The following is a 70,937-nucleotide window of genomic DNA, read 5'->3' as shown; positions in this document are numbered from 1 at the left end:
GTCCTTAACAACTTAGATTAGAGGGATGAAAACTGAAAGAGACCACTATACAGATTTACCTTAGTGTTGGATCCTTCAATCTTCTTCATACAACAAGCGAAGCAAATCACTCACCTCACTTGATCACATAATAAAAACGTGCATAAAGCAACGAAAAATTTTATTAATCAAAAGTTTTCTAAATGGTCTCTTCAAAGGTGTTTAAATAGGCCCCTAAAAAACTAACTAAAAGATAAGTGAGATTTTAAAATTTAAATCAGATTTAATCTTAATGGATTAGATCAGATTTTATTTAAATTTAAAACTCCTAAAAATACTACTAAGCAAATCAGACCTAAACCAAATCTTCTAACAAACTCTAACCATAAAACAAAATAAAACAAATGCCTAAAATGTCAAAAATTAATGATAAATTATGCCTCTCACTGAATATAGAAAACACTATTGGGCTTCTTGTTGTCCTGACTTAGCCCAATGGGCCTTATCCATTCTTCCTTGGTTAAAACTTGATGTAACTCCTCATGCATAAGTGCTGCCAAGTTCTAAAAGCTCTCCTTGAGCTTCTTTGCATGTGCTCTAGTATGGGCCCCCTGGCAGTGTGAAACTTTCATTCTACTCTTTTGCTTTAGAATGCTCCAGTTGTCTTTCCGAGCATGTATCATTCCCTCCTTGTAGGCATTATCATTGATCTTCTCAAGCACTTGGTACGACCCATCCCCTCTAACATCAAGTTTAGACTTCCTTTGAGTAGGAAATCTCTCATTCCTCAAATGTATCCAAACCCAATCTCCTGGTTTAAAGGCTACATGCTTTCGACTCTTGTTAATCCTTTCAGCCGTGGCTTTGTTCTTCCTCTCAATTAGGTCACAAGCCTTTGCATGTATTGCTTTAACCTTCTCAGCCTTGCTTGATCCATCTAAGCTAACAATATCACTCAAAGGTAATGGCATTAAATCCAAGACAGTTAAAGGATTAAAACCTTAGACAAGTTCAAAGGAAAAAAAACCAGTGGAAGAATGGATTGTCCTATTATAAGCAAACTCAATAAAAGGTAAACAATCTTCCCAAGTTTTCAAATTCTTACCAACAACACGTAATAAGGTGTCCAATGTCCTATTTACTATTTCAGTTTGACCATCAGTCTGAGGGTGACAAGTAGTTGAGTATAACAATTTTGTTCCCAACTTACTCCACAAAACTTTCCAAAAGTGACTTAAGAATTTGACATCACGATCAGAAATAATAGTTTGGGGAATACCATGTAAGCGCACAGCTTCTCTAAATAATAGGTCAGTAATATTTGTTGCATCATCAGCTTTATGACAAGCAATAAAATGAGTCATTTTACAAATCTATCTACCACAACAAAAATGTTATCTCGACCTCTCCTAGTTCTAGGCAAACCAAGAGCAAAGTCCATAGAGATATCAACCCATGGATGCACAGGAACAGGTAAAGGAGTATATAAGCCATGTGGTAATGACTTAGATTTAGCTTGTTTACATGCAATGTATTTAGCACAAAATTTTTCAACATCTTTATGCATGTGGGACCAATAAAACTGCTTAGATAAAATATCCAAAGTCTTATGCACACCAAAATAACTCATCAACCCCCCCCCCCCACTATGTGATTCTAGAACAAGTAGCTCCCTAAGAGAACAAGTTGGCTCACAAATCCTATTACCTCTAAAAAGAAAACCATCATACTTATAGAATTTGTTATGTGCACTATGTTCACATGCAGCATAGATAGAGGCAAAATCAGAATCAGTTGCATATAATTCTTTCATACACTCAAAACCTAACAGTTTAGAAGTAAGGATAGTGAGTAAGAAATACCTCCTAGATAATGCATCAGCAACAACATTATCTTTACCTTGCTTATAGGCGATTACGTATGGAAAGGATTCAAGAAATTCAATCCATTTTGCATGTTTCTTTTTCAGCTTCCCTTGCCCCTTCAAGTGTTTGAGGGATTCATGGTCAATGTGCACAACAAATTCCTTAGGTAGCAAGTAATGCTGCCACACTTCCAAAGCTCACACCAAGGCATAAAACTCCTTATCATAAGTTGAATAGTTGAGACGAGCTTCATTCAACTTCTCATTGAAATAGGCGATTGCTCGCTTTTCCTGCATCAAAACAGCACCTATACCAATCCCAGAAGCATTACATTCGATTTCAAAAGTTATAGAAAATTTTGGTAAAATAAGAATGGGGGCAGAACACAATAAATCTTTCAAGGTGTTAAAAGCAAGTTCTTGTTCTGGATCCCATTTAAAGCCGTCATGTTTCTTGATGATTTCAGTTAAAGGTGCAGCAATAGTGGAAAAATCTTTAACAAACCTCCTATAAAAACCTGCAAGACCATGAAAACTTCTAACATCAGAGACATTCTGAGGTGTGGGCCATTCTCTAATAGCCTTTACCTTCTCGTCATCTACCTCAATCCCCTCAGAACTTATCACAAAACGTAGGAACACGACTTTACTCAGACAGAACAAGTACTTTTGGAGATTAGCATACAATTTTTTCTTTCTAAGTACCTCTAACACAGACTGAACGTGCAAAATATGATTATCAAGACATTTACTATAGATAAGGATATCATCAAAATAAACAACTACAAATTTTCTTAAAAATTCTCTCAAAACATGATTCATTAAGCTCTGATACCAGATGATAAGAAGTTACTTGGGGTTTAATAAATTCAAAACATTAAAATCCCAACGAGAGGGTTAGAAGGGGGATATCAAAAAAAGAATGACACAAAAGGAAAGAATATTGGCACACCCCAAAGACACAGCGAAAACATAAAGGATAGATAAAGATTTTTCTACTAGACCTCTAAGATACCTGTTCTTAGCAAATTAGGTCACTGGAAGGGATTCCCCACTAGACCATTAAAGAATCTGTCCTTGACAACCTAGATCAGAGGGATGAAAACTGAAAGAGACCACTACGCAGATTTACCTTAGTGTTGGATCCTTCAATCTTTTTCATGCAACAAGCGAAGCAAATCACTCACCTCACTTAATCACACAATAAAAATGTGCATAAAGCAACGAAAAATTTTATTCGCCAAAAGTTCTCTAAATGGTCTCACCAAAGGTGTTTGAATAGACCCCTAACAAACTAACTAAAAGATAAGATAAGATTTTAAAATTTAAATCAGATTTGATCTTAATGGATTATATCAGATTTGATTTAAATTTAAAATTTCTAAAAATACTACTAAGCAAATTAAAACTAAAACAAATCTTCTAACAAACTCTAACCTCAAAACAAACTAAAACAAAGGCCTAAAATTTCGAAAATTAATGATAAATTATACCTTCCACTAAATTTGGAAAGCATTATTGGGCTTCTTGCTATTCTGACTTAACCCAATGGGCTTTGTTCATTCTTCTTTGGTTAGAACTTGATGTAACTCCTCATGCATAAGTGCTACGAAGTTTCCAAAGCTCTCCTTGAGCTTCTTTGCACATGTTATAGTGATGGGGCTCTCTGGCAATGTGAAATTTTCACTCTGCCCTTTTACCTTAGAATGCCCTAGTTGTCTTTCTGAGCATGTATCACAGTCGGTCATACCAGATAAAAAACCGGTCGGTCGGACCAGATCGAGAACTAGCCGGTTTGGATGAAACTATGACTTTTTGAACCTTGCAAAAAAAGGGTTTTTGGTTCACGCATGCGTGACCTCCCTTCCTCTTCCCTTCAGTCTTCATTCCAAACACCTAGCAGCCTCTCCCTAAATCAAAAAAGGTAGTTAAAACAGGAAATCCTAGCTTTTCTACCACTGCCACAAGGACCCCCGCCGTTCGCCGTGCTCTGGCACAAACATTCTGGTTGTCCGTGCTTCTTCCTCCTTCGAGAATCGTAGCTTCTTCCTCGAGCTCGGCGTGTCAGTCCCTAGTCTTCATTTGCTTTGTTGCGCTCCTGCCACTGTCTGTCGTGCTCTTAATGCCGTCTGTCGTGCTCAGGCTACACCGTCTTTGTCTGGTCGTCGTGCTCGAAGTCCCGAATCCATCAATTGCAGCTTATTCCTCGAGCTCGGCGTCTTCTAGTTTGCTCTTCATTTTCTCAGACTCAGCTTCTTCCAACCTACCATCGTCTTCGAGTCGTTCTCATCGCCTGACCTCCGTCTCCGTTGCGTTTCTGCCCCTCTGCTCAGACTACTCAGAAGTCAAAACAAAGGTTTAGGCTTCTGCTAATGCTACTCAAATTGGTTTCTTTGTTTTTTTGTTTATTTTTCATTCTTTGTTCTTTGTTCTTCAGTTTAGAATTCTGCTAGTGCTACTCAAAATTGTTGAATGATTAGCTTTGCTCACTACTCTGTACTGTATTCTGTTTTGTTGGTATTTTTTATGCTGGGTTAAAAGTCTGAAACATTGATAACCTTGTTAATCTTTGTTAAATTGTGCTGTAATCTTGTTGAAATTGTGATATGTTGTTTGCTGAAAATCTTGTTAATTTTTATTAAAATTATGCTGAAACATGAGTTTGTAGTTGTTTATTATGATCGTCTTTCACTCTTTTATCAGGCTAGGAATTAATTGGTTAATTTGATAGCGACTATTTTGAGGAGTTCAATAATGAGTTCAATTGTGATATAATGAAAAATTGAAGGTTAATTTGTTAATAATTTATGAGATCAAAGATTATTAATACATTTTATGATTTGCAATTTGAGTTATAGATAATAATATTAATCATGAAGCATTTGCTGATAAAAATGTATTTTTATGTTGTTATTTTATAATTTGATATTTATTTTTGTTATTTAATTTTTGAGTTTGTATTTTGATAAGATCATATAATTTTGTTTGATGTAGTATTTTAAATTTAAATGATATTTTAAGGTTTACATTAGACTATAATTATGTTTTAGTATGTATATTTATATTTTATTTATTATTTATTATAAAACGATATTTTCGGTTGAACTACGATTAAATCGTCGGACCAATAAACTAGTGAACCAGTAACTAAAATAGTTCAATGTCCGATTTAAAGACTAGTGCTATTTTCTTTTCTGATAACAACTTATGAGAATGATTTTGCACTGTTATGAACTTATCCATTCACCTTGTAAAGGCATGCACTTGGTGACAGATTTCGATGCTCTTGTTGTTAAAAGTCTATACATGTAATTAAAGGAGTTAAAATTGGAGAGAACATTATAGAAATTGTACATTTGTCGTCAACGCTAGGGGTGTTCATGGATCGGATCCGATCCACGTATCCGCGGTGTTTATCCGAATCTGATCCGAAAATTGCGGCTATGGATCCGATCCGCAAGGCTATCGGATCGGATCGGAGATCCGCACACTAATCGAATCGGATTGCGGATTTTGTGTTAGTATCCGCATATCCCCGTATCTGCAAAAATAAAGAAATAAATAAGTAAATATTCTTTTTATATTTTATTTCAACTAATAATTATCATATATGTTGTATTATTTTAATTTATTATTTAATAAAAATATGTTTAATATTATATTAAGAGTAAATATATTTAAAAATAGAAAAAATGAATTTTATTGATATTTTTTAAATAAAAATAAACTTTTAAAAATATTTTTGAATTTTGCGGATATATCCGATATTCGATCCGATCCAAACTTAAAAACTGCGGATATTGAATCTGATCCGATTATTTTACTGCGGATCGGATCGAAATTTTGGCCATATCCGATCCGATCCGATCCGATCCGCGTTCACCCTTAGTCAACGCCCCTTTTTCAATTTTGTGGGTGAAATGAGCTAAATGCTCATCATTTAAGTCTATTTATATGTTGGGTTTGGACCAACTTGGGCCCGGTCCAATCCGTTAGCGTTTTTGGCCTGCTTGGTCCAATTTTGGGCCAAACTTTTAGAATTAGCGTCCGATTTTCAACTTTAATTATTTTCCTAAGTTTTTCAACGGTTTTTATTGCTTTCACGCAGTATCGGACAAACTTAAACCGGTACTGCCGGCTAATTTACCAGTATGCAATTTTACGCAATTTTTCGCAAAAAAAAAAATATATTTTCTCACTCAAAAAAATCTATTGAGTCCAAATATCATATTTAAAATTTCAAATTAACATTTCTAAGTTTCAAACCTATTTTGAGCAAATTAATTATTATTTTATTTTTAATTAACTTGTTAATTAAAATCCAGTTCTTACACGAGCCTGGTCAGAAGCTTTATTATCTGTATCTTAGAATTCTTCTTTTATGTATTTATGTTTTGCTTTACTCTTATCCTATTCAGTTTATGTTTATCGCTTACGTGAGTGATGCGCTTTTCTATTTAACGCTTTTGTTCAACTTTCCTTCAGAAGGCTCTTAGATATAAACCCTTTTCAACTATATCATGTGTATATTATTTTTAGAAGTCGTAGTGTCTCGCCACCTCTATTTTACATCCTATATGTAAAGTTCTGTGTGGTAGGGTGTTACAATATAAATCATATAAAAAAAGGCTCTAATGATGCTCACGCATCACTTATGCATAAAAAGAAATCAACGATTAAGAAGATAACTTTGGTTGCATGTATCAACTAAAGGAGAGATACATCAGAAGTGATAGGAGAAAATATATTTCATTAAAGTTGTTCTATATCCATGATCTTTAACAAAGTGCTGATATAGACATTCAACAAATCCGTTCCAATGACAAATTGGCCGACTTGTTCAGGAAAGCGCTATCTACTTAAACATTTGAAAAGTTAGTACATAAAATTGGATTATCAACTAAAAGATATTAAGTGACGTAATCATCACGAAGAGTATTATTTTCTTAACCATGATTTTTTTTCTTAATCTTGGTTTTTTTTAATAAGGTTTTTAATAAGGGCGTTTATCTATCATATTAGAAGATAGTATATTTTTTTTAATAAGATTTTTTTTTTAAAGATTTTTTGTTAGTAAGATTTTGGTGAGACACTAGTCTACCATTAGAGGACATACAAGTAAGAGTGCTATAAATATATTATTATGGATGTTCTAGATTGTAACCGTATTTTAATATTTGATTGGATAGAATCAATTACAAATGTAACCTAGTTAAATCCGTTAAGAATTATAAATATTTCTCTTTTATCTTTTTTGAATGACATTCATTAATAGAAATGATCTTTTATTCTCTTCATTCTCTTTCTTTTTTTTTTTTCTAAATTCTATTCCTTATTTTTATAACATATAATAAATTATCTTATATTTTATAATAAATCATTTGTATAAATTATACAAATAAAATTCGTGGAAATAAATTTAATTTCCAAGTGTTTTTAAATATACCTGATGAAGTTGCTTGAATGTATATTTAATTGACAGTAGTTAGAATTTGAAAAAGATTTGCATGTGATAAAAGTTATGGGGATTAAAATTAAGAATAGGAACTATGGACAAAACTATAAGAATAAATATAAGTAACTAACTCTATGTGTAGTCAATTTGAACAATTTTTTAAAAATTAAAAAAAAATGTGATTTCGAAATTTTCAAAAATTAAGATTAGGTTCAGAAACATTAGTCATCCAACTTCAATCCCTAGCACGATCTCGTCCTCCAATCCCTCTCTCCTGTGACACTGTGACCTTTCTCTGCAATTCCTTTTAAATGCCCTCAAGGTCCATCGCCTCTCGTGCACTGCCGCATCTTTCCCCAACTCTTGTTTCCGCAGCACCGCATCCCTCCCCCTCTAACTTTAATCGCCACGACGTCGCGTCTCTCCATCAACATCTTGTCTCACAATGGCGCGCCCTCTCCTTCTGAACCTCCTATTCTTCCTTCTTCTTCTCTTTAAGTTTTGGATGATTATTTTTACTAGTTTTGGATTATTTTTTCTCTTAGGTTTCGAATGAGTTTTTATTACATGTTTTGGATATTTTTTTCTTAGTTTTTGGATGTTTCGTTTTGTTAAGTTTTAAATTTTTTAAAATGATATTGGATATTTCTCTTTAGTTAGATTGTGGATGTTTTTATATCTGAAAGTGATACGTTCTTTATATAATTGAAAGAGTTTTGAATAAAATTTTATAATGATTTTAGACATTTTTTGTTGTTATATTTAAATTTTTTTTGTAGTTCCTTTTTTTACTGTAAATAAAATTGAAAGTAAAATTAGGATGATTTTTGAGTTAGGGTACTATTTTTTTCGTTAATAAACTCCTTTTTTCACTGGTTAATTACTTAACAAGGTTGAAAATTGTTAAGATACTTTTACATTAGTGTAAGTTAAGTTCAAAATTTTTACAGTACTTAGACTCAGTTTGGGTAAATAACTTAAATAAGTTCTTTTGGAAAAAGAGCTTAAAGCATAATAACTTTTATTAATAGTAGCTTATAAATAAGTTATTTTGTGTTTGGATTTTTAGTTATAAAAGTACTTATTTTGAAGTTATAGTGTTTGGATAAATAACTCAAAAAATAATTTTTTTTTTTACAAAAGAGGATGAATATTAAAATAACGATGATAACAAATATTTTCTAATATTGAATGTTGATTTTACCTAATCTAATCACTAATATTGTGCATGATATGGTAGGTGAAAATAAAAAATAACTATAAAATGTGTCAATGTATATTTTGTTGCTGTTTTTTATTTTACTCCTATTAGAACTCCCTTCTCCTTTATTGAGGTCAAGAACTTGCTATAATTAACTATGAAAATAATAGCAATCTATAAAATCACATGTGAAAAAAATAAAATTAAAACTAAAATTTCATACCACAGTTAAATACAAATTTAATAATAAAAAATAGAGTGATAAAATAGTAAAAAAAATACTTAGAAGGAATATATGCAGTAGGTTGTTCTTCAGATGCAATATTGTCTGAAAATGAAAATGGTGGTAGAGGATCAATACTTTCATCAGATGAATCATTACGTGAAAATGATGGTGAGGTTTGGAACATTGCATGAGAATGATGGTGGAAGGCCAATGCTTCTAGCAGACCTTGAGTGAAAATGGTGGTGAAGAGTCAATATTTTTCACAGAGTTGATTTTTTTTGTTTTGAAATTAATTTAAAAAAAAAGTGGTAGAATGACTTATCAAAAAGTCGAGAAGTCATATATTTCTACTTTTTCAAAAAGCTATAAATTAATTTTTTGGGAAGTTAAAAGCTTTTTTTAAGATGATGCCAAACACACAGATGATGACTTTTCATAATCCAAAAGTCAAAAAAAGTAACTTCTGCTACTTCCCAAACGGGCTCTTAATAAGTTTTTAATGAGATTTTGACCGACCGATGTATTAAAATTAGAGTAGGAAAAGTTCATGTATGGTATGGAGTAGGGGATTTGGATCCTCTAAAATTTGAGTTTTACTGTAGAGATAAAGTGTGATCTTTTATCCTGAAATAGTTTTTCTTTCATATTTATTATTGGTCCCACCTATGAAATTAATGGTAAGAGATCACACTTTATTCTTTAAAGTGAAATTCAAACTTTAGAAGATCCAATTCCTAGAGTAGGCTTTCTTTTTTTACTTAAATAAATTAAAAAAGAACTAAATTTACGTAAATTTTTTTTAAAAAAATTTAACACATGAATTTCCTCTTCCTACTTTTTCATATATAAATCGTCTTAAAACAGTGTATTTTAATAATAGTTTAGGATAATTTAAACTTTAAATTTTTTTTAAAAGATGAGCATAAGTTTCTATTTATACATATAAATTATAAGAATTTACGCTTGTTTATCTCTAAACACAGTAGAATGAGATTATTTATTCACAGAATAATAAACCTCACAATCCTAATACGATTTATGTATAAAAAGATAACTAGAAATTAAAGAAGGTACAACGATTCAAGTGGAGCGTGAAAACTAAATACTTTTTTGTAATTAATATTTCACCCAAAAATCACCATGTCATGATTTATGTTCTCTGATATATATTATTTTTTGATGAAATTTTTAGTCGTTGTTGTTCATATAAAAATTTTTTAATCATTTTTATTTATACATTTTTTATAGAATTTTTTATATATTTTTTATTTAGCTTTGTATATTTTTTATTGTATATTCTTGAATTAATATATACTTTATTTATTATTATTATTATTTTATAATATAACTTATTGATTCTATTAAAAAAATACTAAGAAATTATAACCAAAGAGTATTAAATTTTAATATACAATTTAATTTTTTTTTAAATTAAGAGCCAAAAGAATGTTAAAAAATGTAGTTTTGCGCAAAAATTATAAGCAGAGAGTACTGAATTTTAATATACAATTAAATTTTTTTTTTAAATTAAGAGCCAAAAGAATGTTAAAAAATGTAGTTTTGCGCTTTGCCTAATATAAATTCATGCCTTGTTGAGTAATATAAATTTAAATAAAAAGCGTATGAATTTAAATTATTAAAAAAGACATAAATTTATATTACTCAAAAGTCAAAATTTAAATTTACGTTAATTTATGTAATTTTTACTTAAATTTATATTACTAAAAAAACATGAATTTATATTAGGCAAAACTGTATTTTTTTAGCATTCTTTTAGCTCTCAGTTTAAAAAAAAAAAATTAAATTATGTGTTAAAATTTAGTAATTTTTTTATAATTTTTTAGTACTCTTCTTTTTTTATTTAATTTGATCTTTTTAATAGAATAAGTAATTTATATTATAAAAAAAATCATAATAAACAAAGTACATACTGATTTAAAAATATACAGTAAAAATTATACAAAGTTAAATAAAAAATAATAATTTTTTTATAAAAAATATATATAAATAAAAATAATTAAAAAATTTATATAAATAATAAATACTAAAAATTCGATAAAACATTAATATACATCCGAGAACATAAATAATGACAATAGTAACTTTTGGCCGAAATGTTAATTATAAGAAGGTTCCACATAAATAGTTCCACCCTTTGTAATTATCTTTTGAGAAAAGGACCTTTTGTCTTGTGGACATTTTCGTTCCTGACTATTAAAAAATATTTTTAAGTTCCTGATCTTCATAAAATTTGGACGGATCAGTCCCTCCGTCTAAATGCCTCCGTCAGGGACTGATCCGTCCAAATGTCTCCGTCAGGGACTGATCTGTCTAAGTTTTGTAAAGGTCAGGGACTTAAAAGTATTTTTCAATGGTCAAGGACAAAAATATTTGCAGGACAAAAGGTCAAGGACCTATTTGTCATTGGGAGTGGATCCTCTCCAGTAAAGAAAAAACTGGATGATGTCAATTGTGATCTCTTACCCTTCATTACACTCTCTCTCATATTTAATTTTGGCCTCACTTATAAAGTTAATGGTAAAAGATCACACTGTATTTCCTCAAGTGTTGAAAAAACTGGAGAGAATCCATTTCCTTTGTCATTTTCTCTTATCTTTTTATACATATATGTCTAAGGTTGGGAGGTTTATTACAGATGAATAAATATAAATTCTTCTGTCTTGGGACGACTTATATATATAATTAAAAATTCACTATCTTAAAACTATTTATGTTTATCTTTTAAAAAACATTCTAAACACAAATCGCACTAAATTACTATAATTAATGAATTAACATAAAAAATAATAGTTTAAGACGTTTATATAAATATAAAAAAGTATTTGTGTGTTAAAAATTTATTTAGGAGATTGACGTAAATTTTGACTTTTTTTATTTATTTAAATAAAAAATCTTACGAATTATATCATAATATTTCGTATTAATCTAATAATTTTATGTGCATTTAAATCAACATAATTCAAATTTCTTAAATATTTGTAAAACTAGAACTATTTGTTAAATTTTTACTGTTGTCATTTTTTTTTACCAAAATCCTTAGAGGTGAATTATCAAAAGATTTTATGCTAAGTAAATTTCTTTTGCCAATGATCAAGAATTTTTAAAAAATAAAAAATTTTAGAGATATTTTTTTTATTTTTATATGTATCTTTAAATAATTATTCAGATATTTTTACAAAATTTTAAATTAACTAAATAAACAATTTGCTAAATACAAACATTATCTATCACATATAAAAAAAATATTTTTATTGTTTTTATTATATTTTAAAATATTTTTAAAATATATTTATCACATTTTATAATATTTTGCCTACATAATATATAGTTATAATATACTGGTTGAATTGATAAAAATATCCGAAGATTGCACAGTTTAATTTCAAGTGTTTAATTTCCAGTTTTTCACTATCATTCATCTCTTCTTCTATATATAACACAAATTTGAATTTTGGTAAGATCAAAATTTATATCAAATGGATTGCACAGTTGCACAACGCACTAATAAAACCGGTTGTTATTGTTGACTATTTTTGTTTTACAAATAAAATTACATCTTTTTCTATCTTTCACCTCTAAATCAGCAATATTAGTTGTTTTGAATTTTAAAAATAGGATTGCTATCAAGATAAGTTTTCATTCATGATTGAAGGAGGAAATAATTTAGATTGATAGATGGATTATTAAAAAAAAAAAGTAGATTAATAAATAGATAGATAGATGGAGCTGAAATAGCATGGTTTCCTTGTGTTGGAAGTGGAAATAAAAAAGAAAGGGACTGACTTGAAGGAATAATAAAACAATAAAAAATTGTTAAGCATAAGCGTTAAGCGGCCGAGCAATGAGGCAATGACACAGAGGCAAGAGTAGTCACGTGAGTGGCACGCATACATCCCCGTATAGTATCCGAATAGAAGTAGACACATACAACATACATACTAATACACTATTTTATTTTTATTTTAAAATATTAAAGGAAGAGAGAGAGAGAGAGAGAGAGAGGGAGTAAAAAAAGAAAATAAAGAGAAATTAGTAGGTGTTTGTTTAGGGAGCGAGAAAAGAGGAGGAAACAATGGGCGAGGTATCTGAAACGATGACGAAGAAGAAGAAGAAGGGACGCCCATCCCTTTTGGATCTTCAAAAGCGATCCCTCAAGAAGCAACAACAGCAACAGCAACAGCAGCAACAACAGAATCAACGACACGCCGTTTCGAGAAACGCCAAAAACGGCACCATCGTCGACGACGACGACGACGAGCGCAAGCAGAAGAAGCACAAACTCCTCGTCGGACTCAATCCCCACCTCCAACACCACAGCCACCACGCCACCGCCGCATTATCCCCTTCCAATTCTCTCCCCAGCGTCGATCCCGATGACGCCGCCACGCGCAAGAGGCGCAGAATTGACGCTTCCTTCCACGGATCAGACGAAGCCGTGAGTGCCTCACATTATTCATCTCTTCAATTATTGATTTTCCCCTCTCATATATACAATTAGATTTTGTTTGTTGTTGTTGTGGGGTCTTACAATTGGGGCAAAAAAAAAAAAAAAACCGAAATTTATTCCCTTTTGGGATTTCGCGCGTATTATTTCCTTTTTTATTTTTTAATTTTTTTATGAGTTGAACTCGTTGAATTGTGAACCAGTAGATGCGTGTGCTTGAGTTTGACCGTTTAGGTTTTGATATTAATTTTATTCCTAATTTTTTTTGGGCGGGGGGAGGGGGGTGGGGTAGTCGCACTGGTGCTGCCGCTTCTTCTTTCTTTTTCCCTCTTAATTTAAATCCCTTCATTATTTATCCGCACAAAGTGCACGGATATGCCTAAAAGCTTCAATTTGTCTTATCTCTCAGTATTCTCTGTTTCTTTTTTTGTTTTTTCAATTTTTTAAATCCTGTCTCTGATCTGTTCAACTTTTTTTTTTTCTTCTCGTTTTTGTATTTTTCTTGCTTCCACCCAACCAACCACTCACTACCTTGGTTACTGCATGTGGGTTTGTGACACTTTCCTTAAATTTGATGTGCTTTCTTAGTTTTCGATCCTGTTAAGGATAAACTAGAGTGTGTTAAAAAAAGGGGGTTAGTATAAAATGAGTAGCACATGGCTTTTTGGGATTTGATGATGGGATGATTTTTGCAGGATGGAAAGCTTCCGAAAGCGACTGACAGTAAACATGGTATGAAGCTATAAGGAAATGATTTTTTTTGCTCTCGAAAAATCTCATTCCCTTGGTGCAAGGTGCGTAGTGGGGGAATATTAATGGCGATTTTTTATAAATATATTATGTGTTTGACAGGTTCGCAGGGTGAATCCGGTCCCACTACACCTTTGCCAGACAAAAAGCTCTTGCTGTTTATCCTTGATAGGCTTCAAAAGTATGACTATTGTTTCTTTCTCCCTTTTCTTTTTTTCCCCTCCTTTTTTCATCCCGGGTTTTGTTCTTTTACTTGAGAATTTGACAGATTGTGTTTTCTACTGTTCATCCATTTTGCAGAAAGGACACTCATGGGGTATTCTCTGAGCCTGTGGATCCAGAAGAGGTGCTTGTTTTTCTGATGCTTGCATATATATGATATTTCGGTTCTGGAAATCTGAATTCCCGTAACTTGAGTTGACATTAAGAAACACTGTTGATGCAGCTTCCTGATTATCATGATATCATTAGACACCCTATGGATTTTGGAACTGTGAGGAAGAAGTTGGATGGTGGACTTTACACCAACTTGGATCAATTTGAGGTTGGTGCTGTAGTTTTTACCCGCTTTTGTAGAAAATATATGGGACTTGCTTCTGAGATCAAAGTCCCGTGAATTTTAGCTCGTTTAAGGAGGTTGTGTGGTCCACTTCATGATGGATGAACCCTCCCCGTCTCTGTTTCCTCCTCCCTCTTTTCACCAAATTTGTATCAGTTTTTCAGTGACCTCCAAGGCTTTGTCCAGCACTACTTTCTCTTTTCTTCTCATCCTTTTATGAATTCCAATCCATTCACTCAGCCAGCTGTTGTTGTTTTCGTTTTGGGTGCTGGTTGTTATGTAGGAAATTGGAAGTTGTTTTAGTCCAAAGACTGAAAAAAATTGGCAAACCAAAAGAACTGTTATTTTTGGTGTTGGATAATATTTCCACTTGGATTTCATGATTTTTTTTTACTAGTTTTGAATACTACTCCCATCATTTATCTAGAAACTTCAGCCTTTTGTATTAAAGGTTTATTGTCAAATAGTGCTGAACTAAGTCCTGATGTGTTATCATTATTGATCTGTAATTCTTTTTCTATTGTTTGGCTTGACATCATTATAAACCCAAGCCTTGACTGTCATTTGCCTTCTTACCTATTTAGACACACTGATTGCTAAATTTTGGTAAATTACCTTGCTCATCATAGCAGATTTTGCATTTTTTTAATACTTATATACCTTTCTGGTAGCTTAGGCCATTCGGATGGTTTGGATTTTTCGTACTACAATTGATCTTTGAGTTAGTATTTCTTAATAGTCTGATAAAATTTTGTGACACTGCTTCATTCTTGCAGAGTGATGTGCTTCTGATATGCTCAAATGCAATGCAATATAATTCACCAGATACTATTTACTATCGACAGGTTTGGTGAAGTCTTGAAACTATATTAATTTTGATTTTTTATTAATTGTTTGTTATATTCTGAAGACCGAACCTTTTTCTTAGGCTCGCGCCATGCAAGAAATTGCAAGGAAGGACTTTGAGAATCTCAGACAAGATAGTGATGATAGTGAACCACAACCCAAAATTGTGCAGAGAGGAAGGCCACCAGGCAAGCACAATAGGAAGTCACTGGCCATGTCTCCCGCAGAGCGCATTGCTCCTGAATCTTCATCCGATGCAACCCTTGCTTCTGTTGGGGATATTGCCAGTGGCTCCAATGGTTATAATCTAAGAAAAGTGCTTAGTAAATTTCAGCCTGCGGATTCATCAACTAGGGCCTCCCACAACAATTTTAACAGTGGAGGTACAAGCTGGACATCTGAATGGGAGAATGAATTTCCAGGTTAGCATGTGGATCAACATCTTCCTGGTGCTTTTTCAGTTCCAACTTTTTGACCCTGGTTAAACAAATTCCCACTATTATATTTTTCTTGCAGCTTCTGTTCTAAAAGCTGTGTTAAGGTACGGAAAGAAGCAGTTTGCGGTTGATGAGACCAGGCGTGATACTTACAATTGTCCAGTGCCTTCACGCAATGAACCACCAGTATTGACTACAGTTGAAGATGAATTCAAGCAACTACTTGCAGTATGAACTTTTCTTATTGCTTTTTCTCTTTTTCTTGTTTTCCTGAACTAGATAAAACAAAATTGGAAGCATATATCAAGTATAAAGTCATCTTTTGCTTCTTACTTAGTTTTTTTTTCAACATCAGGTTGGTTTACATGCAAAGCATAGCTATGCAAGGAGCCTAGCCCATTTTGCTGCAGATCTTGGTCCTGTTGTTTGGAAGATTGCTTCCCAGAAAATCAGCAGTGTTTTGCCAAAAGGACATGAGTTTGGTCCTGGATGGGTAAGTGAAGATGAAGTGTCAGAGAGGCAAAATCTCCCAGTTTGTGATGAAGAGAGAACTTCAGACCCTTGTTTACCAGAGGATCATAGAAGTAATTTTTCTTCTTCATCTGGATCATTCCTTGTTTCAAATAGATCATGCTTACAAGGTGGTGAAATGGTAATTAACAGAGAATTGAATTACCAAAGTGAGTTGAATCCACTCAGCAGGGCTAGTGGTGGTATGGAATCCATGGTTCCTATGAGGATTCAGCAGGAACTGATGGCGCACTCTGATGATTTTGGTTCAGCTGGCCGGTTAGGTTCAAATGTATCATCTCAAATGAAGATGGTAAGACTTGCTGACTTAACTGGTTCGTCCTCCAGTGTTGGAAATGTTCCCCAGATGTTAGACACGGATCACATAAACAGCCTTCCTAGCCACACGGCACCGACCATTATTAATCAGCCTCTTAAGGCTCAGGTTTTAAACAAGTTTAGTCAATTAGATTCCAGTAATTTGATGGCTCGGGAATCTGGATTCGAGCCACAAAGTTCGTCGCAAGGATATGCTGGAAAAGTTTCATGGCCGGGCATGGAAGTTCCCATTCGACACAATTCTATTTCCCTCGGAACATCAAATTCATCTAGTTCCAATATGGAGACCGGTTCTCAGCTGCATCCAAATTTGGCATTGCAGCTCTGATTATATACTATTTTCTCCCATATGATGGCTCCATTTTTTTTTTCACCCTTAATCATTTTAGTTTTTTGACTTGATATTTCAGCTTTCTATGCAAACAAGCTTAGAGTTATAGTGCGATTAACACCGGCCTAGGTCTTAGTCTCTTAGACTTGGGTGATGTTAAATGATTAATGATTAATTCTTCAACCGAGTTACTGCCGTCCTTTCATATTCAATGTAGCTAAAGGAAATAATGGAGACTTGCTACAGCCAGTGACTCAAAAACTTGCTCTTGTATTTCAATATTAGTCCCCTACACATTTGTACAGTTCTTTTTTCTTTTTTCGACAATCTGCACACTTGACTCTGATTATTTTGTTTCTAACGCAAATTCATTATAATCAAAATGGTAATTGTAATTTGTAAGAGGCTGAGTGATTGAGACAATGACTTATTAGGATAATTTTTTCCTTTCCGTTTTTTAGTGGATGATGGTTTCTTTTCTGTTGAAATTTGTTTGAACCTTTTTCATGTTTTACACGACTCTAGCTATAACATATAAATCTAGTAAACTTTTAATGTCACAATCAAGAAGGCATAAATCCTTGTCTAGCTTATCATAAGAGACCGTATAATATGACTTTAGGTGTGTATCCTTATCATGTTGTCACTTACATGTGCTATGTGTTTTTTCTTTGCGAATTTTTTTTTTTTTGGTCATGATGCGAAATTATTTGAAGGCATGTCATAAGGTTCCTGATTGAAAACGCAGAAGCAAAATATATGTTCTCACTCTCACTAAGCAAAAGAGGGAGCCTAGCTTCATTCTGGTAACGAAAACGAACATGCAACATCGAATGCCTATTTAGCACGATAAAAAGGAGAGGACTTAAAGAGATGCAGAGGATAAAAAGCCGTGTAATATTTGTCACATTTTGAGTGTGGTCACTTGAGGTTATCTCTTAAAATTGTTAAAAGATAAAATTTATTGATTTGATTTGCTTTGCGTTTAAAATAATCTCTGTGGAGGTGTATAAATAATTCACTCAAACAGTATTCATTAGCATTGTAGTTAGTGATAATAGAATTCTATATAGAAACATTTTCACAAGTATAATAACTACCAATTAACTTAAGATGTTTGTTTACCCATCAAAACTAATATGGAAACTTGAAGCTGGTTCTTAAAAGGATTAGGGAAGGACATTTTAATGTAGTGGCCTATATTAGTGTCCTATAAAAAGTGTGTAAATTTGCAAAATTCTACTTTAAAGTTGTACTAATTACAAAAGGGCCTGTCAGATTAAGTAAAAAATTGATGAAGTATCAGTTGAAGACTAATTATATCCTTTTGATTAATTTTTTGAAAATATTAAACAATTTTTTTAATATTATGAAGAAATCATATTTTGGTATCAGTATTAAAAGATAAAAAAACCTCTTTATTTTTAAAGTTTTTTAATTGTATTACAACTTAAAATTTAATTTCTATTTTAAAATATTAAAATATCTATAGAATTCATATTAAAAAAACTAAAATATTTGTTAATTACCATTAAATTTAAAATACCAAAATATTCTTTATGTAATAATTTTAAAATTACTATAACACATTTTATATGAATAATTAATATTATTTGATTTATTAGCAATTATAAATTTTAATTTAATTTTAAAAAGGTTAAAACATTTTATAGTTAATTTTAAAATACCAAAACAACTTTTTTAACCATTAACCTTAAAAAACTAAAATACCATTTTAGAATAAAAATTGTATTAAAAATTGTAAATTTAAATTCGAAACAGTTAAAATATCATATAATTAATTTTTAAAATGACAAAATAATATTTTAAGGTTAATCTAAAAAAATTAAAATACCATCATAGATTAAATTCATATTGTTTAATCGTATTAGAAATGAAAAATCTAAATTTGGTTTTAACAAGACTAAAATATATACTCATTTTAAATTACCAATGTACTGTTTTTAAAATTCAAATAAAAATAAATTTTTAGTATTAACTTTAAAAAATACTAAAATATCCTTTTTGATTTAAAGATATTTGATTGTCTTAAAAATTAATATTTAAATTTTATTATAAAAAGACTAAAATTTATATAAAATTCATTTGAAGAGAACAGAAAATTTTTTTAACATTAATTTTAAAGAGATAAAAAAATTGTTATAATTATAATAAATTTATTATTATTATTGTTGTTGTTATTTTTTATGACCAACACATTTTTAACAAAAATGTTTTAAATCTTTTAATGAAACTGTTTTTAAAAATGAACAAGTGATTTAAATTTGCAGTGTTTCTCTTATTAATGATGTTTCTCTTATTAATGATGTTAACACGTATGGAGGGTGGTATAAAGTTCAAAAATATGAATTTTAAAATCTTTTTAAATACACGTGATGATCATATGAGTGTAGTAATCATGTAGAAGTTAATTATTTTTTTAATCATATTTTAAAATGATCTCATATTTTTCATATATTCTGAATTTATCCTAATTCATTAAGAACCTTAAAAGTTAAAACATTTTCTCCACGCTAAAAACTTCCTCAAAACTTATATCATTAAATAAGATATTCGAAAAGAAAGAAAGAGAGAGATGCTCTGTATGAGTTACTTTGGCAAAGGTCCTGTAAACTCTGCTTCTTGGGGCTTTAAGAGTGTGAAAATTAAAAGGTGTGACAAATATAAGTAGGAGAAGTCAAGAACACAATAAGAATAAGTATGAACGTATATTTTTTTTTTGCTGACTAAGTACGAACGTATTTAAAAGAAAATAGTATTTACGTGTATTTAAAAAAAATTATTTTTTATTAAAATACAGTTGAACACAATAAATTTGTCTCAGACGAAAGTTAATGGATATTGTATCTAAAATTTATCTTAACCACACTAATTCATCAAGTGTATGTGTTTCATAGGATGGAAATAAAAAAAAATCTCATTCAACCCACAAGAATAGATGGAACATCAGCTCTACTTAGCTCGTCAAAAACAAAAAGTAAATCTACAACAAAACACCACGTCACCACCACAATGAACCAATTCCAACCCACATTCTTTCGTAATTTTCCTAACAAATGTTGGAAAAAGAATAAAAGAATCAAGAACTGGTCTGGTCAGCTATGCGTGGGTATGGTTGGGACTAAAGGAGCCGAACCACTTTTGGGTAAATGATTTAAGCCTCTCATCCCTAACCTCACAGAACTTGGTGGCCCAGTCCTCAGGCTCAATGGCCTCATGGCCCAGCCCAGGAGTCCTATCCTTAGAATTTAGATTCACATTTTGCCTCCAATCTACAACATAAGCAGAGACCCTTCTCCGAAACTTGTTCTTAAACTCATCCCACGCTTGGTACTTGTAGTGGTTCACCACCCATTTGTCCAACCCTAATTGAATCGACACGAACCCAGCCTTGTCGTTCACCATAAAGTGATGAATCACGTTCCACAAGCTGGGATTCACTGCATCCACCAACACCATAGACTTGTGCCTCTGCTCCACCTTTCGACGACACGTGTACCCTTGCGTCACACCTTCCAAGGGGTGTACCTTCTGACTCGATGGCCCAAACTCCAAACAATTCACCGAAACCTGCCCTACATGTTTTTCTCGTGGCACCATCGATTTCAACGAAGGAAACTTTTCATGGCCCTTTCCAACATTACCCCAAGAAGGAGAGAAAACAAATTCGTCAACGTCCACGTACATGATCCATTTGCACATTCCCTGGGACTTGGAGTATAGAACACTGTGAGAAAACCCAGCTTCTTGAGTCTTGGGCCAGATCCAAAGCAACACTGAGATGTTGTAACCCTCTCCACGAAGCTCGTTGATCACCTTTTTCAAGTCATCATCGCTTCCGTTGTCGTACAATAAAAAATTGTCAATGCCAACCTTGGAATGGTACATCACCCACTCTCGTAAGAATTTCGCTACGTTGTAAACCATGGTGCATGCGCATATCTGATATTTGGGCCGGGCGTGAAGCGAATTGGGCTTCTTATTGGGCCTACGAGTGTAATAAGCCACAGAAGGGACAAGGAGGTTTCCGGCAATGATCTCGAGTGAAACGGTGATTCTCTCGGGTCCTTGTCCAAGGCCCAATTCCAATGGATCCGGGTGCGGGCAACGGAACACCTCCTGGACGGAGCTAGTGACGGTCGTTTTGACGGTGTTACGAATTCCGTCTCCGAAACTGAAGACGCAACGTAGCTCGTTTGGGGAACGGTCGTTGCCCTGGCGACTGTTGACGCCTTTTGCGAACAAAACGACGTCGTCGTCAGTGGAGAATGACTCGTAAACGAAGAAGTTCCATCTCAGGAGTTCCGGCGCCGGCGAAGACGACAAGTCCGGTGATTCGTTGTATGAGGATGACGCCACCAAGTTCGGCTGAGAGAATATACGACGGCGACGAACTGATTCCGGCATGACGCACCTGAAGGTGGTGCGGTTGGTGAAGGGCAAAACGGCGAAGAACTTGGCCGGAGACCTTTGGTTGTTGCGGAAAAGGCAATGGTAGTTGTCATCGCGATCAAGAGGAAGAGGAGGTAAGGGCGTGTTTGGGGAGACGATGAGAAGGATCTCCCAATCGGGGAGGAGAACGGAGTCGGAGACGGAGACGGAGAAGGAGAGGGAGGAGACGTTGACGGAGGAGACACGATGTGCTATTGGATGAGGGAGGAGGCCATCGTTGTCGAAGTTGTTAAGGAGGGCGCGCTTGTTGGAGTGGTGGAGGAGGTGGTGGCGGTTGTCGAGGTTGAGATTGAGATGGAGGGAGGAGGAAGAGATGGCATTGCGGGAAAGGTGAAGGGAGAATATGGAGAAGAGGAGAATGAAGAGGAGGCAGAGAAGAAATGTGCCGGTGGCGCGTGTTGATCTTCTCCGCATGGTTTGAATGGAGAAGAGACACACGCGCGAGCGGGCGGTTGTTATTGGATTAATGAATGGAAGGTGGTGAAGGCGGAGAAGGAGGATGAAATAAAGGAAAAATGAATGAAGATTATGGAAGAATGATTAATAGGTTGGCGGACATCTTATAATTAGAAAGCTAGCTAGGCATTGAAAGGTGATACATGACTACTATAGCATTAGGTGAGTGTTGTCATTGTTTTATTTTCTGTGAGAGGGGTGAAATGAAAATGTCAAACAGAACACACACGTAAGTAGAGGGATGAGAGAAGACACAAGAAATTTGTATTCAACACAGTTCAAAAGTGATTCGAGGAGTGATGAGTGGGTAAGCTTAAGTTGCGGCCTTGCACCCAAGGCAACATCGTTGTTTCTTCTTCCGTGGGCATGCATATGCTGCCTTCTGGCAAAGTATCTTTCTTTTCAAATGCTTTGTCACGTTGTTTCTAATCACAAATTCAAATTTATTCTAATGCTAAGTGGGATTATTTGGATGTGACAAATAAATCTTTATGAGCATTATATGACATACTAATAAAATATTTAAAATAATATTAAATTATATAATTCGAACATTAATTTTAGATAGATATTTTAACGAGGATGTCTTCATATGAATTTTAATATGGGTGTGAGAAAACAATTTTTTTTTCGAAAATGGCTCAATATCGTAACAAGCTTTTCTGAAATTGTTGGGGGCATTTTGGTCTTTCAATTGTAAATACTAAACGGAGCATAGTTGTTAGAATTGAATCAAACGGATCAGATTACTAGATCATTGGTTCAAGTTCAACCGGTGAATCACTAGTTGAATGGTTGATCCAATCCTATTTAAATAAAAAAAAAAAGTCAAAAATTTAAAATTAAAATTTAAAATACATATTTTCACTAATAGGAAAAGCTACCAAAAGTACCTATGAAGTTTACGAACGCTGACAAAAGTACCCATAAACTAAGAAAATTAACGCTGTACCCATGAAAGATGGATTCCGTATGACAAAAATATCCAAATCTTAATTTTTTGTTGCTTTTTTAATAAAATTCCTAAACTACCCTACACTCAACCTCAACTCACTTTTTCAACCTTTCATAACTCAATTTGCACCAACTTTTGCCATGGAGTGCAAAACTATTCCTACAACAAACCAGACCGAAATCAATGGTAGTGGTGGTGGTGGTAGAGGATCGGACCTCAACCGATTCACTCATAAGTTTATAATCCATACCCAAACCAAATTAATCAAATACCAAAAAATACTCAAAATATAAATTTTCAAATCCATTCATCCAATTTCAATTCACTTTAGCAAAATTAGAAATAGAAAAAGTCATCAACCATAAAAAATCAACAAATCCATTCATCCAATTTGAAATTTATTTCAGCAAAAATCAGAAGTAGAAGTAGTCATCAACTGGATCTTCTGTAAATCAATCTTAGCCTTCATAAAAAATAGAAGCAAATTTAAAAAAAAAAAGAACAGTATCATTTTAGTAGTAACTAAATCAATTTCTGAAAAGAAGAAAAATAAAATAAAAATGTTTTAAAAAAGAAATCTCTTTTTCTTCGCCGGCCGACTGTAACATCGTCAATGGCAGAACTTCCATCCACAGGTGTGTGACAATGGTGTTCTCCTCGGTTGGGTCAGACGCGCCACGACGACATTCTCCTCGGCTGCAACAGGCGCGCCACGGCAGCATTCTCCTCAGGTTGGGTCACAAGTGTGCGATGAAGGTGTTGTAGTCACCTTAATAGTGAGAGGGAGAAGCAGTGAGAGGGGAAGAGATTGGCGGTAATGGAGTAGGTGGGTGGTGGACAGCAATGAGGAGGTAGGAGGAGAGTTTCTGTGACTTTGTGAGGATTTTTGAGGGATAAAGTGAGGAAAGAGGAAGAAGAGAAGAGAAAGAGTGACGGTAGAATAGGGTTAGGGTGGGGTAGTTTAGGAATTTTATTAAAAAATCAACAAAATATTAGGATTTGGATACTTTTGTCATACGGAACCCATCTTTCATGGGTACAGCGTTAATTTTCTTAGTTTATGGGTACTTTTGTCCGCGTTCGTAAACTTCATGGGTACTTTTGGTAGTTTTTCCTCACTAATATTTCAAGAATATCTAGTTATTCTAAAACAATATAGAATAAGAACAATAAGTATTTTGTTAATTTTATTCTATCATAAATATTTTATTTTATTTTTATATTAAAATAACTATTATTTTTAAATTTCAATAATTTATTAATTAATTTATATCTATTATATTATTATATACTACAAATATTTATTAAAAAATAATATTAATAGATATTATATAATTATAAAAAGAAAAAACAAGTGAGTTAATAATTATTGTTAAATAAAAATATAATTAATTTATGAATGAGGGAATTTATAACTAAAATTAAAATAATTAAATAGAAGTAAACTATTTGATAAAAGATATCTATCTATTTTATAATTTGTAAATATATTAATAAGAAGCATGACAGCCTAGCCTGGTGGCTATGAATGACATCTTTTTCATTGAGGAGAGGGATTTAAACCCCACCTTAAGTATTCTGAGAAAATTTTAAATTCTAAACAGTTCAGTCGGACCAATTTTTATCGAGTTTGATTGTTTTTTTTATCGGTTCATTGGTTTTTGGTTATTCAGTTCATCGGTATAGTATTAGGCAAGACTGAAATTATTGATTCTACTATTTTTATTTAGAATTTATGATTTTTTTTAGTGAAAATTAAAGAATTGTGATGGAAAGAGATAGTGATGAAAAAGAAGATAAAAGTAGATATTTTGCAATTTTTTATAGTGTATCTAATATTACAACTAAATGGATACAAAATAATTTATGTCTTTGCCTCAATATTTTTAACTCTTTCTCTCTATTTTTGTATTTATATTCCAAGAGAATATTCAAATTGACTCCAAAAATATCAAAACAAAAACATTAAAAGGAATTCATTGGATTGGCATGTTACTTTATCGATGGGGATGTCACGCTGGCACTATAATACTCTAAGTTAGTACTATTGAATTAGAGTCGAATATGGATTTAGGATTTGTAAATTCAAGGACCAAATTCATCATTTCCAAAAGTCAATAACTATTTTGATGATGGCCGAAAATTTCAAGAACCAAAATGAACATTACTTCAATTATAAGATTTAATTATTGTGTTAGTCCCTAACTCGTTATAGTTCTATCAAAAATTCTATCAAGTCCTTATATTTTTTTATCTTTTCAATTGAGTTTCTATGTCATATCAGATTTTATAATTAAGTCTCTGTTGCGACAAAAACGTTGAAATTAATAAAATATTATGTTTTTAACAGAATATTACAAAATTTGATATAATATAAAAACTCAATTGAAAAAAAAATTATAAAAACTTAATTACAATTGTAATAAAACTATAAAAACTAAAGAAATAATTAAACTCGATTATAATGTGCTGGTATATGCGAAAATTCCATTTTTTTGGGCCATCGAAAATTTCCTTTTCAAGTACTCGTACATCTTGGCCCATTATGGTATGGACTTTTATATGCTCATAATTTTCGAAGGAAAAACCTTATTTGGTTTTGCCTTCAGTTTGAGTAAAAGGTGTGTCTTGGTGGTGAAAAGCAGAAGCCCGACTATTTAAAAGACTTTTTCTTGAATCAATTAAAAGATGAAAAATTCATAAACCAAAAAGTGGCGAGGTGTGGTGATAATCTATAATTCATATTCACTTTATTAAAATAAAACAGTAACCAACTTGGGTCGATTAAACAACTCATTGAGGAAGAGATTAAGAAGATTGATGATATGGTTAGTGCTGGTAGGTATGACGGAACAATAGAGGCTAGACGGAAGGCTCTTGTGACTTGTTGTGCGACGTGGTATGCCAGAAAGGAGATTCATTGGAAGCAGATGTCTCGATCCCAACATGTTAGAGATATGGACAAAAACATAGATACTTCCATAACCTAGCGTCGTCTAGAAGGAGGAACAACAGGATTGATTCTCTGGTAATCAATGGCAGATTAGTGAGGAACCAGTATAGAATAAAGGGTGCAATTACGGGATTTTATAAAGATTTGTATCGACAGAAATTGGCTCCTACGATTGGGATTCGTGATGGGTTGGTTAAGCAAATTGAGGACGTGGAAGCAACAGTGCTAGAGACGATGCCATCGCCTGAGGAAATACGAGAGGCAGTTTGGGATTGCGAGTCCAGTAAAGCGCCAGGTAGTGACGGGTACAATATGAATTTCATAAATAAATATTGGGGTGAGATTGGCCATGAGTTTACTACAGCTGTATTGAATTTCTTTCAAAGTACGAAGCTACCAACGGATGCTAATGTAACATGGGTGACACTAGCTCCAAAATTTGTGGGAGCTAAGGAAATTGATAAACCACTATTTTATGGTTTATCTTGTGCTCAATTGAGTGGTTTTTATCAAGTCTTTGCGCACTTATTCATACTAATCATATGTTTTACATTTTCCTTCCTGATTTTGTGCTATGATTGAAAACATGCTTCGTGCTCTTAAATTTGCTATGTTTAAATCCTCTCTTATTCCCATTCGATGCCTTGATATGTGTGTTAAGTAATTTCAAGGATTACAGGGCAGGAATGGCTTAGAGGATGGAAAGGAAGCATGCAAAATTGGAAGGAATACAAGAAGTTGAAGAAATTGCTAAGCTGTCTAGCCTGACCTCTTCACACTCAAACGGTCATAACTTGAGCTACAGAGATCCAAACGATGTGGTTCTAGTTGCGTTGGAAAGCTAACGTCCGGGGTTTCAAAATGATATATAATTTGCTATAGTGGCCATACAGCTAAGGGACTCGAACGCGTACTTCATGTGGATGCGTCGCAGTAACGAAAATCAGCGTGTTTGAATTCGCAACCAGCGAATTCTGGGCTGTTTCTGGCCCAGTTCTCGGTCCAGAAAACACAAATTAGAGGCTATAAAGTGAGGAAATACATCCATTTATCAGAGAACAATTGATACAACATACATTCATACATAATTTTAGGATTAGATGTAGCTTTTAGAGAGAGAGGCTCTCTCCTCTCTCTTAGGATTAGGATTTAGGATTTCTATTATGTTTAGGCTATTTCTCTTAATTATAGGTTCAATGTTCCTTTTATTTATCTCTCCAAATTGGCTTATGAACTTTTTCATGTTAAGATTTGAATGTTCTATTTAATATATTTTGAGGTATTTCAGAATTATGATTGCTTTCTTTAATTTATGTATCCAAATTATTTTCATTCGAGTAGATTTTCTTCCTTTTTGGCTTTGGTTGAGTAATTGGTGACACTTGAGTTATCAAACTCAGCTGTTGATTGAAAATTGGGATTGTTGATTGATTTGGATCTCTCTAAAGCTAGTCTTTCTACAGGAGTTGACTAGGACTTGAGGACGAAATTAATTAATTCACTTGACTTTTCTTTATTTAGTAAGGGTCACTACAAGATTTAAGTCTATTTGTGGCAGTTTTTTTTTCTGGTTTGTGGGGGTTTGAAATCCCCACCAAAAGGTTAGTGGGAGTTTTCAAAACCTCCAAAATTTGAGGTGCCACGAGCTTATTTGTGGCGGTTTTGCAGAACCCCCATAACATAATTTAGTGGCAGTTCTTTGTCTGCTTTGTGGGGGTTTTAAATTGGATTTTTCGGCAATTTTTGACACTTTTGTGGAGGTTTAAAACCCCCACAAAAACTAAATTTTTTAAAAAAAATTGCATCGAACTGAACTATTGCAAACCATTTAAAATTGAAACTGAACCTATTTGAAAGCTATAAATCACTATTATTCATTGAACAAATTACATCAATCAAACTAAAAATTATTTAACTTTAAAGAAATTAGTAATTAGTATAGAATGAATACAAATTTAAACAAATTACATCAATCAAATTGGTATGAAATAGAAAAATAGACACAAAAACTTAAAATTTTACTCCACTCGGTTTAGGCACTACTAAACCGTTAATTACCATTGAGAATCATGGTTTAGCATATGCAATAACCTTCCCTTCACTATTCAGAACCTTAACTATCTACCTTGTGCCCCGTGTTTCACCGCTGAGAATCATCTGCAGAAAGTACACCATGCAATGAACTGTTAAGCAATATTAATATTGTGGTACACACATTGAACCTATCAATGATATTTGATAGAAAGTAGTAAACCTAAGTCTGAAACATGTTTTACTTTTCGGGTCACGGGCCCAATTGGATTAGACATAATCATCATCATGTCAACAATAAAACTGAACAACAATTACCAAGCAATACCTGAGATTTTCAAATCTAAGTCATCACACCAAATTGAGTATAAACTACAAAACAATGTCCTTTCTCATTAGAAAAAGTTAGATGGTTAACATTTGGCAAAGAGTTTGTATCATCAAAAAATGGGAAAATTAATCATTATCACTCAAGTCCTAGTATCTGTTAATATTCAAAATTTTTCAGTAATTGATCAAATGAGAATAAGTAATATGACAAAATTCAGGGGAACTAAAATCTGAGATTACTTACTTCAAGATAATTGTCACTATCGATCTTCTGTAATCGCATAATGAGTTCTCGGGCAGTCTTGTTAAAGTTCTTAAGAATTAAAAACTCAGCTAGTACAAATAACTCAGGTATATCTGCTTATTCAGGCATAATTACTGGTATATCCATAGCTTAACAAGCAATTAAAAATGGGAGTTATTACCCTCCAGATATAGTATTCAATTAAAAAAAAGTCTATTATATAAAAATTAACATCATTCTCTTTTAAACGAGTAGGTTACTAGGTTTGAGTCATAACCTTTGAGATGAGCGAAATGCTCCATCAAGAGTTGTCTGTTTCATCATGCTAGAACCTCTGCCTCTGCCTCTGCCCCTCCCTCTCGTTGGATTTTGAGATGCACCAGAGGACCTAGCTTTTCCATCACTATTGCAATAGTACCATATGATATGTTGGGTTTAGCTCCATTGACTGATCAGCATAAGTGAACTGTGTGGGTTCCTTAGATTGTGTGGATCTTTGTTTGACACGTTCCTAGAAGATGAGAACCGACAAAATAATTAATAACACGAGAAAATGTATGTTTAATCAATCAAAGATCACAGTGATCCATACCAACACATACTAAGGTCACAATAATTGCAATACTGCAAAGAAAATTGTGATGGACGGAGCCTGAAAGGACACAAGCAAATACATTCCTACATAATATGCTAGAATTCTATGTCATGAAAGCCTCGATAACATCAAGGCGTTCACCCCAAGGCCATGTTCATTAAACATTAAAACAAATGGATCTTCTAACCTCTAAGCACTTTCCAACTTTAACAATTAAATCTTCGTCATCAAACTTCATGGTATTTGAATCCTTAGCAATTTTGTTCTGTAGAAGCACAATAAATCATCAATGAGAAGAGGAAGGAGTATCACATGAACACAAATTGATGAGAAGAAGAGACAAGGTGGCCTACAATGTGAACCGGATCTACAACATAGCAAATATCAAAGACAAAGCCAAATGGCATTTAAAAGCAAAATAGAATCCTCACTTTTGTTTCGTTAATATTGCTTTGTACACACACGTAAAATGCATTTTTGTCATCCTTGTTCACAAAATTGTGTAAAGCAATATCCAAATCATTGACAGGAAGTATCTCTATTTTCTGCAAAACCATTAAACGTAACATGTATTAAAAAAATAAAAATAATAAAACAAAAAAAAATCGAACTTGCTGCATGCTCATATTTATATTCCTTATCTTCAATTAAAACTCAAGAGAATCCAGATACAACCAAAGTTGGTTGGTACTATACAACTAGCAAATCAAGCTTAAACTAAATAATAAGAACTTAAGTCAGGCTCCCAATCAAATTAATATAATTGTAGGATACAACCAAGCATTGCAATAATATACAACCAATTTCATCAGACTAGAAAAAGACACTTTGCTTGGTACTAAATTCTTTATATCAGAACACCAGTTCACTTTCAATATTTGGATATTATCAAGGATGGGGTGTATCCAAGAGTGATCGAAAGCAATAAATTTGAGTCTATAAAGAGAAGAGATACTTAACCCTTTGAGAGCAAGATGCAATAGGAGTTGAACATAATCAGCCTTAGGTTTTTCCTCAAATAGCACCTCTTCAACCCTTTCCTCTGACTCTTTAAATTTAAGTTTTCGAGACTTTAGTTCCCACGCCTCTCATATCAAGTGATAATTTCTCCAAGCTCTGAAATAGGAGATTAACCTAACAAGCAACACAATCAAAATGGACTCTTTTTAAGAGCAAAATAAATTAGTTTCGAGATCTAATAGTGAATAAATCATGTAATTAATATAGAAAGTTGATTATCAAAACATTATCACTACTTCATCTTTATTCATATATAATTGTTGGCACCTTTCTATCAAATTCTGCATCTGTAAACAAATTTGTTTCAAGATTTTATTTTATTTTTTTAAATTAGCTTCCTGACAAGCTAGTAGAATTTGCTTACAAGCTCAATGTCTTGGCGTGAAACTTTCTTGCTATCATTAATTGTAGCAGATGCTGATCCTAAATCCGCAATGAGAACATCAGTTGTGTGATTGTTCGGTTATTGTTCACTTTAGAAGTCGTGAGAAGCTTGAGTTGAGGCAATTCTTGCTTTCTCTGCAATTCAGTTCACGAAATCCACAGAAAAGGTGCAGAAATAGCAATCTGGAATCATTGAAATGATAGAAGCAAGTGAGAAAGCATCCGTATGAAGCTGAACTAGGCACAAATTAGAGTTAATAGAGATCTCAAATTCAATTCATCTCTCTAAAAAATACGGTAATTTTCTGAACAAATTCTGAACGGAAGTGAGTGAGAAAATTTAAGTCTCGAACTAAACAAGAACAAATTAGGAAGAAATTCTCACCGCAATGACTTGGAATGACATGAAAATCAGTTCCACGAGATCTGATAGCTTCGAAAGCAGCTTCAATCGAAGCTTCCAGAGACTCCCGCTCACTCGCCTTCCAGATCTCCTCAGCCAATGCCACCGCGTCCGCGCCGAAACCACGCTCTGACTACTTCAAGCCACCGGAGCAAAAGCAGAACCAGCGGAAGAACCCTGGAAGACGACGCAGAAGCAGAAGAGAGGCTCCACGATCACCTCGTCCTCCATTTATAACTCCACCGGTGATGTGCTGACGAAGGAGACAAGGACGGCAACAATGGTAGTGGCGGTGGCGGTGGCGGTGGCGATGGCGATGGCGACGACATTGAGATTCTAGGGTTTCAGAGAGAATGAGAGATCTCACTCTCCCTCGTCCTTTCTCTCTTTCTCAAAGCCCTGTTTGATTTTTTTTTATTGGGCTGAGTTAATAATTATTTGAGTTAGATTATTTTAGAATAATTAATTGAATTGGGAGTATTATATCAGTGGAAGTTTTATAATTTGTCACAAATAAAATATATTATGGAGGTTTTAATAACTCCCATTAAAAAACTATCATAAATAAATATAAATTTTGTAGTGGGTTAACTAAGTGGGAGCAGAATCCAATTCTCATCACACCTGATAAGGATAACTAGGATAGGAATTCCAATTCTTATACCTTGCCAAGAATTTTATTATTTATTTAAATTAATTCCTTATAATTTACTTTCTTGCCATTTACTATTCTTGCTTTTTATCTTATACATTAAAAAAAATCCAAAAATATACTTTTTTCATAACCAATAATAAATCACACTTCCCTGCAATTTCTTGAGAAGATGACCCGAGGTTTGAATACTTCGGTTATTTATTTTTATTGGGTTTGCTTAAGTGACAACCAAAACTTTTGTACGAAAGGGTTCTCTATTGGTTTAGAAACTATACTTATAACGCGATTATATTTATAAAAAATTCTTTACTGACAGGAATTCAGTTCGTCAGAAATCAAAGACCTGAGGCCTATTAGCATGGTTGGTTGTGTCTACAAGGTGATATCTAAAATTTTGGTGAGAAGAATAGGATCAGTGATGCCAGGTTTAGTGGAGGAAACTCAATCTACGTTTGTAAAGGGCCGTAAAATACACGATGGGGGCACTCATTGCATGTGAGACGGTCCAATGGCTAAAGGTACGAAAGAAGCAGGCGGCAATTATCAAATTGGACTTTCAGAAAGCGTACGACAGGGTGAGATGGAGTTTTGTGGATATTGTGCTGCAGAAGATGGGCTTTGGTCTTAGATGGAGGACATGGGTGAAGGAATGTGTGACTACAGCGTCTATGTCGATGTTGATCAATGGATCACCATCTAAGCCGTTCAAGATGGAAAGAGGTCTTAGACAAGGAGACCCTCTCTCTCCCTTTCTGTTTGTTCTTGTCGTAGATGTACTGCACAGGATGGTGGGTGAGGCAGTCAGGAATGGACGTATTTCTCTACTGTTGGTAGGAAGAGATAATATAGGGTTGTCGCATCTCCAATTTGCAGATGACACAATCTTATTTTGCCCCCAGAAAACAGAGACAATAGTGAATTATAAGAGACTACTGCATTGTTTTGAGCTGATGTCTGGCTTGAGCATTAACTTTGATAAGTCCAGTTTGATCTCGATTAACTGTGAACAGGAATGGGTGATGAATATATGTGATTTGTTAGGATATGCGGAAGCCACTCTACCTGTCAGGTACTTAGGTATTTCCCTAGGTGCAAACCCTCGGCTGGTGAAGACCTGGAAACCGATCATAGACAAGGTGGAAGACAAGCTTAGCTTATGAAAAGCGAAGTCCCTCAACAAAGCTGGTAAGTTGGTCCTCATAAAATCTGTTATTAATAGCCTGTCGGTGTACTATTTGAGCTTGTACAAGATGCCAAAGGTAGTTGCAAAAAAGATAATTGAGCTACAGAGAAGGTTTTTTTGGAGTAAAGAGGATGGAAACAAATGTATACCACTGGTTAAATGAGAGATGGTGCAGACTCCGAAAAATCTAGGTGGTTTAGGGGTGGGAGATGCTTTAATCAGAAATGCATTGCTTTTGTTCAAGTGGTGGTGGCACTTTTCGAAGAAAGATTGCCCGTTGTGGAAGAAGGTGGTATGTTCATATAATCATTTGAACCTAACTCTAATGCTGTCAAAACAGACATTACCGTCAAGAGGTGGCCCGTGGAAGGACATTTGCCAACTTAATATTAAAGAGCAACAGGTAAGAGATATGATGATCAATGGTTTGTCTATGGAGGTAGGGAATGGCAGACGTATTCATTTTTGGGAGGATGATTGGCTACAAAGTGGCTCCTAAAAAGATAGTTTTCCGAGACTCTTCTCTATTTCAAATCAACCAGGATCTGTCATAGGGGACTGTGATTCTGGGATGGGTTAGAGTGGGTATGGAATTTTCAGTGGAGGAGAGAATTATTCCAATGGGAGCTAGAGTTGCTCAATCAACTTCATGAACGGCAACGGTTAACTAGACTATCATCTGATAGAGAGGATACAGTTGTATGGAAATTTGACAGAACATGTGTTTTTTCTACTAACTCTTTTGTGCAGGTGCTACAGCAAGAGACTATCTCGGAGGACATCACAAGCTATAGTTTCACCAGTACCATATGGAGAGGATTGGTTCCCCCAAGAGTTGAACTATTTGCATGGTTTGTCTTAGTAGGCAGAGTCAACATTAAAGAGAGGCTCAGTAGACTAGGAATTATACATGATGGTGATAATATTTGTGTTCTATGCAAAAAAGAAATAGAATTTGTGAATCATTTGTTTCTTGGCTGTGAGTTTACATGGCAGGTGTGATGCGCTTGGTTGACGACTACCGATAGAGCTTGGGCTATTTCGAAGACTGTCAAAGAGCTCTTTGAGAGCTGGATTGAAGTGACTGGTCATAAATCTGAGCAAAAGAAGTGGCTGATAGGGTTCTTTGCGGTTATCTAGAACATTTGCTTGGAACGGAATAGCAGAGTATTCCGGAGCTGCGAGAGAGGTGTTGATGGAGTCAAGAATAGGTCGTTTGTGAGCTACAAGAAATGGTGTGGTGTTGATCCGTTCAGTTGTTGATGGCAATGTCGGAGATGACAACGGATTATACCGTATTGTATGGTGTTTATTTTCTTGCTTCATTTTTGTGTTTTACATTCTTATATGCTCCACTTCAATGTGTTGAGCTCCATTTGTTCAAAAAAAAAAAAAACTCACTCGTCTACTTAAATAAGTGTCGGGAGTTCGAATCTCGCTTGCTGCATGGCTCTAACTACTGATTCACTGATTTACTGGTTCAATCATAGTTCAAATAGAATAATTGTTTTATAATAGAAAAATAAATAAATATACTAAAATATAATTATAGTCTAATATAACTCTTAAAATATCCAAATTTAAATGATGAATCAAAACAATGTTGAAAACCCAATAATAAGAACAAACAGACATAAAAGGATTAAAAAATGCCTCCAAAACCAAAATGAAGTTAAACAAGTCAATAAAACAGAAGATCAACCTTGTTTTATATGTAATGCTGTAGTATGGAGATGTAGAACCCACATTGGAACGTGTCCAATTCCTTTTTTCTTCCGTTAAACAGACGAAACGATGTCGTTTACTATAAATCCAATGGAGTTCCGGTCTGGTTCGACCAGCCGATTCTCGGTCAATTCAGCGGTTCGCTTCTAGTTTTTGGAACAGCGATTTCTGTTATTGAATCGAACAAAATAATTTGATTAAAATAATGCAAACAAAGCAATCAAATGATGCCACGTAAGCATGAACATAAAAAATCTCGTAGACTTCAAAGTACCTTACGCTTTCATTAAAGCTTTGTTTAATGTCTACCTAAAATAAATAAAGAAAAAAAAAACAAAAACTTTATCACTTACAGCATAGAACACACCACTTGAATCTATAGTGTTCTGGGTGTCAAGCCTTCAAGCTTCTTCCTCAGTTTCAGAGTTACAAGCTCCTATCTTCCTAAAAAAATGGCTTCACTTTCTCTCAACATGGTTTCAGTTTCACCAAGAACAACAACAATCTCATGCACAAGAACAAGGGTGCCTTCACTTCCTTTCTCATTCACTAGTAGGTTGACTCACCACACACTTTCTGGTTTTCTTGGTTGTTGAAAGAGCAAAACATTGGGTTTTCAAATTTCAAAGTACTCTTTTTAGTGTTCTTATGTAAAATGTGGTAATTTGCTTAGGCTTAGTTTTTTATGAATAAAATGATGTTTAATTTTGTTTTTTTTTTTATGTTTTCATTTTGTGCTTGTAGCTTCATGGTTTCAGGCACCGGATAAGGCTCCATTAAAAGATGGTTCAAGCATCAATCAACTTCTTGGTATTAAAGGAGCTGCTCAAGATTCAGTGAGTTAACCAATTTTGTGTCTTCTTTGTAGAGTTGTGATGGTTGAAAAATTTGGTTAAATTTTTATTATGGATGCACACAATTATCTCAATTTGATTTAAATAATAAAGGATGATTAGCACCACAATTTCATTCACTTACTGAAATTTGAGAACAAGGAGTTCAAGAATGAATGAAAGGCAAGTATAGTTGTTCTAGACAAAATTTCTGATTCTTGATGTTGTTGTTGACAAAATCTTCCAAATCTGACCACAATACCACATGTATTTCACCAAGTATTTAATTTTCATGCACCTACAACTTAAAATAGTTTTATATAATATCGAATTTTGTATTTCTCTACTGCCACACCATCAAAAGTAACTATTTTCAAACACACTACTTAAAAAGTCATCTAAAACACATGAATTGGATGACAGTGAAAAACTCTTTACCCAAAGGTGTATATGATTTTTAACAATCTTAAAAGCTATTTGAAACTTTTTCTACTTTTGTGGCTCGATCCTCATGTGAATGGTGAACTATGATGCAACAATAAGGTTGTTGCCTCCGTGCGGTCTTGTAATCTTGAGGTCACAGTCTGATGGGAGTCTCGTGTATTAGGTTGCCATTCATACATCCTTGAAAATGTAGTTGAACATGTTGAAAACGAATTAAGTTTTGAATGTGGTTATAAAGTTCTAACTTGAAAGTTTTTGGCTGCTGAAAATTTATTGCTTTATTTAGGTGTACTTGGTAGTTAACATTATGAAACTGCTTTTGTACTTATCCTTTCTATTTATGTTGTGTAGAATAAATGGAATATTCAACTTCAATTTACAAAACGTGTCACTTGGCCTCCGTTGATTTGGGGAGTAGTTTGTGGTGTCGCTGCTTCTTGTATTACATTTCAGTTTAATAATATTCTGTTGAAATGTTGCTAGTATTGTTCTCAACATTTTTTTTATTGTTGAGTTTCTTCATTCCTAGGTATGATGGCAATAATGAGTATGTTTACATTGTTATTTCTAAATTAATCTGAACATGTTAAGTGACAACAATAGGGAATGCTTCCATTATTGATCATTTCCGTATACCAATAGAAAAGGAAAAACATCAGTAGAATTATAATTTGTTGGTAGTATTCTAGAGGTGATATATAAACTAAAACAATCAAGAATATCCATGAGTTTGTTTCTCACTTTTTCTTTTCTTTCTCTTTTTCTTTCTTTCTTTGTATATCAATTGTTGAATTGTATGTATTAATAATTAAAATGTGTTCCAACTTAACATTTAACATGTAACAACACATCGCTGATTAACATAATTGCTAAAAGTAGGATATAGCTATTAAAGACAAGGTTCAATGAAATTTAAGTGTGCATGCCAAGCATAATTTAGGTGGTTGGAAGACTGTATCCAACTTAGGTAAAAGTTACTGGCTTAGTAAAACAAGCTAGAACTACACTGTGGCACACGAATGTTCAAACATTAAACATGTTCAAAGGGCACAGATACCATTAATGTTTCTGATCTAATAAGGTTTCTGCATCAATCTTGTGTCTGAGCAGAAAATTTCCATTGGACTATTGAGGATGTTGCTAAATCAATTGTGGGCATGTTGATGTCTGGCCTATTTCTAATAGGATATATTTAGGTAATAACTTTTGTTATATGAGTTTTACACTTTACTAGCCTGCTCGGAGCAAATAACCTTGATTTTGCTGTTGTTTTCCTATTTAGACTATAAGTGATTGGTATGACCGAGAAATCCGAATTCCTTCTGGGGCTATATCTGAGAACGAGGTGAGATTGATGTTTTATATTTTGTGTTTTTCACTTGCCATTTGGTAAGTGAAGAACTGAAGATTGATGATTTAGAGGTTATGGAAACTCTCGTTGTAAGTATAGTTACTAAACCAAGCAATCAACCTTTCTTACAAAAATTGTGGTTGTCACAAGTAACAAACCCCTTTTAAAATTGATAACCGAGTATTTAAACCTCGGGTCGTCTTCTCAAGGAATTGCAGGGAGATGTTCTTATTATTGGTTATGAGTCTTGTAAACTGGGGTTTTGAAAGTAAGGAAGAAGTATGTTAAATGATAAGAAAAATAAAATAGTAATAATAAAATAAACTCTTGGCAAGGTATTAGAACTGGAAATTCTGTCCTTGTTATCCTTATCAGATGTGATGAGAATTGGATTTTAATCCCACTTAGTTAAGTCAAGTGGACTAATTAGCTTGATCCTCAAGTCCTAGTCAATCCCTGTGGGAGGACTAGCTTTAGAGAGATCTAGATCAAGTAGAATCTGCCAATTTCAACCACTCCTGAGTTTGACAACTCAAGTGTTACCAATTACCTAACCAAAGCTAAAAGGAAGAAAATATCTAAATTAAATTAAAAGCATTAATATAAATAAAGCAAAGCAATCTTAAATCTGAAATACCTCAAATAATATTAAATAAAATATGCAGATCTTAACATGAAAAGTTCATAAGCCAATTGGGCAACATATCTAATACAAGCATTGAAGCATCTGAAAGTAAAAAGAGGAATATAAAGTAAAAAGAATATTAAACCTGGGATTGAGAGTCACTCCTAAAATTAAGAGAAATCCTAAATCCTAATCCTAAGAGAGATGAGAGAACCTCTCTCTCTAAAAACTACATCTACTCCTAAAATTATGAATTATGAGAGCCTCCTCATGAATGGATGTATTCCCCCACTTTATAGCCTCTAACCTGTGTTTTCTGGGCCGCAAACTGGGTCAGAAACAGCCCAGAAATCGCTGGAGAAGAATTCAAACACGCTGATTTCCGTCACTGCGACGCGGCCGCATGGATCACGCGGTCGCGTCGCCTAGCATCAGAGAAACTATAGCATATTATATATCAAATCGAAGCCCTGGACGTTAGCTTTCCAACGCAACTGGAACCGCGTCATTTGAACCTCTGTAGCTAAAGTTATAGCCGTTTGAGTGCGAAGAGGTCAGGCTGGACAGCTTAGCAATTTCTCCAACTTCTTGTATTTCTTCCACTTTTGCATGCTTCCTTTCCATCCTCCAAGCCATTCCTGCCTTATAATATCTGAAAACACTTTAACATACATATCAAGGCATCTAATGGTAATAAGAGAGGATTAATAATAAGAAAATATAAGATCAAAGAAGCATGTTTTCAATCAAAACACATAATTAGGAAGGAAATATAAAACCATGCAAATAGTATGAATAAGTGGGTAAAGAGTTAATAAAAACCACTCAATTGAGCACAAGATAAACCATAAAATAGCGGTTTATCAACCTCCCCACACTTAAATACTAGCATGTCCTCATGCTAAGCTCAAGAGAAACTATAAAGGAATGAAGAGGAATGGTAGAATGCATGAAATGCAACCTATGAATGCAACTACATGCTAGATGCTTTTACTTACTTGGTTAAGAGTAAATAAGTTCTCCAAGACAAATACAAACCAATTTTCACTAATTCAAATTAGACAATAAAAAGCAAGTGAACTTCTAAGAAGACAGCTCATGAAAGCAGGGAATATAGAATTTAAGCGTTGAACCCTCACTAGAAGTGTATATCACTCTAATCTCTCAAGTGTATAGGGTTATTCACTCTACTCTTCTCTAGTCATGCTTTCTAAACCTTGTTCTTCATCTAACCAATCAACAAAAATTTAATGTACCAATACAAACATCATGAGGTCTTTTCAAGGTTGTAATGGGGCTGAGGTAAAGGTAAGGATATATGTATGGCCAAGTGAGCTATAATATGAATCTTCAATTAACCTAAGCTCTCACCTAATATACATATACTCTATATACTTTTAAATTCATGCCTAGCTACCCATAATTCCCACTTTTGTATAATTCCCATACTCATGTACCAAATTTTCTTTAATTTTTATCACATGTGCATTGATCTTTTATTAACTTAACATTGGGGTAATTTTGTCTCCTTTTTTATTTATTTATATTATATATTTTTTTTCTCTTTTTTTTTGTAGAGAAATAAACATAACTTATCAATGCACATGGATTTTCTATTATTTTTCTATTTTGGTTTTTTTCATGAGTAGGTTCCAAATTCCTAATATTCAAATAAATTAGAAACATGTTACATTCCCTTATCAACCCATGTTCCCACAATTTCCCCACACTTATTTGATACACAATCTCTATCTTAAGCTAACCAAAGATTCAATTGGGATAATTAATTTGTTTTCTGCTTAAGGCTAGTGATGTGGTAAAATATAGAACAAATGGGGATTAAAAGGCTCAAAGTGGCTGACAAGGGTGATTTAAAGGGTAGGCTTATTTGGGATAAGTGAGCTAAAATCAAACAATGGCCTCAATCCTATGCAAGCATGTAAATATACTAAATAATGGACATATAGAATGGAACAAAGCTAAGATTGCAATCATAGAGAAGTAAACACACAAGAATAAAAATTTATGGTTAAATAATGTAACCATATAAATAAGCTCAAAATCTCACAGGTTGTGTGTTCTTTAGCTCAAAAACCATGTTCCAAATACAACTTCCAAACAAGTTTAACATAAAAAATTTTTTCAATTTAAATTAGTGAAATATTATAAAAATTTCTTGAAAAAGAAAATATTACTTCAACTAAGTAGTAACTAAATGCATAAAATCAAATAAACATGCAATTAAATATGCAAATATAACAATTAACAAAGAAAATAAAATATTGGTGTTTGAGACAGGAAAGTACTAACCCATGGAGATCGGTATCGACCTCCCCACACTTAAAGATTGCACCGTCCTCGGTGCATACTGAGATGTGCAGGTGAACGGGTTGTTTCAACTGTTGCTTTTCTCTAAGGATTGTGCAGATGGACTTGTCTGTCTTCCCATGTAAACGTCTTCCGGTTCTCTTCCTGGTGGCCATCCTGAAAGAAAAAGGGAAGAAAGGTAACCCAATAATAGAGATAAGAAAATAAAAGAAGTATAGGTTAATGCCAAATGATAAGGGTCTCATTTACATGGAAGCTTCAACATGTAAGGGAGAAAACAATAGAAGCCATGGCATACCAGTGGTGCAAGATTTGCAACCATGGGAAAAAGGGTGGGTAATGAAAGACAATGTAAATTCATGTCAATGCAAAAGGAATATCAGTAATATAAAAATTAGCATTGATTTAAATAATATTATCCAATCAGAATAAAACAAGTCATGAAGCACCAAGAAAATACCAGAAAAGATGTAACAGTTGAATAAGAACATTTGAACACCAATAATAAATTTAGAAAAAATAAAAATATGCAATGAATGAGAGTATGCAATTAAATAAAATAAAATGAAAGTGAAAAAGAATGAGAAGTAGAAAAAGAAAGTGATAAAGGAGAGAGAAGGGAGAATTTAGGATTAGAAAAGAAAAGATAAGAAAATTGGCACTAATCTGAATAGGTTGTGCGACGCTGGCGACGCGGTCGCGTGGGTGACGCAGTCGCGTGGTGCGCAATAAGGTCAGGTGACGTGGACGCGTGGGGCACGCAATCACGTGACTTGATTTGTGCTAGTGGCGCGAGTGCAGCCTCGCGGTCGCACAACTCTCTGTTCGAAACTCTTTTTGCCAAAATTCTGGGTGACGCGATCGCGTGGTCGACGCGATCGCGTGAGTGGCCATCATGGGGATATGACGCGGACGCGTGGGGCACGCGTTCGCGTGGTGAGGCTTGGGCTTCCAGCACGAGTCCAGCCCAACTCCAGCTCAACTTTCGGCCATGCACCCGGTTGACGTCGATTTTCAGGTCACGCGACCGCGTGGGTGACGCGGTCGCGTGGGAGGCCATTATTCCCAGGTGACGCGGACGCGTCAGCGATGCGATCGCATGGGGTGATTTGTGCCATTGGCACGCCTCCAGCGCTGCTCCTGCGAAACTCTCTGTTCATATTAATATTGTCTCCCATCTCCTTGCGACGCGGACGCGTCGCTGATGCGGTCGCGTGGTCGCTTTTTTTTTTTAATCTAAAAAGATGCAGAATGTAGTGTTAATATGAATGTGATGCAAAACTCCAGGTTCAATATAATAAAATAAAACTCAAAAATAAATAAAACTTAAATAAAAATGAAAAATAAACGATCATACCATGGTGGGTTGTCTCCCACCTAGCACTTTTAGTTAAAGTCCTTAAGTTAGACGTTTGGTGAGCTCTTCTGTTATGGTGGCTTGTGCTTGAACTCATCCAGAAATCTCCACTAATGTTTGTATCTCCAGTCACCTCCGGGGTCCCAAACTAGGCATGTAAAGCCCTTAAGAAGCTTCAAACGGATTCTTAGGCTCCCGGGGTGACAAATGTCAGAGCAGATTCCAGGATCCCAAATCTTGCTTTTACACCCATCTTTATCGGGATCTGTATTTTTTCAATTGGGTGATAAGTAATTTGAATTCTCACTGCAGCTACCAAACAGCTTCCTGGACCCATTCAGTTGAGCTTTACACCAACCTTTGCGTTTAAACTTAAAGCTTCCAACCATAATGAACCTTGCAGGACAATTCTTACCACTGGCCATCTTCCTCTTACTCTTAATGCCACAAAGAGCTCTAAGTTGACCATCTGTCTCCAGTAGCCCATATTCAAGTGGGATTAGAAAGCTAAGGGATATGAATTTTACCCACTTGAATGTTGTGAAGGATGATGGCAACTTAGGGGGAGGGGTTTCCAACAACTTTGGCAAGGTAATTTCAAGCTCCACTCCCTTGTGCTCTTCTTTGACATCTTCTACCTCTTGATCAACCTCTACAAAATCTTCAACCATGATCTGCCTTGGAGGTTGTACGCTCTTCTCAACATCAACATCAAACACCGTGGAAGGAGGCTCTGTGACTGGACTTTCCAATGGAGGTACAGCATCTCTTAAGTCTGCAACCACTTCTTCCTTTTTAATAATTGCTGCTTTGTCTAGTTGTTTAAGTATAAAATCGTACTCATCCTCGATGTTTTTCTTTCCATGACAACTCCTTTCAACTATTCTTTCATCTTCAAGGGTCTCTCCTATCCTTACCCGTAGGGCCTCCTTTAGCTCTTTATGAAGTATGGATTCGCGAAGATAATTCCTTCTTTCCTGTTCCATATCAACAGCATAATTGGGATCATCTTGCTTTTGGATTGATGGATGTGGGTGTTCTTCCATGGAGGGTGGTGATGGGATGAAAAGATCATTATGTGGTTGAAAAGGAAGTGCACTAGAGCTTGAGGGTTGATTGTTGAAGGTATTTGGTAGTCTGATTTGGGCGACGAGAGCTTGTATAGTATAGTTTAGATTGGCAAGTGCTTTCTCCATGGAGGTTTGGGGTGGATCTATGTATGGTTCATTTGGTTCATAAGGTGGTTGGTATGGTGGATGTGGGTTAGGGTCATATGGAGGTGAATGGTGGAAAGGGACTTGTGAGTATGGTGGTCCAAAGTCATGTTGAGGAAATGGTTCATAGGCATATGGTGGTGGTTGTTGATAGTCCACTGGAGGTGGTTGTTGCCATGAGGGTTGATCAAATCCTTATGGCTCCTCCCATCTTTGATTGTTCCAACCTTGATGCCTGTTCTCATTGTAATTTCTTCTTCCTGCAACATAATTGTAACCAGACTCAAAGCCAAAGGGGTGAGAGTTCATAGTAGCAAAATAAAAATTAAAAATGAAAATAAAAACAAATTTAAATTAAAAGGTTATTTAAAATTTGAATTTGAAAATTAAATTTTGAAATTTGAAATTTGAAATTTGATTTTTGAAATAAGATAAGATAAGATAAAAATTTTAAAAATAAAAATCTGAAATTTTTTTTTCGAAAAAATTAATTAAAAATATTTTTGAATTTAATGAGGAAAGAGAAAAACAAAAAAATGACACCAAATTTCAAATTTTTAGATCAAAACGAAGAAAACAACTAAGAACAGCTTGAAGGTCAAGATGAACGTGAAGAACAACTTGAAGATCAAGATGAACACTAAGAACAAATTTTTGAAAAAAAAAAATTTAATAACTAAATAAAAACAAATAACCTCTTAATTTATGGAAAAGCAAAAATAAAAACAAAAATAAAAACAAATAAACAAGCAAAAATAAAAAAATATTTACAATAACCAATAATAAGGCACACGTTTGCAATTCCCTGGCAACGGCGCCATTTTGAAGAACTGAAGATTGATGGTTTAGAGGTTATGGAAACTCTCGTTGTAAGTATAGTTACTAAACCAAGCAATCAACCTTTCTTACAAAAATTGTGGTTGTCACAAGTAACAAACCCCTTTTAAAATTGATAACCGAGTATTTAAACCTCAGGTCGTCTTCTCAAGGAATTGCAGGGAGATGTTCTTATTATTGGTTATGAGTCTTGTAAACTGGGGTTTTGAAAGTAAGGAAGAAGTATGTTAAATGATAAGAAAAATAAAATAATAATAATAAAATAAACTCTTGGCAAGGTATTAGAACTGGAAATCCTGTCCTTGTTATCCTTATCAGATGTGATGAGAATTGGATTTTAATCCCACTTAGTTAAGTCAAGTGGACTAATTAGCTTGATCCTCAAGTCCTAGTCAATCCCTGTGGGAGGACTAGCTTTAGAGAGATCTAGATCAAGTAGAATCTGCCAATTTCAACCACTCCTGAGTTTGACAACTCAAGTGTTACCAATTACCTAACCAAAGCCAAAAGGAAGAAAATATCTAAATTAAATTAAAAGCATTAATATAAATAAAGCAAATCAATCTTAAATCTGAAATACCTCAAATAATATTAAATAAAATATGCAGATCTTAACATGAAAAGTTCATAAGCCAATTGGGCAACATATCTAATACAAGTATTGAAGCATCTGAAAGTAAAAAGAGGAATATAAAGTAAAAGGAATATTAAACATGGGATTGAGAGTCACTCCTAAAACTAAGAGAAATCCTAAATCCTAATCCTAAGAGAGAGGAGAGAATCTCTCTCTCTAAAAACTACATCTACTCCTAAAATTATGAATTATGAGAGCCTCCTCATGAATGGATATATTCCCCCACTTTATAGCCTCTAATATGTGTTTTCTGGGCCGCAAATTGGGTCAGAAACAGCCCAGAAATCGCTGGAGAAGAATTCAAACACGCTGATTTCTGTCACTGCGACACGGCCGCATGGATCACGCGGTCGCATTACCTAGCGTCAGGGAAACTATAGCATATTATATATCAAATCGAAGCCTGGACGTTAGCTTTCCAACACAACTGGAACCGCATCATTTGGACCTCTGTAGCTAAAGTTATAGCCGTTTGAGTGCGAAGAGGTCAGGCTGGACAGCTTAGCAATTTCTCCAACTTCTTGTATTCCTTCCACTTTTGCATGCTTCCTTTCCATCCTCCAAGCCATTCCTGCCTTATAATATCTGAAAACACTTAACATACATATCAAGGCATCTAATGGTAATAAGAGAGGATTAATAATAAGCAAATATAAGATCAAAGAAGCATGTTTTCAATCAAAACACATAATTAGGAAGGAAATATAAAACCATACAAATAGTATGAATAAGTGGGTAAAGAGTTAATAAAAATCACTCAATTGAGCACAAGATAAACCATAAAATAGCGGTTTATCAGTAAGCACATATTTCTTTTCTCACTCGAAATTCCGTAGATTATCACTTAAATATGGATGCTGCTACTAAGAGGTCTTGGCTTGGCAGGTCTATTAGACGTATGGGTAGGTACTGCTTGATCTTTTGAAATGTTTATTGTTCTCAACCCAAATATTTTTTTAATTAAAAAAAGAGTCTTGGATTGAGGTTGGTGTGTTAAGAAATAACAATATAGCCCCTTGGGTTTGTTAACATGAGCTTGAATTTTCTTGTTCTTTTCCTTCTGCAGGTTGTAAAGTGGCGATGTCCAAAGCAAAGCCTATCTCCCAACCCTGATCCCGGATTTGGTTGTCCAAAGAAAAGCCTAGCTCCCAATGCTGATGCCGGTTTTGGATTTCCAAAGAAAACCATACCTCTCAAGAAAAGTCTTCCTCCTAACCCTGATACTAGTTTCAAGAAAATGGTCTTCTATTTAGAATCCATAGGTCTAGACTATTTCTCAGTTATCGAAAATCATCCGAAGTTGATCACTGCCTCCCTCAATAACATTAAATCTACAGTGGAATACATTATGTCCATGGACTTCACCACGATCGAGTTTCGACGCATAGTTGGCATGTGCCCGGATGTTTTGACCACCCACGTCTCGGACATCATACCCGTCTTTACCTTCCTTCTCCGCGAGGCTCATGTAAAAGGCTCGGATATTAAAAGGGTCATACATCACCGCCCGAGGTTGCTCGTTTGCAGTGTCAATAACCAACTCCGTCCTACATTTTACTACCTCCAAAGTATTGGCATAGAAGAGGTAAGTAGGCACACTGATTTGCTATCATGTAGTATCCAAGAAAAGCTTATACCCCGAATAGATTACTTTGAGAATATCGGTTTTTCTCGACGCGATGCAACTACTATGTTCCGAAGATTTCCTTAACTGTTTTGTTACAGTATTAAAAATAATCTGGAGCTAAAATACAATTACTTTGTGGTGGAGATGAGGAGAGATTTGAAGGAGCTGGAGGAGTTTTCACAGTATTTCTCATTTAGCTTAGAGAGCAGAATTAAGCTGAGGCATAAACGCTGCATAGAAATGGGGGTGTGTTTCCCTATCCCTGTGTTGTTAAAGATGACCGAAATGAGCTTTCAAAATAGGTTAGATGTAACGACCCAACTCCCAGTATGCCATGGTCATACAAGAAGCTAAGTGTTACTAACTTATCCCTCTTAATTATTAACTATTATTTACTATATGAGCCTGTTCCTTGTTAGAGCGATACCAATTTTACGGGTAACTTTTTTTTTTATATCGTATCGTTGCGGATAACAAGGTAAAATAAACAAGCATACATTGAGAGTAATAGAAAAGCGGCATAAAGAAACATAGAAACACAACTGATAATATACATCATGTACACTATAACAAAACATGCAGCGTTTACACAAGATCAAGTCAATTTACATCCTCGTCATCCTACGTAGCTAATATTTACACGACACTCCCAGGGCCTGGCCCATACAAAAAGCCACTAAGCTGGCGCCCAGGCTAGCCTAACCACTATATAGCTCCTAGCTCTCGGGTGTACTAACACAAGTGAGAGACTAACTATCTGATAATGTTAGACTAGAGTGTCATTAAAAGAATGCCCCTTTCCGCAGTCAAACTATATTTACACGTGGCCGTTTGGAGAATCATCATGAGGCTCATCCATCTCCTCATCCTGCTCTATCTCTATCTCAGGATCCTCCTTCTCCTCATCGTCCACAGCTACAACTATGTCCTCAGATCCACCAGAAACACTGCTCTCACTATGTACAAAACCATTCGCGAGCACAGGTCCGTTCGCGTATATAGGAGCTACCCCACCGTCTGGTAGTGCCGGCTCATCAGGCTGTGGAAAGTCGGGGATCGGCTCAGGGGGAAACTCCCACTCTGGTGGTATCACAGGTACGTAGTCATCAGCTAACTCAGGCTCATCAGGAATGATAGGCTCAGGTACCGCCTCATTCAAAGGTTGAGCTGGTATAGGGTGCTCAGGATCATCAGGAAAAGGATGTCCAGGTGCGTCAGGGTGTAACCAGGATAAGGGAAAGTCGTAAGGAGCATCAGGGTCAAAATGCGGGCTAGACAGAGGATGTTGAAAAGCTCGATTAGGTAACGCATATCGTCTAATACGAGTCTCCAAACCCATAATGAAGTAACTGTGATGTACCGGATCCTCGTAGACATAAGGGTCCTCGAACTCATAGAAGATCACGCCCGTCTCCATCTGAGGGGGGAGGAAGGGAGAGAAGGGGTAAGAACTGGGGAGTTCTTAGTAGGGTCGGGGTTATTAGTTACGTTCATTTATTTGATTCCGATTAGCAGATAGATATTAGAATACAGTAAAGTAGTAAACAGTAGTTAAAATAGATAGGGAAAACAGAAAACAGAACACAAACAGAAGAGTGCAAGAAAATAAAGCATAGACATAGCACTCAAGCAAACAAACATAAAGAAATTGATCAAACACAAGTAGGAATGCAACAGAGAATAATGCACAGACAAGAATGATGCATGTCTAGTCCTAGTGCAGGTAATGAGCTCATTTGTCGGTTTCTACCCGCTCCCGACGTAACCCAGCATTACTAGCCGGATATGGCTTTCCTGTTGGCTATACCCCTGTGTACAGGAAATAACCCCTCTGCCACCACAGGGTCCACTGCACGCAGGAAATAACACATCTGCCACTGCAGGGTTGTATGCCGACACACCTTCTGTATACAGGAAATAACCCCTCTGCCACTACAGAAATGGAACAGGTGGTCACGGTACTTCTGTAGCAGGAAATAACCCCTCTGCCTTACAGAAATAAAATATGGATCTGTACCGCAGGAAAGCGTTTCTCAGTGGTTGCACCATTATCTATCTGACTGCTACAATGCAGTAGATGAACATATAGATATCTCTGAGGTTGCCTTAATGCAACAGATGACCTCTCAATAGGTCCTCTACTCTTTATCATATTACTCTCTTCGCTTTGTCTCTTTATTCTGCTCTCTCTATTTAACGTATGTATTTAAAGCTTATGTAAATTTCGGTATGATTAGTTAGCCTGCCCCAAGTATAGGTTCATTAAGTCTATACTGAAACAGTTTAACTTTTCATATAATACCTAACCCTATTCGCAAATCAAGAACTAACTATGTTGCCCTAATTCGTTCACTAGTCTCTGTCTGTTTCTCTGTTGTTAAAATTTTACAGACTTTTTCTTCGATTTTTATCTTTTCTTCAACTTTTTATCTTTTCTTTATCTTTGTCTCACTAATATGTTTTTACCACTCCCTAAGTGTTTTATGAAGGTAATTATGAGATTCTGCGCTTAAAGTTGTCTTTCTAAAGTTTTTACAGAAAACTGCCTTTTTCGCATTATTTTATTATTTTTATTAAAATATTATTTTTAATTAAATATTATTATTTAATATTTTATTATTATTTATTATTTTATTAATATATTTTCGAAAATTAACTTTACTTTAACCTTTAACCTTTAAAATTCACTTTTTACCACCCGTAACTTTTAATATTTCTACTTTTACCACCCTAACTTCCAGAAATTACCATATAACCCCTTAAACACCAAAAATTTTACTTCCTTGCCCTTTTATGAATCAAAAAGGTGTTCTTCATTGTTCTTCACCACACTCAAAGTGTTCTTCATGTTCTTCATAAATTTTTCAGATTCTTTCTCTGTTTTTACCCGTTTTTCAGTCTTTTCAGCAACCGATTTTTACCATAATTCATAATAAATTAGCAGCCACTAAAACCCCATCTTTTCTACATGATTTCAACACAAATTGAACCTCAATTTAAGCTTAGGGTTTCGTTTTTCCAGCTGCCCAAGAACATGAACTTTAAAGCTTGAATTTCATCAAATTTCATCAAAATTTCACCAAATTTTCACCAAGAATCAATCATATATGCAACCAATTTTTAGCACAGCCAAATAATACAACATTCACACAACTCAAACACAAATAATCAAGATTAATTTCGTGACACCCTACCTGGTCTTGCTGCTCCTAATTCAATCAAACTTTCAGGTGGTCCTTAAACACTTTTTCCTCCTAAATCACATCAAGAAAACACATATTTAAGCATGTTTCCTTGAAATTGAATCAAAAGAGAGATGGTACAGCCAACTCACCTTGATCCCAGCCTTGAGAAGTCATATGATCATGTAGAGAAAGAAGAGAGGATCATTTTGGTCGGATTGGAATTTTGATTTGAGTTTTAGTTCAGCAGAAATCAAGCTTTGAAGATTTGGAACTAAGAACTTTTCTCTCTTTTTCTCTCTACCTAATTTCGGCCACAAAGTGAAAATGAGCCAGCCTTGGGGGTTTTGGGGGTGTAGGGTGAGTTGTGATTGGTTGGCTTGGAGGTGGATTAAAATAATATTAAAATATCTCAGGTGTATAACTACTAAAACTAGATGTATCGGAACACTTGCAAAAACATCTCTAAAAATTATTTTCTGAGTTACTAGCATAAATGACACTAGTAACATATTTATTATGAGAATAAAACATGTATAATGAGGCCTTAGCATTGCTAAAGTCATCAGAGAGTGCTGGTGCTAAGCTGCACCAGTAAATTGTGAACCCGGTTAAACCGGTTTTCTGTTTTTAACTAAAACTGATCAGGTAACCTTATAATATCATTCAAGAGGCTTCTAATACTCATATAATGATAATATCATCCTATTATCTCTCTCCTCTCATAAATCGAGTCCGGTTTGTCAAACTGAGATTATTTACGAAAAATCGAATTAAAACTCCTAACCGATACGGTTCAAAAACTAGGTTCTTCGTGATTGTGTTATCGAGCTTGTCTCGGAAAAGGTTCTAACTTAAAGATGACATAATGACAATGAGGATTGAGATTCTTGATGATATATCAAAGGTTTTCCCCTTACTGATCTTCCGGAGAAATTCGTACTTTCAAAAAAGATCTCGCATACTCGAAAATCGGGGTTGTTACATTAGATCTATGTGTAAATTCCTCAATATCCTTGAAAAAACATTCTCTCTGGTGTAATGCTTGTGATATTCAAGTATAGAGAAAAAAAATTAACAATAATTGCATTGTGTATTTACATTGCTTTTGATGAATCTCTTAGTTTATATTATAGCCTTTAGGTTCTCTTGCCCTTGTTGGGCATGAAAAAGTTGAAGTTGATCAGTTCAACTTAAAATGTGGTTTAGTTAGAAGTTTGACATATTGCTGCAATTCCTCAAAAACCAGCAATAGCATATGAATTTTTAATATTTGTATAGATTAATTTGTAGGTAGTCTCTTTTTTATTTATCATGATTAATTTGATAAATCTATATACACTTGCTAAAATTTAAAAGAAACACGAGGATCATATTCAACTAAATAAATAAGTAAAGGAAAATAATGTCAGAAGCATTTTGTCAATAGGCTAAAATTAAAATAGACAAATTTAATAAGTATTAAAGTAAAAAACGTGATTAAATAGACTTACATTATACTAAAAGTCTAAAACAGACAACATAATATTCAAAAAAACTAATATAATATCCAAATATCATATTTATAAAGCATTGTCATCTTTATCATTATTTTCATCAATATAAGTGTCGAAATCACATGATTCACTTTCTATCATTTTCGTTAATTTTTATATGCCACTAACTTCTAAAATCTTTACTAAGTCCGTGTATACTATGTCTTTCATCCAGATAAATTTAGTACCACTCTTTCAAACTTTTTATAAAAATTATGATAATTTTTATACTTCTATCTTCTTGAAATTATTTTTGACGGCTATATTATGTATGAGTAACTATGTGAAACATCTCTATATAATATTCAAAGTTAATAATGATTAATGAGTAAGTTACTATTTTCTTATACGAATATTCATAACGCTGATAAATTTACTTAAAAAATGTACTCATAAAAGATCAATTTTAATTTACAAAACTACAATCCTAAAATTTTTTTAAATTTTTAAATTAATCCTCTTAATCTAACCTAACCTATCCTAACAATACAATGACATCATGTGCGTCACTCAAACTGGCACCCCTAATGAAACATTATGTAATTTAATTAAAATAAAGGGATAAGTACTTTTTTCGTTCCTAAGATCTGAGGTTAAAATTAATTTCGTCATTAATCTTTTTTTGTTATTAAAATCATCCTCTGTAAATCATGTTGCTTGTATGCGAAGTTTGTATTCGTAGGTTTTGATGAATGACAAACCAACAAACGACATGAAAGACAAACCAACAAACAACTTGAATGAACAAGCATGTTGAAAGATCAACCAACATTAAACGTTGAGGAATGAAGAGTTGAAAGCAACACAACAACAACAAGAAACTCAAGTCCACAACATTTGAAGACAAGTATAGTGTCTTACGACTTAGGTAACTTCTTGTTAAGAACCAATTGCTAAATCTCTCAACACACACTCACAAAATGTTTTGATGCACATCTTGCAATTCGATGCTAGCCAAATGGTTTAAAAACTTGTTTTCAAAGGTACAAAAGTATAGGAATTGACTCCAACAAGTTTGAGATCAATCCTAAGTATTTTGAAGTGATTTTAAGCCATTCTTTAAGGTTTGCATCGATGCACACTCATCTTGCATCGATGCAAAGCATGCAACGACTTGTTGCATCGATGCAAAGATGTTTGCATCGATGCAACCTAGCTGAAAATTCAAATTTCAGCTTCAAAGACACATTTGCATCGATGCAAAGTGTTATGCATCGATGCAAATGATTCAAAAACATAAAAAACGGCTAGTTTTAACAAAACGGCTCCATCCCATTAACTCCCCAACGTTTCTAAGGTTTGGGGAGTCTATAAATAGATGGATTGAAGCCTTATTTCATAAATGTGAGTATTTGCAAACTATCTTGTTCATATTCTTTCATTCTACACATTTTTAAGGTGTTATAATACACAATTTGAGAGAGCAATATCAATTGGTTCAATAGTGCTAAACTTGTAATCATACACTCTTCTAGAGAGTACTCATTTCATCTCAACAATTCTTTGAGAATTGTTTTCTTGTAACACTTTGTAAATTGGAGTGTGATCTCCAAGGTTGAGTCAAGAGTTATAAACACTATAGTCGGTGAGGATACCAAAGAAGTATACTAAGTACTCAAGGCAAATCTTAGAGAAGGAATCTCTAAGTCGAGTGGGTTAGTATACGAGTGGTGATCATATACCGTGAGGTGTTAGAAACTAAGGACTCGGATTGTAAAAGGTTTTGCGCGAGCACCTTGAAGCTTGGCAATAGTGGAACTTCTCAATAGCGATTGAGAAAGAAAGTGGACGTAGGACAAGGATTGTGCCGAACCACTCTAAATAGCGTTTGCATCTCTCCAAACTCATCTCTTCTATATTATTGTCTTTTACCTTTGAGCAAATAAATTGTGATCGAAAAGTAGCTTCGTAAGTACTTAAGGAATAGCTTAAGTCCGATTGGTGAAAAGCTTGATCAATTTATTTGAGTTGGTGTCTATTGGAAAGTAAAAGCTCCTTATAAATGCTTAGCAATTGAGTTAAGCTCTTGGAAAAATACTAGTACAATAACACTTTTGTATATTGTCTTTAACTTTCGCAAAAAGATTCATTGTTGTTGCAATACTCAATTCACCCCCCCCTCTTGAGTAATTGTGCATAGGTTCTACATCCTCAACGTTACAAAACGTTATAAAATCGTCCTTTTCTATTTTTTGGACCAAATTACCCTTAGCTATTAATAAAAATTAAAAATAATATTAAAAAAAAATAAAACCCCACCCCACCCACACCCAACATCTCTTCGTCTTTCCCCCCACCCCCAATTTCCCTTCCTCCTACACCCACCCCCAAACCCCACCCCCAAATCCCATCCCATCCCATCATCATCAGTTTCCACTCCCTCACCCCCTCACCCCACTCCATCACCCCCTCCCCCCTCACCGTAACCCCCCACCCCCTCATGCTGTCGTTTGGGCTGCCTCAGAGGTGCACCCGCTGTCGCCCCTGCGTCCAACCCGCCGCGCCACCTGTGTCCAACCCGCTGCCACCGGCCGTCGCAAGCTTGCATGGAGGCACTGCCGCTGCCGTCCAGCTCCCGACCCTCCGGACCCTCCGCCGCTGCCTCTGCTTTTCTGCTTTTGCTTTTTGCTTTCTGCCTTTTGCTTCTATTTTTGTTTTTGTTGTTGTTTCACCATTGTTGATTCACCCTTCAGAATTATTGTTGTTAATTTATTATTGGTGATACTGATTCTGATTATAGTAATTGCATGATGATGATTTGGCTATGGTGGCAGTGGTGATGGTGGTGAGGAAAGGGAGAGTGAGGAGATGCTTCTGATTCTGTTCTTCGTTCTTCCTACAAAATCTTTATGCTGATTCAAATTCATCAAATCTTGAACCAATTTTGTTCAAGTTGTTTGGGGAACAGCACTAATACTGATAATCTTGCTTGGTGTGCAGCTTCATCATAATTGATTTTGGTCGTTTCAGAGATGCCTTCAAGATGAAGATTTTGGTTTTAATGTAGTTTAGACAATTTTAATATATTAATTACAGGAACAATTAGACTATTTCTAATTATTTTTTGGTTACATTATTATCAATGGCACTGGCTCTGTTAGTTAATTTTGTTCAACTGTATATACTTTATTTTCTCTCTTTCTTTTTCTTTTTTTCTTCTTTTTTTTTTCCTCTCTTTTTTTGTTGACTGATTTTTGAAGAAGGGGGTAAGAGGTTTGATGATGAAGAAGGGAATTGGGGGTTACTGGGTTGGTGGTGATGAAGAAAGGGGTGAGGGGTGGGGGGTTTACGGTGAGGGGTGAGGGAGTGGGGTGAGGGGTGGAGGTTACGGTGAGGGAGTTGGGGGTGGGTGGGTTAGGTTTTATTTTAATTTTTTAATTATTTTTATTATTTAATAAGGGTAATTTGGTAAAAAAATAAAATTGAAGTAGAAAAGGACGATTTTATAACGTTTTGTAACGTTGAGGATGATTTTAATAAGAAAAAAAGGTCGGGGATAATTTTGATTTTGACCCAGACCTTGGGACGAAAAAAGTACTTATCCCTTAAAATAAATCTTTGACGATAACCTTGCTAGCAAGCGTGCAAGTTTTGGCTATTATTATCTATAAAATTTCATCGGTAAATTAATTAGGTAACTTTGTAAATATTTGTGTTTAACAAATCCTAGAATTGTGAACCGAGGTGAATTCGATTTAAGAAGTGTAGACACTATGGGCAACGACGACATCATCATCGACTGCCAGTTCAAAGCCAATGGCTCTATCAAGCTCGGGATTTTAAAGAAAAAAAAATTATTTACAAATATAGATAATATGTGATGTTTTACGAATTTATACTCTATTACTTATCTCGGTACGTGTAAATAAAATAATAATATGTATATCTCGTTTATACGGTAAACGAGATAAGATACGATATGTGAAATATGGATATTTCGTTTACACTGTAAACAATATATACATAGTATTATTTCGTTTATACTCTAAACGAGATAAACGAGAAATTATGATGTTTGCACTCTAAATTAGATATGGTACAACAAATTTTCAACAGCTATAAAAGATCTGCAATCATTTGTATTCTCTACAAATATTTTACTTATTCTTCTCCTACGATTTTCTTCCAAAAATTAAGAGAAAATATCTAGTTGATATGTGGTTGTAAATGTGTATCCCAATTGTCATATGAAAAATAATGACATTGGAGTGATATTTGATTGTGATAATCCCATTTTGTTGCGCACTCGGATAAGTTCTTTATGCCAGCTAAAGCGTTTGATATTGAGGAGCATTGGTGCTAGGAGGAGAAAAGAGGTTGGAAGATCAGAGTTGGGTATAAGTTGTTAGAATCAATGAAAAATGAATTTTTTTTATTTCATCTATTTTGCCTCTATGGTAATAAATATGTGCACCTCATGTTTGACATCTATAAAAAAAATTATGACACAACAAATGATAGAACTTTTTGTAAAAGTTAGTAATATCGATAAAAGTAAATTTGACCATTTGAATTTTATGCAGAATGACCCACTTCTTATATCACCATCGCTATACTTTGTTAATCTAGTGAAAGACATAGACATGGACAATAAAGAGTTCGATGTTCTTATACGAACAACTACATTGGCCCAACTTTGATATACGAACCAATCTTATATCACGTTACCTATATGGCGAGTTCTACTAGGTAGAAGTTGCTGTATATTCTACACTTCTACATGTATAGAAATAGTGTGGATATGTCCAATGTGTGACAAATGTCTAGTTAGGAGATCAGAAGTAACATTCTACTTTATTTTTTTCTCTTCTGTTTACATTACTTTAAAATTTTATTTGCTTATATAATTAGGTTTATTTAAATTAATTAATGAGAGATGGAATTGGGCTACAGTTTTTTGAACTTTTGATATTATTTGTATTAAAAAGCTAAATAAGTAGACTTCATTGAATTGGGTTATTTGGTACTGAAGCATGCATTTAATCTCAAAATCTCTTCCACCAAAAGAAAAACAAATTGCATTCCAGGGGAAAAAAACAATTTGACTTATATATCTTTATTCTTTTTGTAACAAATATGTCCTTAAATTGTTTTTGTTAGCCTAATAATTACTTATTTCATATTACTTTTAAATTCTTTAAGATTGAGTTATAATTAATTGTTTATTATTATTTTACATATACTTACAAATATCTTTTAAAAGTCTAAAGTCTATATTTAATCTATATTTAAATTAGCTATAATTTCATGATTCTCACATTTTATAATATGTAATCAATTAATTATTTATTTATTTAATTAATTTTTAATATGAGTTATTTATATTACATTGTCAAAACTTCTTTCTACTAATTATAAATACTCAACTACCAAAAATAAAATAAATATGAAAATAAAAACATTGAAAATATACCAAAAATAATAGCTTGAATCAAAACATTTTAATCCTTCATAAAAAATCCAGTAATTTAACCAAACAATAAAAAAGGTAATTTGCATCAATAAATTAATTAAAAATCAATTTTACATAGATGCCTTGAATAAAAATTGGTTACACGTCTGTCTTAAATAGATCTATAGAAATCAAATAAAGCAAGCTCAATTTGAGAATTTACATAAAAATTGAATTAGTCTGATTTGATTTATTACTTGTACAACATATACTTAATAAATTGAATTAACCTAATTCAATTTACTACTTGTATAAATTATTGACATTTTTTATTTTTAAGTTAATTACTAACTTTAAAACATAAATATCAATAAGAAAGTACCTCCCATTTAAATTCAAATAAAATATCAAAAAAATTAAAAAGAATAAGAATAGAAATTCATATTTTGTGTTTTAATTCAAATTTCAAAAATTTTATATTTTTAAAATTATAAATTTAAAACGAAATAATAAATAATTTTTTAAATTTTATTAAAAATTATGCTTTGACTCATTAGCATCCAAAAAATCATTACTGAAATTTTTGTTGTTCAAAAGGTTATTATAAAGTATGATCCTCTAAAGTGACATAGGAGTTAAAACTTTAATTTTTTCAGAATTAGAATAAATATTTTATTTAAATTTAAATAAAAAATGTCAATAATCTGTACAAATAGTAAATTAAATCAAGCTAATTTAATTTATATATAAATACTTAAATTAAATTTATGCTTGATTCGATTTATATAATTTTATTTAATAATTAATTTCTATTCAAGATATCTTCGTAAAAATTAATCTCTAATAAATTAATTGATGTAAATTATCCCAAAAAAGCTTACCTATCAATCCCATAATTAGACTTGCTAACTTAATAGTATTGAACCAAAATAATATACCACTTTAGAAAATTCATTACGTGATATAAATAAAATTGTCTTGTATATAATTATCTATGTATGTATATTTATATATTTATTTTATTTTTGGTAGTTAAATATTTATAATTAGTAGAAAGAAATTTTGACAGTTAATATAAATAAATCTAGTAAATTAAATGAATAATTGATTAATTGATATATTATTAAATGAATAATTGATTAATTTATAACTAATTTAGATACAAGCTAAAATTTTACTCTAGACTTTTAAAGGGCATTTTTAAGTAGATGTGAAATAATATTAAATAACTAATTATAACTCTAACTTAAAAATTTTAAAAGTTATATAAATTAAATAATTATTAGGCTAATGAAAATAATTTAAGGACATATTCAATTATGAGAAGAATAAAGATGTATAGGTCAAATTGATTTTTTTTTCCTGGGTTTTGAAAAAAAAATTTTGTTGAAGAGACTCTCGAAGTTAAATTCATATTTTAGTACCAAATAATTTAATACAAAAAAATTTATTAATTTTGTCTTTTAATCCAATAATATCAAAAGCCAAATAGACTAAAGCCTAACTCCATCTCTCATTAATTGAATCTTGCTAGGGAGTCAATGGAGTATCTATATAATGTGTACTGTTTATTTGGCTTAAAAGTTAAAAAATGAACATCTTAAATAAAATACTACTAATTTTTTAAACACAAATACACATATACTATCCAGAATAACTATCTGAATACCAAGGATAATAAATATCTGATATCCTACTGAATCGAACATTCCTAAACTCCTATTATACATATTGTACATATACTCCATTAGTTCCTATACTTTCTCTTTAACTAAACCTAATTATACAAACAAACAAAATTTTAAAGTCACGTTATGTAAACAATGAGAAATAAAACAAACACTATAAAATATCATTTTTGATCCCCTAACTAGGCACTTATATCATATAATGAACATATCCACACAATTTCTACACATGTAGAAAGTACAACAACTTCTACATGGTAGAACTCCCCTATATGTATATACTAACATTATGTGCTTTATTTGTTTGAAAATCCCACTTTGCTGTAATCTAATTTTGATAGCCGTTGTAATAAAGACGGTGATTTTGTATACTCGTATACTATTATAGAGCCAACTCAAACTGACTCATACAATAACAATTTAAAATGTAAATAAAAACGTGCAATTATAAAAGTTTGTTCATTTGGATTTTTTCAACAAGCTAATTAAGTATATTAAAAGTTTAAATATATTTAAAAAAATCAAAATAAAAAAGGATTTATTTTTTAAAACTTTCTTTTTTTCAGAAATTAAAATAATTAATGAAGAGATTGTTAATATAAATAATTTTTTTCAGTTTAATTATTCTGCTGGTTCCTATAGTTTTGCAAAATTTTTAATTAAATTTTTATACTTTTTTTTTTAATTAAATTCTTGTACTAATTTTTTTTTAATTGAGTCTCTACATTTTTTTTTTTTTATTTGAGTCTCTATATCAATTTTTTCTTTTTTAATTTGGTCTCTATATAATTAAATTAATTACTATTAAAACTCAAGAGAACCTAATAAAAAAAAATTAGTGTATGACTCAATTAAAAAAATATATATAAAAATCTAATTAAAAATTTTACAAAACTATAGAATCAAACTTTCTTTTTCAGTAAGAATAGATAGACTAGGGTAGGACTGACAACGCGGTTCACACTCATAAATATCCAATTTACGCCAATTTGATTACAGCAAATAAAATTGGTAGAAAATGTGTGAAGTTACGGATAAAACAAAATTTGAGGCAAGGTCAATCCTACCTGGTCAATCCATCCCAAATGAGGGGTATGAAGTGTGAACTCAGGTTTTTGTTTGTTTGTTTAGGTTTTGAATCCCAAATTAAATATATAAAAATAATATTTTATTACTATTGTAGTTGTTAAGCATTAAAAGATTAGATGGTCTGTTTGTTTTAATTTTTTTTATTGGTTGAATAAGTCAAATTGGATGGAGTTATTTTTAGAATTAAATTTTAGATGGAAGAACTTTAAATTCAGGATAGGATACGATCCTTTTTAAAAAAAATTTAAACTCAAGAAAAGAATTAGATAATTTTAAATTCTAATTTACTCAGCTTATTATATATTGTAACCTTTTCTATATATATATATATATATATATATATATGAGTGATATTAAGTGTACAATTTTTTTTTAATTAAAATCAACTAAATTGGTATAAAATCTAGTAAAAAACAATGCGTGGATATCTCTTTTTTTTTGTGTTTTTTGTAGCATATAAATTTTTGTTAGAGAGCATAAAAATTTATTGATAGAGTGCACAAATTTTCGAAATATAACACAAAAAATTTTGCAAATAACATAAATTTATCGATATAGCACATAAATTTATATACATAGCACATATATTTTTGCACATGTAAAGAAACAACTAACTTTTTTAATAGAGAACTATTAACAGAGAAGAAGAAACTTGAATATCTATTTAACTTAACAATGGTATACCCGTGGCTTCTTATTCTAGGTGACATTTTCTTAGTTTTTTGAGTTTTTTTCCCTTAAAAAATGTCATTTTAAGAGTCTCCTAACTAAGGTTCTGAAAATTGGATTGGACCGGTCGATCGAATCGGTTCAACCAAGAACCGGTGATGCAAACGGTTCGATCTTTCCTTTATAATCGCTCGTAGTAAAATCGTCAGAAAATTGTCGAACCGGCCGAGAATTGATCGATTGGATCGGACCGATAACCAGCCGGTTCGGATAAAACGGCGTCGTTTTTTAATTTGAAAAAAAAAAGGGAAACGGATCCAGTGATCCACTCGTGAGTCGTGACCCAACCCCCCCCTCTTCCCCAATCATTCATTCATTCCTAACCCAGGTCTTCAGAGAACAGAGATGAGAGAACTCTGAATCAAGGTTCTGAAAACCGGACCGGACCGGCCGGTCGAACCGGTTTAACCGGGAACCGGCAATGCAAGCGGTCCGGTCCTCCACCCATAACCGCTCCTAAAAAACCGCGGAGAACCGCTGAACCGGCTAAAAACCGGTCGGTTGGACCGGACCGGACCGGTAGCCGGCCGGTTCGGATAAAATGACGTCGTTTGAAATTCGTAAAAAAAAAAAAAAAAAAAGAAAGGGAACCACGCGTGAACGAACCCCTTCCCCCAATCATTCATTCATTTCATCATTTGTCACTATACTCCCTGTACTGGAGATTGGAGAACTCTGAATTCTGAAAGCGAAGGAACCTTAGCCCTCCATCGGAAGCCGCCGTTCCCAGGTCGTCAGCGCCGCCGCCGTCCCCAGGTCGTCAGCACTGCCGTTCCCAGGTCGTCGAACCCTAACCCAGTAACTCGGCAGGTACTCTTCATCGTCGCTGGCTTCTCGGCACGGAACCAGGTTAGTGGCTCGTCTTCATCTTCAGTCTTCTTCTTTGCGTAGATCTGTTCCTCCGTTGCGTAGCTCTGCTCCTCCGTCGTAAGCTCTGTTCCTGCCTCCATCGCCAGTTCTGTTCATGCCTCCGTCGCCAGCTCTGTTCTTCTAGGTATTTTACTATTTTTTTTAACAATAATTATTGAATAATCTCTAAACTTGTTATGGCCTTATTGGTTGAATAATTGTTAATTAATCTATGAATTCCTAGGTTGAATAATAGGTTGAATAATGGTTGAGTATTGTTAATTAATAATTTTGAATTTGTGATTTACTGATTTTTCATTTTTCTTCTTCAATTATTGTTGTCTGTGGTTTAGGATTGATAATTTATAGTTCTATTGTCTTTAATTTCTATTTTGAATTTTAGTTTTTACAGTGATTGACTGATTTTGTTTGATTCTGTTATGGTTCTGCTTCTGTCTTTCGTTGTTAATTTTTTTTGTTGTATACCTGTTGCTGTCCTTGAGAGTTGAGAACTTGAGATTATTGAGTTGTTGTATTTGGATATTTGGATACTGTAAAGTGCATTTGCGCATATTCCAGATGAATTAGAAGAGAAGCTGGTGAATAAGGTTTTAAACTGTGAAATCATGTGTTGTTGCTTGAATTTTAGAAGAAAGAGCAATGTAATGTATTCCTATTTATGATTCCATGAGACCAAGGTTAAATTAACAATTCAGGTGGAGTTGAGTTTTGTTTATGAGTAATTTAGGTTAAGAAAACTTACTCTGTTTTGCTGAAAACTTACTCTGTGTTGCTGTTTTGTTAATGCTAAAAACTTATTCTGTTTTGCTGTTTTGTTAATGCTGAAAACTTACTCTTCTTGGATCTTGGCTCCTGTTTTTAATTGCTGATGGCTCCTAACTTGTTATTTTTCATTGTGTTGTGTAGCTGTTTTTAATTTCATATGTTTTTCATTGTGTTTTGTAATTGCTGGCTTTGTTTAGTGTTTTGTAATTGCTGGCTTTATTTTCTAATTGCTGGTTTTGCTGATGGCTCCTAATTTTTTTGTTCAAATTTGCTAATGGCTTTGAATTGTAGTTGCTGGTTGTGCTGGTTTTACTGGCTTTGTTTGTAATTGCTGGGTGAAGGTTTAGTGTTTTGAATGTCTAATACTCTAATTTGTGATTTCTAAATCTGAAATTAATTAAATCATTGATTTTGTGTTGTTGAAATTGTTCATTAAAATGGATTTGTTGTGCTGCTGTTGCCGTTTTTTAATTTTTAAGTATGATGTTTTTGAATTTTTGTTGAAATAGTTATTGATTTCAGGGTTTAGAGTGATTATTTGTTGCTGGTATTTAACTTTTGTTGCTGTTAAGTTCTGTTAAGTTGCTACATTTAAACTTGTGCATTGGCCTATTCATCTTCACTTGCAATAACAAAAAGCTTCTCATTTGATTATCCATTAACTACCTCATTTTCTAGTACCATTCCTTTTGTTATGGCTTTAGCTAAAGAAATTGGAGGGGCGGGATAAGGAGACATTGATGCCTCAGAAGACACCACCACCATCAACATATCCTTGTTACTTGAAGGTTTCTTTAGCACAATAGTTGAAATCACAATCATAATTACATAATATGTTTAAATAATTATCCCAAAAAAATAGAAACTCACAAGAACATCTTGAGGTTTTGATGATTGATAAATCTTTATGTTGACATTTAATATTTGAAATTTCTTTGTACTATTTAACTTGAGTTTGTATATTAATAAGATTATATGAATTTGGTTGATGACATTTAATGTAGTTTTTTAAATTTGAAAACTATTTTAATATTTATATTATACTATAATTATATTTTAGAATGTTTATTTATAATTTATTTATTATTTTATTTTAAAACGGTTTTTTCGGTTGAACCACTGGTTAGACCGGTTAGACCAGTAAACCAGTGAACCAGTAGCTAGAGCGGTTTGATGACCGGTCCGGTTTTCCGAACCTTGCTCTGAATCGAAGAAACCCTAGCCGCCTAGCCCTCCATCGTCGCCGCCTAACCCAGGTCATGAGCGCCGCCGCCGTCCCAGGTCCTTAGCACCGCCGCCGTCCTAGGTCCTCAGCACCGCCGCTTCCTCCTCTTCCCCGTGTTCGGAACCCAGTAACTCGGCAGGTCCTCTTCGGCTCTTCATCTTCGCTAGCTTCTCAACACGGACCCAGGTTAGTGGTTGCTCCCTTCATCTTCACTGAATGTTTGGTCATCTTCTTCAATTTTTTGGTTCTTCTTCTTCTTCACTGAACCCTAGTCTGCTTCGGTCTTGGTTTCAACCGTTTCAAGTTTGGTTCTGAAGGTTGGTTCTTCAATTCTTCTTTTAGTTCTGTCTTGTATTTGCTGGTTGCTAATGGTGGAAATTTTACAAATTTGTAAATTTGTATGTGTGGTTCTGATTGTATGGTTCTGTATGTATGGTTCTGATGGCAGTTGCTGATAGTGTTTTACCAGTTGCTGTTCGTGGCATGGAGTAGCTTGCCGTTGGGTCGCTGGTTGCCATCGTCTCGCCTATCGGCTCGTCTCGCCAGTTGCCGTCTGTCGAAGGTTAGTGGCCTCCGTTTCTTCCTTTTAATTTCTGAATGTTCGGTCTTCTTCTTCGTTTGAAGTTCTGAAATTACGGGTGGCTGGCTCTGTTAGTCTGATTTAGTGTTTCCTATTTTGTAATTGCTGGATTTAGTCTGAAATTTTTGTCAAAAACTTTCATAAGACCATTAACTTGTTTTACTGTTACCACATTCAAGAACTTTAATAAGAGCATTAAGTTCATCAGGTTGAAACTTTATTAGGGAGCAGCTCAAAGTTAGGAGTGGAGTAGCTTACAACATTGAAAATCATCAGCACAATGAACTGGACAACACTGAGTGCTTCAGGAAGTATGGTGATAAAACAGAGGTTTCTTAACAAGTATCCTGGATTTTATGTTTTAGAAGCCAAATGATTGATCCTATTTTAGGAATCTTTCTAAAGATGGTTTACACAGACTCAATTTATGAATTTTCACCATCATCTGAAAAAATATTTGATTGGAAGTTTGAAAAACATTTAATACTATCAATGTATTAACTATTAAACAAACATGTTCTGTAATTTTATATTATAGTAATAAACATGTTCTATAATTTTTATTGTGTTGATGATTTATCGATTATTTTTTATTGTGTTGATGAGAGTTGTTTTATAATTTATTTATTATTTTATTTTAAAACAGTTTTTCGGTTGGACCACGGTTGGACTGGTTAGACCAATGAACTAGTGAACCAATGAATAGAGCGGTTCGATGATCGGTCCGGTTCTCAGAACCTTGCTCCTAACATAACTCATCTTCTTCCTTTTCTTCTCTTTCTTCATTTATGGTGTCCCTTCCTTCTCTTCTTTCTCTCTTTGAAACCCTATTCATCTCCTCGTTTCTATTCTCTTTTTTCCATTTGCAGAAGAAGTTCAATGGGTAGACTCGATTTTCACTCTCAATCTAATCCCAGTTCTTTTCCTCCCTAAAAAATAAATCCAGATCTTACTTTCTGCTGGTGCCACCTTTCGGATCACTCTTGCCACCTCTGCCATCATTTGCGCCGCTCTTTTTCTTGTTTTCTTTCTTTCATTCTTACCCTATTCCCTTCTCTCTCTCTTTCTTTCTTTTGCAAATCCTCATTTTGATGGAGATCTCATTCTGATTCCACTTCTTTTTTTTTTCTGGAATTTCAAACCATCTCCTGTAGTCGAGGAATGGTTTGGTTGGGACCCAAAAAGGGTGGCAAAGTCCAAGTTTTAGGGGAGATGTTGCCAAAATTTTGTTATAAAATTTAAGACTTTATTTGAAATGTTATTTAAAAAAAGATTTGAATTTGAGAAATTGTATTATTTAATTTTTTATTTATTAAAAAAATAGTTATGTTTCGAGTTTAATTTATTTAAAAAAAGGTATATGTTTGAGGCCGATTTGGTAAAGAAAGAATTATACTGTTTTGAGTTGGATTTATTTAGAAAAGAATTATTTAAAAAGAATTATTTATTAGTGAATGCAGTAAACAAAAGAAAAAATATTCAACAAGGTAAGTTAGCTAGTTCAAACACCAATATGCTTTCAACCATTAATATCACAAGATTAATGTCAAAATTTTGAAGATCCTCCTAATGTAATCCAAAACCAATTAAGCAAACAAAGTTAAATAAATGGGTTACATAGGGCAAATTTGTTAATCTTGTAATATTAGGCAAGAGACCTCAACATTCAAAATTCAAAACTTGGGCCGATTAAAAACAAATCAAATTCAATTATCAATGCATAATAATAATTATAACGTGCAAACCAACTTGGGTTGGTCAAGTGGTTAGCTCACTCGTCCACTTAAGTAAGTGTCAAGGGTTTAAATTCCGCCTTGTGCATGCAGCAACCTATTGGCCAACAGCAGACATAAGGTATTTATAATCTCTTATTAGGTTAAAATATAAAAAATCCCAAACCCACAGATATATAAAAATATAAACTAATATCTTATATTTGTTCATCACACAACCAACACACTAAAACAACTCTCATCGCAATGAAGTTAAATGGTAACGAACTTTGCTTTTATAGACAAAACACTCAACATGCAGGTCACATACGAATCACATCGAATCAATATGTGTGTGTTGGCTAGGAGCTTATCTCGTGTCCAACACGCGTTCTACATGCTAGTTTAGCACGCCACCTGCGTGTTGGGCCCACTCTCCCTACAACATCTATCCATCTCTAATTACACCAAATAAATTCATTTCCAGCAAAAATACCTTAAATTTTGTTCATATATAAAAAAAAGGGATAAGTATGATTTTGGTCCCCAATGTAGAAGCTGAAAATTTATTTCGTCCCTGACCTTTTTTTCGCTATAAAATGGTCTCAAAGGTTTCAGTTTGTTTTAAAATTGTCCTTCGGACGAAAATACCATTCTCCTTTTATCCCAAAATCAACCACCACCACCACCACCAGACCAGAAACCTACACCCAACCAGAACCACCACCACCACCACCAGTATCATCATGGTCATCATCATCATCATCAGAACTTTTCCCAAAATCAACCAAAATCAACCAGAAGCCCAAGTTGAACAAGAACTCACCACCACCACCACCATTATCATCATGGTCGTCATTATCATCATCATCAGAAAATTCAAGCAACATGCATTTTGAACAAGAATCAACAAATTCAGCAACAATACTCCAAATTCAAATTTCAGCAACAATAATATACCACAACAAATTTCACAAGAAGATAGTGGTGGTGGTGGTGCGGTGCGGTGCGGCAGAGAAGAAGGAGGAGGTGGTGGTGATGCGGTGGTGCGGCGGCATTTAGCACAACCAGTGATCACGCATACGCGTGACCGACGCTTACCCGTCACTAGGATTCTTTCTCACCCACACGTAAGCGTGGACGACGCTTACGCGTCGCCTCTTCTTTATTCCTGGGTTAATTTTCTTCTATTTCCTCTTCTTTTAGGATGGCCACCGAGGAAGGGAAACGGAAAACCTTTACATGGGCAACAAACAAGTTTCATCTGCACAATCTTTGAAGAAATAGCATTAGTTGGAGCAACCCGCCCACTTGCGCATCTCAGCATGCACCGAGGACGGTGCAATCTTTAAGTGTAGGGAGGTCGATACCGATCTCCGTGGGTTAGTACCTTCCTGTCTCAACACCAATGTTTAAATTTTCTTTGTAGTTAGTTGTTGCATTTGCATGTTTGATTGCATGTTTGTTACATTTTGTGCATATTTTACCAACTACTTGGTTGAAGTAATATTTACTTTTTCAAGAAACTTTTTAGAGTATTTCACTAATTTGATTTAAAATTTTTGATAAACTTGTTTGAAGGAATATTATACTGGAACATGGTTTAGAGCTCGAACACACAAAACCTGTGAGATTTTGAGCCTATTTGAATTGGTTGCATTCTATCAACCAATATTTTATTTTTGGTGTGTGTTGTTCTCTCTAAAATTGTGATCTTTGTCTTGCTTGATTCTATATTTCTATTGTTTAATATATGCATGCACTTATGTGATTGAGGCCTTGTTTCACTAAGCTTACATACCCATATGGCCTTAACCTTTTATTATCCTTTGCAAACCAATTTGAGCCTATTTTACCCCTTTTATTCTTTACTTTAGCACATCATTAACTCTAAGCGAAAAACAATAATGTCCTTAATTTGAATCCTTAGTTAGATTAGACTAGTGAGAGTACTTATGATTTAAGTGTGGGAAAATTGGGTTTGGAAACATTTGGTTTGAGAATTGAGTATGTTAGAATTTTCTGAAAATATAAACAAGAATGTTAAAGAACATGTTTATGCATTCAATATCTTAATCATATGCATTGAAAAAAATTATTAAGAAAAGAAAAATAAAAAAAAGAAGAGAAAGAAAAGAAAAAGAGCAAATAATAAAAGGGGACAAAATCCCCTAAAGTAAATGGTGAAAGCAATGCATATGAGTTGTACTCAAATTCGGATGCATGAATATGTGAAAAACATAATTAATGGGTAGTTGGGCTTTATATTATGATTGAATTCTTCATATCACGAACATTTGAAGCACATATCAATAGCTCTGCAAACGTCATAGTGCATGAAATCACAAACGAATTCTCATGTGTATTTCATATAATCTTACTATTGTGATATACCGTTATATTTAGGGGTGTCAAAAATTCCCAGGAGGCCGGGATCCCTGCCGGGACCGCCCCGAATGGGACCCCAATGACGGAGAATTTTCCCTGCGGGGACGGGGATGGGGGACAAAATTCTCCCGAAGCAGATGCGGGGACCCGAGTGGGATCCCCGTCCTCGTCCTCGTATTCCCCACAATCCCCGAATATATTAAATTACTTAAATACCCTTAAAAATTTAGTTTTTATTTTGGTTTTTTAGTCATTTCACATTGCAAATATATATATATAGAAAAGTTAAAACTCTAACTCCTTTTCCCAGTTCCCACCACCGCATTTCAATCCCTAGACACCCTCAGTCCCTCACTCTGCTTCTTGCGAAAACCCTTCGTCTCTGCACCCTTCATCTACGTTCTCTCCCTCGTCCCAGCCAGCCACCTCCGACCACCATTGTCACGGCCTCGCCATTGTCCGTTTCAGCCGGCCCACTCACTGCATCATCACCGCACCACCCCGTGCGCCCTCTTCCGTTCGTCCTCTTCCGCGTCGTTCGTTGCTCTTCTCTTCACCGGCGTCTCTGACCTCTTCGGCCATTTCTCTTTTATCCCTAGTAAGATTCACTACTCTCTTCTTTTCTTGTATTTTGGTATTTCACTTTAGGTTTTTGTTTTTTTTCATGAATTTGATGGTGATTTTGATTTTTTGAAGTTGGTGGCTGTTGTTTTTGTTAATGAATGTTTTGTTCTATGAATTTCTGATAATTGGTGGCTGTTTTTTTATTTTTTTCATACTTCAAATTTTTTTATTTTCCATTAATTATGAATTTTGATTTTCTTGGTTGTTTATGACTTTATGCTATGCTATTCTGTTTATGCTATGCTGTTCTGTTTATGAATTGTGATCTTAGCTGTTCTATTTATGACTTTAAGCAAGATTGAAGCAATTTCATTAGGATTCATATCTCCTAACAACATACAAATATATTACTGCAATAGACATTTCTGTTTAAATCCTAAATTGAAATTTTCTTAACTAGTACAACGATGTATGTGAACCTTTTTTTATGTGTTGTACGAACATTTTGTAAGGGTAAAGCAAATTAGTAAATTCATTTTGCTGTGTTAGAATGCACGAACATTTTGTTATTAGAGAAAAAGGTATTTATCAAAATTTTGTAATCTTGGATAAGATATGTATGTTTGTGCGTTGTTTTGACATTTTGTGATTTTTTTATATTTTTTTTAAAATTTTTTATGAAAATTTTCATATAAATGTTCAACATAAGCAGATGGGGAATAGGGACTCGCGGGGAACACGGAGAACATGGCGAATGGAGATGGGAGCAATTATCCCCCCATGGCGGAAAATGGGACGAAGACGGGGACAAAATTTGAGGGCAGGGACGGGGAGTAGGGAGGCATCCCCGTCCCCGCCCTGCCCCATTGACATCCCTAGTTATATTTGTTCATCACATCACCAACACACTAAAACAACTCTCCTCACAATGAAGTTAAATGGTAACGAACTTCGCTTTTATAGACAAAGCACTCAACATGCAGGCCACATACGAATCACATCGAATCAATATGTGACACATGTCTAACATGCCACCCACGTGATGTAACACGCCCCTTGCATGTTGGATGAGAACTCGCCACGTGTCCAGCACGCCTCCTGCGTGCTGGCTAGGAGCTTATCTCGTGTCCAATACGCGTTCTGCATGCTAGCTTAGCACGCCACCTGCGTGTTGGGCCTACTCTTCCTACAACATCTACCCATCTATAATTACACCAAATAAATTCATTTCCATCAAAAGTACCTTAAATTTTTTTTCATATATAAAAAAAATGAACCAGGAATATTAACTCGTTCATTTTTATTTTTCTTATGAAAATCGTAGGCTCTCAAGTCTGGGCCAAAATGGGTCCAGCATATCTAGTGGACTAAAAATACCAGAGAGCCCAATAAGCCAAATCCAGAAAATGGCCAACGGTCTCTTGATGACTTGTACCTTTCACACCAAAGAAACAAAAGAGACTTTTTATCCAATGACTAGCTGATGTGGAAGGACGGAATGACTTTCGTGTGAAAAACGGTCGGATAGACAATGCGGGATTCGGAGTGTTGGAGCCTGGAGGAGATGAATAAGGAGGGCAAAAAGATAAAAAGGCGAAAGAAGGGGAAAAAGAAAAAACAATGATGTCTGGGACCGTAACATTTATAAATGCGCATAAGACCCTAATAGAGAGGATAGAGAGCGACCCACCCTGCAAATCAAAGAGATTAATGCAACCAAAGTGAAAATCCAAAATTAATACTAAACAAAAATACCACTAAATTATAAAATGACAAAAACAGAAAAAAAAAAAATACACATACCAAAGAGAAAAAGCAAGAAAAGGCAAAAACCTTCTTTATAAATCGTGAATAAATAATAGATGCTTAATTAATTGTAGCTACCATAACTAGCGTCAGTTCATTTCTGCTAAACAAAACACACACGCAAACGAATTAAAAGGGAAAACATCGGAGGAGTGTGTCGCGAATCTAATGAAACCGCTTTGGAAACAATAGCCATTTTTGTTTGAATATACGCATTGCATTGTAGTATTTAGGCGAAAAAGAAGAGCAACTTTATTTCAAGTGAGTGAGTGAGAGAGACTGAGAGAGTGAATTATGCAAAGATCCCCTTCCACACCGCAGAATAGGGATTTGGATATTTTAAATTGAAGTGAAATTGGGTTAGAAAAGCGACATGAGCTGCTTCTCGTGCTTTGTTTCTCGCGCCAAAGATGCCAGCAGAGTCGAAATTGACACTGGTTCTCGATCTGCTTCCTCAGGTCCATTCCTCCTTCTTCTCTTTTTTCTCTTTTATTTTATTTTTGCTCGTTTATTTTATTGAATTACGAGGGTTCTGTGTGGATTTTACAGGCTCTGGTGGAGGGAAATACACTGCTGCTACTGGTATGCCTTGCGATTCTTCTGCCTTGTAATTATGATTATTTATTATTATTTTAATGTACTTAAATTCAGAGTAGATTTTTTTTTTATCAAAATCTTAAAACAAGTGTCAGATTATTTAAGTTAGTTTTGGGTGGTTAGAGAGTGAAAGGAGGAAGAAGGAATCGTATTCGGAGGGGAAGGGGAAGAGTACGAGTAATGGGAAAAGCAGCACGGCGGCGGCGAGCTTTGGATTCCGAGAGCTGGCGGCGGCAACACGGGGTTTCAACCAAGTCAATTTGATCGGTGAGGGCGGTTTCGGACGCGTTTACAAGGGTCGCCTCTCTACTGGCCAGGCAACTAACTACCTCTTTTCTTTTCAATTCAGAGTTTCAGATCACATGACATGACTAACAATTTAGCAATTAACAACAGAATAATCAATTTATTGTGGTTATTTGGATATGTTTTTCAAATTTGAATTGTCCTCTTGTGTAGGTTGTTGCCATAAAGCAGTTAAGTCATGATGGTCATCAGGGCTTTCAGGAATTTGTGATGGAGGTTCTTATGTTAAGCCTTCTTCACCATTCTAACCTTGTCAGGCTCATAGGTTATTGCACCGATGGAGATCAAAGGCTTTTAGTTTATGAGTATATGCCTATGGGTTGCCTTGAAGATCATCTCTTTGGTAACTATTTATTGTTTATGTTTCTCGCACTTACACTTAATTTGCAAGTGCTTGACTGTTGCAATGCTGTAGAAGCTCTGATTGGATTGTTCCAGACAACTTTGTGGTTTTATAGTCATTAGTCAACAGTCAATGTAAATTTGTGACTGGAATAGGTATCTTTAGTTTCTTCATATCTCGGTATTGACCATTATTTATAATGAAGTTGATGCAACAGAGCACATTGCAACACCTGCTACTTACAGGAAAACTTTTGTTGCTTGTGTTGCTCTTGCAAGTATATTTTCATAATTTTGTATATTTCGTTTGTATTGTTTATATTTTGTTCCCATTAACCACAGAAGGAGTTTGTGTATATAGAATGAACAGATTTTGTCTACTTTGATATGCGTTGCGGTGTTCCTTGTGATTGCATAGTGACTACTGTAAACTGGTTTATGGCCTGTGTCCAACTGTGTAAGGAGTGTCATAAACTTCGTCCAATGTGGAGAAAAAATGGTCTTAGTCTTTGCTTTCTGATTTTTCTTCTGTGACACCCATCCATGAT

General features: G+C 34.1%; 4 protein-coding genes and 1 pseudogene across 5 annotated transcripts in view; 3 read left to right on the top strand and 2 right to left on the bottom strand.

The window, feature by feature from the left end:
• Positions 1-12,715: 12,715 nt before the first annotated feature.
• On the top strand, positions 12,716-17,266 carry LOC107609642 (uncharacterized). The gene is made up of 9 exons (XM_016311645.3): positions 12,716-13,181; positions 13,886-13,922; positions 14,043-14,121; positions 14,241-14,286; positions 14,386-14,484; positions 15,276-15,344; positions 15,428-15,767; positions 15,862-16,010; positions 16,138-17,266. The coding sequence occupies exons 1-9, from the start codon at positions 12,819-12,821 to the stop codon at positions 16,957-16,959; spliced, it is 2,004 nt and encodes a 667-aa protein (XP_016167131.1). The 5' UTR covers positions 12,716-12,818; the 3' UTR covers positions 16,960-17,266.
• A 2,463-nt stretch (positions 17,267-19,729) lies between these two features.
• LOC107607469 (glycosyltransferase family protein (DUF23)) lies at positions 19,730-22,067 on the bottom strand. The gene has a single exon (XM_016309420.3). The coding sequence runs from the start codon at positions 21,847-21,849 to the stop codon at positions 20,083-20,085; it is 1,767 nt and encodes a 588-aa protein (XP_016164906.1). The 5' UTR covers positions 21,850-22,067; the 3' UTR covers positions 19,730-20,082.
• A 6,333-nt stretch (positions 22,068-28,400) lies between these two features.
• LOC107609639 (uncharacterized) lies at positions 28,401-31,135 on the bottom strand. The gene is made up of 9 exons (XM_088494870.1): positions 31,045-31,135; positions 30,789-30,935; positions 30,384-30,442; positions 30,025-30,084; positions 29,431-29,544; positions 29,187-29,264; positions 28,898-28,915; positions 28,682-28,803; positions 28,401-28,473 (listed from the first exon to the last, which is right to left on the bottom strand). The coding sequence occupies exons 1-9, from the start codon at positions 31,133-31,135 to the stop codon at positions 28,401-28,403; spliced, it is 762 nt and encodes a 253-aa protein (XP_088350996.1).
• Positions 31,136-44,734: 13,599 nt separating this feature from the next.
• On the top strand, positions 44,735-68,156 carry LOC110262446 (uncharacterized; annotated as a pseudogene).
• Positions 68,157-69,210: 1,054 nt separating this feature from the next.
• Positions 69,211-70,937, top strand: part of LOC107607467 (putative serine/threonine-protein kinase PBL21) — a 3,005-nt gene continuing 1,278 nt past the window's right edge. For both annotated transcript variants that reach the window (XM_016309419.3, XM_088493692.1), the window contains exons 1-4: positions 69,211-69,602; positions 69,694-69,726; positions 69,865-70,058; positions 70,201-70,390. In XM_016309419.3, the coding sequence (XP_016164905.1) occupies positions 69,518-69,602; positions 69,694-69,726; positions 69,865-70,058; positions 70,201-70,390 (502 nt within the window). In that variant the 5' untranslated portion in view covers positions 69,211-69,517. The remainder of the gene's footprint in view (positions 69,603-69,693; positions 69,727-69,864; positions 70,059-70,200; positions 70,391-70,937) is intronic.

This window comes from Arachis ipaensis, chromosome B7, assembly GCF_059453495.1.
Source record: "Arachis ipaensis isolate K30076 ecotype BB chromosome B7, ASM5945349v1, whole genome shotgun sequence".
Classification (NCBI taxonomy): domain Eukaryota; kingdom Viridiplantae; phylum Streptophyta; class Magnoliopsida; order Fabales; family Fabaceae; genus Arachis; species Arachis ipaensis.
Note: the sequence above shows the minus strand (reverse complement) of the source record. Positions and strands in the feature narration are given on the sequence as shown.

Coding starts and splice junctions, on each gene's coding strand:
- LOC107607469 (XM_016309420.3), bottom strand. CDS start 21,849: ATGCGGAGAAGATCAACACGCGCCACCGGCACATTTCTTCTCTGCCTC.
- LOC107609639 (XM_088494870.1), bottom strand. CDS start 31,135: ATGTCGTCGCCATCGCCATCGCCACCGCCACCGCCACCGCCACTACCA. Junction 30,443..30,788: donor TGTCATTCCAAGTCATTGCG/GTGAGAATTTCT, acceptor TTGCGGATTTAG/GATCAGCATCTGCTACAATT. Junction 28,474..28,681: donor GCATTTCGCTCATCTCAAAG/GTTATGACTCAA, acceptor TTAATTCTTAAG/AACTTTAACAAGACTGCCCG.
- LOC107609642 (XM_016311645.3), top strand. CDS start 12,819: ATGGGCGAGGTATCTGAAACGATGACGAAGAAGAAGAAGAAGGGACGC. Junction 13,182..13,885: donor TCCACGGATCAGACGAAGCC/GTGAGTGCCTCA, acceptor TGATTTTTGCAG/GATGGAAAGCTTCCGAAAGC. Junction 15,345..15,427: donor ATACTATTTACTATCGACAG/GTTTGGTGAAGT, acceptor CCTTTTTCTTAG/GCTCGCGCCATGCAAGAAAT.